This window comes from Podarcis erhardii (genome assembly GCF_964252035.2).
Source record: "Podarcis erhardii genome assembly, chromosome: 7".
Lineage (NCBI taxonomy): Eukaryota > Metazoa > Chordata > Lepidosauria > Squamata > Lacertidae > Podarcis > Podarcis erhardii.
The window spans coordinates 74,903,381-74,974,083 of record NC_138511.1 but is presented as its reverse complement, the minus strand read 5'-3'; the positions used below and the strand labels follow the sequence as shown (position 1 = coordinate 74,974,083).

The 70,703-nt window shown below is 45.2% G+C and overlaps 3 protein-coding genes and 1 pseudogene across 7 annotated transcripts; 3 read left to right on the top strand and 1 right to left on the bottom strand.

The window, feature by feature from the left end:
- Positions 1 to 14,432: 14,432 nt before the first annotated feature.
- Positions 14,433 to 15,525, bottom strand: LOC309347161 (cytochrome c oxidase subunit 6B1 pseudogene; annotated as a pseudogene). Its single transcript, XR_014161697.1, has 3 exons — positions 15,508 to 15,525; positions 15,397 to 15,460; positions 14,433 to 14,799 (listed from the first exon to the last, which is right to left on the bottom strand). The product of XR_014161697.1 is annotated as a cytochrome c oxidase subunit 6B1 pseudogene (transcript).
- On the top strand, positions 15,498 to 22,684 carry LOC309345973 (sulfotransferase 2B1-like). Of its 2 annotated transcripts, XM_081869510.1 has the most exons (7): positions 15,498 to 15,602; positions 16,493 to 16,641; positions 19,085 to 19,293; positions 20,015 to 20,141; positions 20,576 to 20,670; positions 21,489 to 21,669; positions 22,482 to 22,684. In XM_081869510.1, exons 2-7 carry the CDS (start codon positions 16,509 to 16,511, stop codon positions 22,589 to 22,591), a joined length of 855 nt encoding a protein of 284 aa, XP_081725636.1. In that variant the 5' UTR covers positions 15,498 to 15,602; positions 16,493 to 16,508; the 3' UTR covers positions 22,592 to 22,684. The 2 variants fall into 2 exon arrangements, with proteins under 2 accessions (XP_081725636.1, XP_081725637.1); XM_081869511.1 differs by lacking the exons at positions 15,498 to 15,602; positions 16,493 to 16,641 and adding an exon at positions 17,307 to 17,617.
- Positions 22,685 to 25,147: 2,463 nt separating this feature from the next.
- Positions 25,148 to 33,744, top strand: LOC309345912 (sulfotransferase 2A1-like). Its single transcript, XM_081869387.1, has 7 exons — positions 25,148 to 25,360; positions 26,902 to 27,046; positions 27,439 to 27,635; positions 29,802 to 29,919; positions 31,337 to 31,431; positions 32,807 to 32,987; positions 33,177 to 33,744. Exons 1-7 carry the CDS (start codon positions 25,181 to 25,183, stop codon positions 33,284 to 33,286), a joined length of 1,026 nt encoding a protein of 341 aa, XP_081725513.1. The 5' UTR covers positions 25,148 to 25,180; the 3' UTR covers positions 33,287 to 33,744.
- LOC309345931 (sushi, nidogen and EGF-like domain-containing protein 1) lies at positions 33,310 to 55,038 on the top strand. 3 transcript variants are annotated; one of them, XM_081869430.1, is made up of 8 exons: positions 33,310 to 33,440; positions 47,383 to 47,430; positions 47,696 to 47,770; positions 48,497 to 48,627; positions 50,691 to 50,972; positions 52,065 to 52,202; positions 53,847 to 54,157; positions 54,892 to 55,038. In XM_081869430.1, coding segments are annotated over exons 2-8 (975 nt in total). In that variant the 5' UTR covers positions 33,310 to 33,440; positions 47,383 to 47,393; the 3' UTR covers positions 54,893 to 55,038. The 3 variants fall into 3 exon arrangements, with proteins under 3 accessions (XP_081725556.1, XP_081725555.1, XP_081725557.1); XM_081869429.1 differs by lacking the exon at positions 33,310 to 33,440 and adding an exon at positions 44,142 to 44,792; XM_081869431.1 differs by lacking the exon at positions 33,310 to 33,440 and adding an exon at positions 44,844 to 44,866.
- Positions 55,039 to 70,703: the final 15,665 nt, after the last annotated feature.

Sequence of the window (70,703 nt, the reverse complement as noted above, 5' to 3'; positions counted from 1 at the left end):
CAAAACAATGAAAATAGTAGTAGTTCCAGTTATGTTCTTTTATTACCCATCACTTATCAATACATATCCTCCTTGTTCTTTTGCTACAGGGAGGAGTAGTGTTATAAATCCAGGAGGATTAATTTATTAAAAAACCAGAGGCATTTCTATTGGGCATTGTGGGAACTGATATAAAAAGAAGTGATTGTAAGTTCTTTTTGTATACAATGATGGCTGCATGAATTTTAATGGCACAAAAATGGAAGCAAGAAGAACTACCGACGAAAGAGGAGTGGAGGATGAAAATGATGGACTATGCAGAATTGGACAAATTAACGGGAAGAATCCGAAGCCAGCGGTACCAGAGATTAACAGAAGACTGGCGTAAATTTACGGACTATATGAAAAGTAATTGTGATGATTCCATTACATTTGTAGGTTTGCAGGAAGTTTTGTAAGGAGAATAATTTTATTATCTTATTGAATGAAAGCGATGATATTGATTATGAGGTTTAAGGCAATATAAATGTAAGAAATGCAGGAGAAATATTAAAAATGGAAGATCACCAGAGGAGCTGATGGAAGTCCAAAAGATTGCATAAGAATTTGAAATTTGTAAAATGTATGACAATGTGTTTAAAACGAATAAAAATTATTTTAAAAAAGAAAAGAAAATAGTAGTAGTTCCAGTTATGTTCTTTTATTACCCATCACTTATCAATACATATCCTCCTTGTTCTTTTGCTACAGGGAGGAGTAGCGTTATTAATCTGGGAGGATTGCTCTTTCAGAGCTCTGCCATCACCGGCGATCTCCGGCATTGAATGTGTTGATTTCGTGTGGGGCACCAAGGAGAGCTTGGCTGTCTGGCTGGTGTACCGACCACCCTGCACACTCCAGACCTGCTGGAGGTGGCAGCGGGCTGGGTTTTGGAGTTCCCAAGCCTACTGGTTTTGGGAGACTTCAACATCCATGCCGATGCTGCTCCCTCCTCACTGGCTCTGGACCTAGTGACTTCCATGGCAACACTAGGGCTCTCCCAGTTTGTTTTGGGCCCCACTCATCAAGCAGGCCACACGCTGGATCTGATCTTTGGGGCTGGCATAGATATGATCATGCTCCCCCCTGTGGAAGTGCCATGGTCTGACCACTACGCTCTGAAAGCCAAGACTGACTTCCCACTCCTCCCCTGCTTGGGTGGCGAGCCTATTTGGGCTCGTCTGCGAAAACTGATGGATCCTGATAGATTCCGTCAAACCTAGCGGGACCCCGCTCCTCCTGGCGACTCATTAGGTGACCTTGTTGAGGACTGGAATAACCGGCTCTTGGCAGCCATTGATGAGATTGCGCCTAAGCGCCCTCTGCGACCCCGTTGAAACCGGGCCCCTTGGTTTACTGAGGAGCTCCGGAAAATGAAGCGGGATCTCAGACGGCTAGAGCGAGCATGGCGATGGACTCATGACGGAGCCTCAAGAACATCTTATAGGACACTTATGAAAGCATATGAGATGGCTATGAAAGCTGCTAAGAAATCTTACTTTGCAGCTTCCATTTCATCCGCTAGCTCTCGCCCGGCACAACTTTTTAGAATAATTAGGTCAATAACGTCCTTAGGAGGAAAACCAAATTTAAGCAGAAATTCGACCCACAGCTGTGAGGCATTCGCGAGCTTTTTTGCGGAGAAAGTCCCCTCGACTGATTTCAGGTCCAGTGTTGGTCAATTTCGATCAGATACTCCCTGCTGATGTGGATAGATTCCTCCATGTTGGTAGGCCCACCACCTGCCTCCTTGATCCGTGCCCGTCTTGGCTGATTAGGGATTGTCCAGATGTCGTGCGGACCCCCTGGTTGAAATTATCAACTTGTCCCTTGGCACAGGGACATTCCCAGGGGAACTGAAGGAAGCAGTGGTATGTCCACTCTTAAAGAAAACTTCACTAGATCCCTTAGACCTATCCAATTACTGCCCAGTTTCAAATCTCCCATATCTGGGTAAGGTAATTGAGAGAGCGTTTGCTGAACAGCTTGGTAGGTTTCTGGAGGAAACATCAGCTTTAGATCCATTTCAGTCCGGTTTCCGTCCTGGTTTTGGGACCGAGACGGCTCTGGTTGCCCTAACAGATGATCTCCATAGACAACTAGATCGAGGCGGGTCAGGACTGCTGATCCTTTTAGATTTGTCAGCAGCCTTTGACATGGTCGATCATGATCTTCTGGACCACTGCCTTGCAGACGTGGGGATACAGGGCATAGTCCTTGTGAAGTTGTGGGTTGACATAGCAGACGACACAGCGATTTCTCCAAAGCAGCTCTTTATTTTGTAAGCTGGAATAGAACTGACTAGCAAACAGCTCAGCTTTTATAGGCAGCCGGCTGTCAACATTGTAGCAACAACAGCCCAGAGTTTCCCGCCTAAAATAACTGACATGGACCTGAGTGAAAACTATCTACAGACCTGAGAGAAAACTATCTACAGTATCCCCCTGCTGGCCCAGGGTGAAACTTCACTACATAACACCCCTCCCCACCGAGATAAGGTGTTAGTTACAATCGTAATGGTTTCCTTCTATACAGCACTACGCGTAATGGTTCAATTAGGCACAAAAGCATATCGGTTACATTTCCCATACTTAGACCAACAGTGATACCTGTCCAACAACATACAGTGGTGCCTCGCAAGACGAAATTAATTCGTTCCGCAAGTTTTTTCGTCTTGCGAGTTTTTCGTCTTGCGAAGCACGGTTTCCCATAGGAATGCATTGAAAATCAATCAATGCTTTCCTATGGAAACCGCCTTCAGACCAGGTCCGGGGACAGTCTGTCCCCCGACCCCTTCTGAAGGCTGGGGGTGGGGGGTGGGGACAAGGGCTTTTCTTCCCACCCCCAGCATTTTAAAAAACCCTGGGACAGCGGAGGACTTCTCCACTGTCCGGGGCGATCTTAAAATGCTGGTGGGCGGCAGAGAAGCCTTCGCTGCCGCCTGCCAGCATTTTAAAAAAACCTGCCTGCCTTCCCGGGAGAGCGGAGAAACGCGCGTTTCTCCGCTTTCCCGGACGGCTTTTGAAATCCGCTGTCCGTGGCCATCTTAAAATGCTGGTGGGCGGCAGCACTGCCGCCCACCAGCATTTTAAGATGGCCCCGGACAGTGGAGAAGTCCTCCGCTGTCCCGGGGTTTTTTAAAATGCTGGCAGGCGACAGCGCTGCCGCCCACCAGCATTTTAAGATCGCCCCAGACAGCGGACTTCAAAAGCCGTCCGGGAAAGCGGAGAAACGCGCGTTTCTCCGCTCTCCCGGGAAGGCAGGCAGGCAGGGGGGAGCAAAGACTTTTGCCCCCCGCCGGCCTTCAGAAGAGGTCCAGGACCGAAAGTCTTTGCTCCCCCCCTGCCTTCAAAAGCCGTCCGGGATAGCGGGAAGCGCTTCCCTGCTATCCCGGACCGCTTTTAAAATGCTGGCGGTGGGGAGCAAAGCCTTTCGGCCCCCGCCGGCCTTCCTGGACCTCTTCTGAAGGCCGGAGGGGGGGGAAAGGCTTTGCTCCCCACCGCCAGCATTTAAAAGAGGTCCCCGGAGATTTCCCTATGGGCTTTCTTCTTGCGAAGCAAGCCCATAGGGAAATTCGTCTTGCGAAGCGCCTCAAAAAATGGAAAACCCTTTCGTCTAGCGGGTTTTTTGTCTTGCGAGGCATTCGTCTTGCGGGGCACCACTGTAGTCCTTTAAATAAGTTGGGCACTTGGAAACTCTGCCAGACCGCCGGGGACTCGTAGCCAAGTCCGGAGGGCCACACAGTTCTTGCTGAGGCTGTGGTGCGACCCTAGGTGGCATTGAAACCAAATCCCCTGGATCCGCTGGTGTGGGTGGAGCCTCCGCAAGTGGAGGGGTCTGAGTCTGTGGTAAGTCTGGCAGACGCTCTGAAGTGGCTTGGTTCAGCTCCACGCTGGCAGTTTGCGAGGGAGGTGTAGGTGGAGCCTCGCCATCTGTAAGTGTCTCTTCTGGAGCCACAGGCGCAGTTGGGGGCACCACGGTAGTGTCCAAGTCCCCAACCCTGCGCCTAAGCTGGTGTATGTGCCGGCGCCACAAGCGTCCGTCTTCGAGTGCCACCTGGTACGAGCGAGGTCCAGTGACTCCCACTACTGTGGCTGGCACCCAAGGAATGTCCCCCACATAGTTCCGGGCAAAGACCTGGTTTCCTGGGACAAATGACCGTGGCGCGTTGGCACAGACTGGGGGTTCAGCCACGGCAAAGTCCGGGTGCAGCCGGTCGAGTGGTGACCTGAGGCGGCGGCCCATAAGCAGTTCAGCAGGACTCCGCCCTATGGCCGCATGAGGGGTGATGTGTTGCACGAGCAAGTATTCGGCGACCCGTTCGTGCCAGTCTCCCCGGTCCAGGCGCGCCAGTGCCTCTTTTGCCGAGTGCACCATTCTCTCCGCTTGCCCGTTGCTGGATGCATGAAAGGGTGCCGTTAGGGCATGGCGGATGCCCAGTCCCAAAAGATACCGCTCAAACGTGCCTGATGTGAACTGCGGTCCGTTGTCGGAGACAAGGACATCATGTGGGGGTGAATATAAATCCACCTTCGGGTAAATATAAATTGCCGTCCAGTCACGCTTCCTCTGGGCAGCTCTGCTTGGAAGCTCTGACCTGGCAGGATAGCAGAGTAGCAACAACGGCCCTGCGTCGGTGTGAGAATAGGGATAAATCAAGTCCAGAGGCAGATCGGTTCTTATCTCTAGAAGCGTTTACTTACAAGCCATAAATCAGTCTCTTTCCATCGGAAACCTCCGCCATTTCGACACTCTCCGTGCTTCCAAAAGCACACACAGACACAGCCTGCAGCCTCGGAGCTGTGTCTCTCAGTCAGAAGCGAAAGCAACTCTGCTTGCAGACTGTGACGCAGTTCTCTGCGTCAAGCTCCTCCCAGATACAGGACACTACGGAGTTTTAACCCTGTCTGTTCCAAACTCCACACCCCTCTTGTCCTGCATCTGGGGACAATAGCCAACAATGCCTTCCCCATACACAAACCCTCACAGAACTCCTCGTGCTTCTGGAAGGTTAATGGTTTTGTGAAACCATCAGCGAGGTTCTTGGTTGAGGGACAGTATTTCAGAGCAACTAGCCCCTCATGAACGCTCTGACACACATTTTGAAAACGTATGTCCAAATGTTTGGTCCTCGCCTTGAACTGCCCTGTCTCAGCCAATTTAAGGCACGGTTGATTGTCTTCGGGCACCACAACGGGCAGACAATTTTCTCCACAGATTTCCTTGACCAAACACACATAGAATTCCAGCTCTCTGCAAGCATCTGATAGTGCACTGAACTCAGCTTCAGTAGATGAAAGCACTATGAGACTTTGCTTCCGGGACCTCCACCCAACTACTGAGTCCCCAAATTTCACCACTAGGCCTGACACTGATTTGCGGTCCTCAAGGTTACCCCAATCTGCGTCCACAAAGCAAGTCAGTTTGACTTCTCCTTGAGCTGGCAACCTAAGACAAAAGTCTTTGGTATCTTGCAGGTAACGCAGCACCCGCTTTATACCATTCCAGGCCTGCACACTAGGACTTGAAGCCTCTCTACTGAGCAGATTGACAGCAAACGCTATATCTGGTCTGCTCCACTGTGACAGATACAGCAGACTACCCAGAGCTGACTGAAAGAGTTCAGTGTTTTCGAACACCACACGTTCTACTTGCTGACACACTTTCACAAATCCAGCCTCCATGGGTGATCTGGCACCTGCACAATCAGACATCCTGAACTTCTCAAGCAACTGTTCAATCTTACCTTTCTGGCAAAGCAAGAAGCTTCCATCACTTGCTTTTGTGATCTGCACGCCTAAATAGGACTTGACATCTCCAAGCTGCTTTAGCTTGAACCGCTTTCCAAGCTCTTTAGCAAACTTCTCCACCTGTTTACCTGTCTGTGCTGCTATCGCCAAGAGCGTTCTCAGAGTCTCCGCTCTCAAGGTTGGCAAATATACCTCTGTGAAGTGTACACCCTTCCTCTGTGTGAATCCTCGGGCCACTAACCTTGCTTTATACTGTGGCTCTCCTGCTTCTGTGGGTTTCAAGCGGTAAACCCATCTGCAGCTCACAGCTCTTTCGCCCATCGGCAACTTCGTGAGAGAGAACACACCTAGAGACTCCATTGAGTTCATCTCCTTCTGCATCGCCTCACGCCATTTGCTAGCTTCTTCCTGAGGCAACTTCTGAACATCCTCAAAGGATTCAGGCTCACATCTAGCCACACCAACCCAGACACTAGTGGCTTCATACCTCTCAGGTGGCTTTCCCTTGGTTGATCTTGCTGACCTCCTCAGCGTGAATTCTGGAACTGCGCCTGATTCACCTGGATCAACCCTACTATCCTCTGTGTCTGACACATCCCCCTCTGACCTGCTGCACCGTTTCGGGCGTACAGCTGGTTCTGCTGGTGAGGAGGGTGCACTCCTTAGCTCAGACTTGACAGTGACCTGTGGAGGGGTCCTGGGACTCCCTTTTGGAGAGACTGGCGCTGGACCCTGTGGCTGTGGACCGTGCACATCAGCAACAGGTTCAGCCTCAGCCTCCTCTTCCTCATCTGAGTCCAATAGAACATCTGGGTTTCCGTGAAGACGTTTCCACCCACTCTGCTCGCAAAACTCAGCACTGCCGCTAATAAGCAGCTTAGACTGGTTGCCAGTAGGGTATGCAAAACACCACGCCTTTGAACCCGGCTCATAGCCTACAAAGATCATCTTCCTAGACCTTGGTTCACCCTTTCTGCGCATGGCCTTTGGAATGAGAACCCAAGCCTCAGACCAAAAACATGGAGAAACCCCACCTTCGGTTTCTTGTGATGCAACAAGAAATACGGTGTGTTGCCTACACTGGAATTGTACACTCGATTCTGCACAAAACATGCTGTGTTATAACTCTCAGCCCAAAAGCGCTGTGGCAAACCTGAGTCTGCCAACATAGCATTCGCTGCTTCCTGTAGCGTGCGAAACTTTCTCTCTGCAACTCCATTCTGTTGTAGACTGTAGGGGGCAGACAATCGATGATTGATACCCTTCTGCCTGAAAAACGATTGCAGCGCAGAACCTGTGAACTCCCCCCCACGATCAGATTGAAAGGAAATCACCCTGGTAGAGAACTGCAGCTCTATCGCTGTGATCCAATCCCTGATCAGTGCAGCTGTTTCTGACTTGCATTTAAGCGCAAAAGCCCAAGCAAATTTCGGAAAATCGTCAATCAGAACTAGAACCCATTTAGACCCAGCTAAAGAAGGTGTTGGCATGGGACCTGATAAATCTGCATGCACAAGTTCAAAGGGTTTGCTGGTTCTCCTCTCTGATCTGGGATATGGGCATGTTGTGATCTTTGACTGCTTACAGGCTTGACAATCTAGGTATTTGTCACAAGCCTTGAACCTACAACCAATTGTGTTTTCTGCAGCTTTTTGCACAAGTGACCATCCAGCATGCCCAAATTTTTGGTGCCACAAATGAATACAATCATTGTGTGGTGGGACATTTGCACACTGCACCTGGGCATCTTCAATGGACTCTCCACTAGCCCCATTTTCCACCAGCTCCACTTTTCCACCAGTCCCATTTTTCACCAGTCCCATTTTTCCACCAGCCCCATTTTCAACAGGCATCTGCACCAGAAAGAGCCTGTCTTTTCTCTCAATGCTGTAGAGCTTCTTCCCATCCCTGTAAAAGGAACATTTGTTAGAGAAACGAACATTGAACCCATCATCATTTAGTGCTGTCACACTTAAAAGAGAGTGTGCAAGCTCTGGGACTACAAAAACTTGCACCCAATGATCCAAAAAAGAACAAAATAAAACCCAGATTCAGTCAATGGTTTCTGAGACCCATCAGCTAACGTGACATAACGTTTAGTCTTAACTGTCTTGCAGTCCCTCAGGAACTCTTGAGAATTTACAAGACTGTGGGAAGCTCCCGTATCGATTATTAGAGATAAAGTGTCTCTTTGGCTGTTTTCCAAAGCTGCCATGGCGACGCTCGCACCCCCACTGGGGCCTGTGCCAGTGTCCGTGTCAGTCCTGGTTGCCATGGTTGCTGCACGGCTGCTGCTGGTGTTCTCAAGCATTGCCGCTGTCTGAGAACCGCTGCTTATCTTGCTTCCTTGCAGGTGGCTGACCTTGCATTCCAGAGCCTCTGCAGAACAATGCCCTTCGCTGTTGGACTTCGCCTCAAAGCACAAACAACTCATGGAGACTTTGGCTTTCTCAGAGCTCTTGCAGCCTACACGGCCTGCACCCCCACTCCTGGGTGCCACGTTGCCTGAGGAACAGCTTGCAACTGCCTTCCTCTTTCCAGCTCCCAGCCTTTCTCCAGCACACAGTCCATCACACAGACGTGTTGAAGCATAGGAACAGCTTCCCAAAACAGCCCCAGCTTCTTCTGGGCTTGGTGCTCTCTTTGGGCATCTCTCAGCCCCCTCTGGTCTGGATCCCACTGCAGCCCAAGGCTTGCTCCCTTGGCCTTCGGCTTCCTCCCGGCCCTTGGCTCCCGCTGAGCTTATGCACAGACTCCTCAGCGCCTGCCAGGCGGCCTGATCCGATTTAACTCCCTCCAGATGGGGCAACAGCAAAGCGTCCACACATGCTTGCAACATGCAGAGATCTCTCTGCTCTCTCTCACTCAGCAGAGCAGTAGCTTGCGTGGGTGAGGCCGGCTCCTTTTGGACTGGATTCCAGAGCCCTGTGGCCACAAACCACCCCCTTACTCCTCTTGACCAGGCCTCCCAGTTGGCCCCATTCAGTCTCTCACCGGGGTAGCAGTCTTGGGCCTGCTGTGCCTATGCAGCAGCCATTCTCCTCCCACCGGGGCTTTAAGCGTACTCACACGTCTGCCAGCAAGCTGGACCTCCGAAGCAGCTGTCTCTCCTGGCTCTTTGCTCTGCTCTCCAGCATCTCCCACTGCCCTTCCTGGCAGGAGATCACAGCAACTCAAAGCTGGTGGTCTTCCTCCCTTCTCACACTTGTCAGGAAACATGTAACTCCCATAATCTGTGGGGGTGAATATAATTCCACCTTCGGGTAAATATAAATTGCCGTCCAGTCACGCTTCCTCTGGGCAGCTCTGCTTGGAAGCTCTGACCTGGCAGGATAGCAGAGTACCAACAACGGTCCTGCATCGGTGTGAGAATAGGGATAAATCAAGTCCAGAGGCAGATCGGTTCTTATCTCTAGAAGCGTTTATTTACAAGCCATAAATCAGTCTCTTTCCATCGGAAACCTCCACCATTTCGGCATCTCTCCGTGCTTCCAAAAGCACACACAGACACAGCCTGCAGCCTCGGAGCTGTGTCTCTCAGTCAGAAGCGAAAGCAACTCTGCTTGCAGACTGTGACACAGTTCTCTGCGTCAAGCTCCTCCCAGATACAGGACACCACAGAGTTTTAACCCTGTCTGTTCCAAACTCCACACATCAGGACACCCATGCATTGCAAACAGGCCTCGCAGCACCCGGATGACGGCCTCGGTAGTGGTGGAGGGCATCAGGGCCACCTCCAGCCATTTGGAATAGGCGTCCACCACTACCATAAAGGTCCAGCCGTGAAAGGGGCCAGCCAGATCGATGGTGTCTTTGGAGTCTCCCAGGGTGTCTTTGGAGTCTCCCAGGTGTGTCCCTTACTTGCTGGTGGTGCAGGCCTCGACTCTTGGCACGCTTGACAGGCGGACACCCAGGCAGTGATGGCATCGTCCATATTCAGCCACCAGACGTAACACCGAGCCAACGCCTTCATTTTGACAATTTCCGGGTGGCCAACATGCAGAGCCTCCAGGACGCGCTGACGGAGTCCCTGGGGAATCACGACGCGGTCTCCCCACAGCAGACAGCCGCGATGAGCCGAGAGTTCATGTTGTCTGGTTGCGAAGGGCTGGAACTCCGATGCAAAAGGCCCTTGTGGCCACCCCCTCCACACCCAGTTGAGCACCTGGCTGATGGTGCGATCCTGGGCAGACGCGGAGGCCACAGTGGCAGCTGATACAGGCGCTGCCGGAATATCCTCAATCAGGAGGAGCGATGAAGCTGGAGCCGGGTCTTCCACAAATGCTGGAAGAGGGCAACAGCTGAGGGCATCGGCATGGCCCATCGATTTCCCCAGGCGATGGACGAGCCGGTAGTGGTAGGCAGCCAGGAAAACAGTCCATCGCAGCATGCGTGGCGAGAGGACCGGTGGAGTTGGACGATCACCGGCGAGGAGGCCCAGGAGTGGCTTGTGGTCAGTGATGAGGTCGAAAGTCCTGCCATAGAGGTATTAATGGAACCTCTTCACTCCAGCCACAAGTGCCAGTGCCTCCTTGTCGAGCTGGCTGTAATTCCGTTCCGTCGGAGATAGCGTCCTGGAAAAGTAGGCGAGCGGTGCTTCTAAGGACAGCGCCGATGCCAAAAGGTGAGACGTCGCAGGCAAGGACCAGCAGCCTGGATTCACTGTATTGTACCAGCACACGGTCCGATGAAAGGAGAGCCTTGACCACGTTGAAGGCCGCCGTCTCCCGATGACCCCAGGCCCAAGGCGTCTTTGTGCTAAGGAGTCAGTGAAGAGGCTCAGCCACTGTGGCTTTGTGGGGCAGGAACATGTTATAAAAGTTCAGCAGCCCCAGGAACGCCTGCAACTCCGTCTTCTTCTTTGGGATGGGGGCCTGCTGGATAGCACGGATCTTGGATGTGGTCGGGTGGAGGCCGGAGGCGTCGATAAGATAGCCCAGGAACTCTACCTGTGGAACGGCGATCTGGCACTTCTCCCTCTTTACTTTGAGCCCGGCCTCTTGGAACCTGGTCAGCATGGCACGGAGGCGCTCGAACAGCTGCTGGTGTGAGTCTGTGGACACCAAGACGTCATCAAAATATGGAACCACACCTAGAAGCCCTTGCAGGAGACGCTCCATAAGGCTTTGGAAGATGCCAGGAGCCACACTCACCCCGAACTGCAACCGGCGGCAACGGAATGCCCCTCGGTGGGTGACGATCGTCTGGGCTTCAGCAGTGGCATCATCGACGGGCAGTTGTTGATAGGCTTGGGCAAGGTCCAGCTTAGGGAAGACCTTACCCTCACCCAGGGAATGCAGCAGGTGTTGGACAAGAGGAACCGGATAAGCGTGCTGCTGAAGTGCCTTGTTGATCGTGCACTTGTAGTCAGCGCAGATTCTCACCGACCCGTCTGGCTTGACAGGCGTGACGATGGGGGTTTCCCACTTGGCATGGTCAACCGGCTCCAAAACTCCTTGGGCGATCAGTTTGTCCAGTTGTTCGTCCACCTTAGCCTTGAGAGCAAAGGGAACCCGGCGTGGCTTTAGCTTGATGGGGGCGACTTGTGGATCAAGGCTAAAGGAGATGGGAGTACTTGTATATTGCCCCAAGGTGCCGTCAAAAACCTTGGCAAAGTCTTTGACCAGACCCTCAGTCTCTGCGTTAGAGACGCAGTTGATGCCGGTGACTTCCAGGCCGAGGGCATCAAACCAGTCTAGCCCTAGGAGGCTTGGCCGCTGACCTTCGACCACCACCAACCGGAGCAGGCCCCAAAACTCCTTGAAGGCAATCCGGAACTGGCCAACGCCTACCACGGGAATGTCGTTTCCTTGGTAGTCTCTCAGGTGTACGTGGTGAGAGTCGAGTTGCCTTTTGGACACTCTGGGTACCAGTCTTTGGATGGTTCTCTAAGACATGATGGACAGGGCAGACCCGGTGTCGATCTCCATGTCACATGGAGCTCCTTCAATGAGCACCGTGACGTTCAGCTTGCGTCGCGTAGGCGAGTCGGTTTGGCCAATCGTGGTTCCAGACGGGCAGCGGCAGTTGGTGAGAGCAAAACAACTTTCCTTGGCAGACTGGAGTGAAGACTTGGACTTGCGAGTCGGTGGGGGGGGGTGTCAGACGGAGCCGATCGGCAGACCTTAGCGATGTGGCCCCTTCTGGAACACTTCCTACAGATGGCGTCTCTGAATCGACACTTGGCACGGGAATGGTTGCCTCCGCAGCCGGCACATTCTGGTTGGCCCTTGGACTTCTGTTGGAACTTCCTGCGCTCCCGCTTTGTCTGGTGCACGTCATCGTCTTCACTGGAGGATGCCTCATCACTGCTGGCCTCTTCATGATGCACCGGAACTGGCTTCCTAGCAAGACGCGGGCTGCTGGACTTGCAGATCTCCTGGGCGGAGCGTTCAGCAGCTTCTGAGGCCACAGCCTCATCAATGGCTTTCTGTAGCGTGAGGTCTGGCTTTGCGAGGAGACGCCGTTGCAGATGGATGTCCCGGACCCCGCAGATGATTCGATCCATCAGGGCATCGTCTAAGTCTCGGAACTCGCAGTGCATTGCAGCCTGTCGCAGGGCGGTGGTGTAGTTGTTGATTGACTCCCCCTCTGCCTGGTTCCGGTGGTAGAACGCATGGCGGGCAGCAATCTTGGACGGCTTTGGTGCGTAGTGGTTGCGGAGCTTCTCTTGGATTGTGTCCCACGATGTTGCCTGGACTGCTTCAGGCGCAACCAATGCTTGGGCCGTCTCAAACACCTCAGGCCCACAGAGGCTGAGGAATAGGCCCGCTTCTGCTCCTTTGATACTTCTGTCAGTTCGTTGGCTTGGAGGTAGCAGTCGAACCGAGCGAGGTAGGAGTCCCATGATTCAGAGGCTGGCGCAAACAGCGGTAGAGGCACAAGTGAAGCCATGATTCCGATGCCGGAGTGAAGGGCGATGGATGGAACACAGTGCTTTAGCCAGAACAGTCAGCTCTGAATTGGTTCTGTCCAGAGATTTCGCTCAGTGATTTCACTCTGTGATTCAGCTCAGTGATTCAGCTCAGTTCAGAGGCTAGCCGCATCTGGCTGTGCTCTGATGTCCATCCATCCCATCCTCGTCGCCAGTGTTAAGTTGTGGGTTGACATAGCAGACGGCACAGCGATTTCTCCAAAGCAGCTCTTTATTTTGTAAGCTGGAATAGAACTGACTAGCAAACAGCTCAGCTGGCCTGCTTTTATAGGCAGCCGGCTGTCAACATTGTAGCAACAACAGCCCAGAGTTTCCCGCCTAAAATAACTGACATGCACCTGAGTGAAAACTATCTACAGACCTGAGAGAAAACTATCTACAGTATCCCCCTGCTGGCCCAGGGTGAAACTTCACTACATAACAGTCCATAACTAGCTGTGCTCTTTTATCTCTGGGTGGGGACAGAGGGTGGCACTAGGGAGGGAAATGTCGTAGTGCCACTCCTTGGTGTGTGGAGTGCCGCAGGGCACAATCCTCTCCCCAATGCTTTTTAACATCTTTATGCGCCCCCTTGCCAGATTATCCGGAGCGTTGAGCTGGGCTGTCACCAATATGCTGATGACACTCAGCACTATCTGCTGATGGATGGCCACACCGACTCGGCCCCGAACACACTGACCAGATGCTTGGAAGCTGTGGCTGGATGGTTTCGTGGGAGCCGATTGAAACTAAATCCTTCGAAGACAGAGGTCCTATGGCTGGGTCGGGATGGCATGGGGATGAGGGACCAACTCCCTTCTCTTGCGGGGGCCCAATTAGTGCCATTGCCTTCCGTTAAGAGTTTGGGTGTAATCCTTGACGCCTCCCTTTCCATGGAGGCGCAGGTTACAGCAACAGTGAAGGCGACATTTTTCCACCTTCGCCGCATCAAGCACTTGGTCCCTTACCTTTCCCGCCCCGACCTGGCCACAGTGATCCATGCGACAGTCACTTCCAGGCTTGACTACTGTAATTCGCTCTACGCGGGGCTGCCCTTGAAGCTGTCCCAGAAACTCCAGCAGGTGCAGAATGCTGCAGCGAGGCTCCTCACGGGGTCTCTGCCATGGGAGCATATTCACCCAGTGCTTTTCAAGCTGCACTGGCTCCCGGTAGAGTACAGGGTCAGATTTAAGGTGCTGCTTTTGACCTTTAAAGCCCTTCACAGCCTAGGACCCTCGTACCTACTGGACCGCCTCTCCTGGTATGCCCCATGGAGAGCCTCAAGGTCCATAAATAGCAACACCCTAGTGGTCCTGGGCCCTAAGGAAGTTAGATTAGCTTCAACCAAAGCCAGGGCCTTTTCAACTCTGGCTCCGGACTGGTGGAACGCTCTGCCTCATGAGACCAGGGCCCTGCAGGATCTGATTTCTTTCCGCGGGGCCTGTAAGACAGAGTTGTTCTGCCTGGCCTTTGGCTTGGAGCCAATTTGATTCCCTCCCTCTCTTTCTTTTTTCTTTTCCTTCTCCTCCTGCGATGAGGCTACATTTTAATATTTTAATATTTTAATGTTTCAATATTTCAATATTGTATTTTAATTTTGTTTTTAAGTTGTAATCATTCAACTTGTTTTTATTATTGCTTGTTAGCCGCCCTGAGCCCGGCCTTGGCTGGGGAGGGCGGGGTATAAATAAAAATTATATTATTATTATTACTACTACTACATGCAGCTAAAAATATGGGAACACATCAGGCTCCCATTATTAATTTTATGCAAAATAATAGCTTTTAGTGGTTATCATTTTAGCAGATTGAAGTTTTCTGACATACATTAAGCACCTGTCTATTGCATCTCTGAGGCTTCACCCAACACAGCTCATGGTCCACAGAACCTCCCCTCCAGTCAAATAACAGAGCACTGAAATCTGCCAAACACCACCATCAAGCCCATCCTTTACCCTGACACCTATTTCTCTTTCACATATACATTCCTTAGCCCTGCTCAGTTCCATTCACATACCCAAGAAACAGGGCAAAGGGACGTGTACACTCTTTTGTACCACTGGCAGACATAAGGGTCTCCTCCCTTGGCATTCATGGCTTTCTCACAGCGGTGGAAATCTGTGGAGAGAGAAATGTTTCAGACTTATGAAGACGACCACTGCAGCTCCTCTAGTACAAAGCCCAGGGGACAGCTTTTTAAACCCCAAACTGTTCGCAAGACTCTGTTGATGTAGTCTGCACAAGGTGGCGTCAGACATTAGTTTTGCCTATCTCTGCTTATTTTATTGTTATTTAATCCTTCTTTCCTCCTCTACTATAGAAAGTATCCAGATCAACTTACAAAAAAAAAAAAAAAATACATACATAAAACTTGCACATTCTCATAATAAGGATATTATAGTGATAATATTATGGTCTGACCTGTTGCATTTTCCTATTGTTTCCACTTACTGCCTCATTTTATGCACAGATCTAGAAGTGCTGCAGCCTGAAACTTTTAGGAAGACTTGCACAGTACACTACCGACCTTGCCTGCAATAGTGGACCTTGCCTGCAATAGTGAAGGTCAACAGTTTGGAAGTTCAGACATGGTACAAGAGGACAACTACATTTTTTATACTTCTGTGGCAACTCAAATGTCGGATGATGAATAGTCCTAGTTTCTCATTACTCACCCAAGGATGCAAAAAAATCACATAAATAAATTATACTCACCAAGATAATTCTGCCAACAGTTCCGGGTTTGGTTTTGATTGGGGAACCGGCTGTCAAAAGGTTCCTAGTTTCTCATTACTCACCTAAGGATGCAACTGTATTGAACAGTACCCTGAGCATCAAGTTCATCTCGCATGGCATACTGCTGGCAGAGCAAGGGAAAGGAGGACACCAGAAGAAGGAAAGATCAGAAGCAGCCAGTGGTTGTAAGTATGGTACAGGCTGAATTCTAAGGTGGGTTGGGGGCTATAAAAGGAGGGGGTTTGTTTCTAAGGTTTATCGTTATTCAGAACCTCCAAGTCCCATAGAGCCAAATGTATACCTCTTTAGTTCATAAAAGCCCTCATTTTTTACACTTATTCTCTGGGGGTCCTGATGCAAATTCTCAGGCTCTTGGAATGTAACAGGACCATAAGTTAATGCAGATTTTCGCTGCGTTTGGGGCTTTGGGGAAATAGGCATTTAAATTCTTGATCCCATGAGCATGGTGCGGGAGTTAATTCCACATGCATTTACTTGTGCGTGTGGAGGGAAGAGTGTTCTGCTTTGGGCAGTTGTGGCTGTTTTACTACACCCCGCTCCTTATTGTCTGAATCAAGTTTTGCTCTGTTTATGCACAGAAGTCCCAAACCTAGTGATGTGATTGTGGCTTATTTTTGAATGGAAGTAAATGATTTGAGCAAATTATGCAAGCAAATAGTGTGAGGAATTTCCTCTGTTGATTTCATGGGATTTGAAAACCCACTATTAGGTCTACAAATGACTGAATTTGTTAGGGTTTGTTTCCATGTGTCCCAGAGATCTGAATCATTGTGGTTGATGACATAGCTATGTCCACTGTTCGGCCCCAAAACAGTGACTACTTGAAGATCCCTAAGGATATGGCATCAAAACTCACTCTCTCATAGATAGATATATCTTAATGAATAATAATGATGTGTTTGTGGGAGAGGGTTATTGCTTTGTTTTTGTTTTTGCTTTATTGCGCATTTTGTATTCTCAGATTTTATTTTTGTGTTGTGAACTGCACTGTGATCTTTGGATGAAGGGGGGTTTACAAATTCAATAAATAATAAAAATAGTATTATCTTTACAGTTTTTTAGTGTCAACCATGCCTTGTTTCACATACAAGGGAATGTGTTTGCCTGTAGTGGACTACTTCTCAGAGGAAACACTCCGCTATGTTGAAAATGAATTCCAAATGTTGGATGATGATATAGTGAATGTTACTTACCCCAAGTCAGGTTAGTGGTGCACTTAAGTAATTTTAAATGCTGGAGTAAATGGTGTTTCAAAGATGATGATGTCGTATTTTAGAAATGTTAAACAATAAAATAGCTAATCTCTCCCTGCATCCCTTTTTTTGCTTTACATCTCCTACAGGCTTTGTATGTTAAGGCACACTTTTTTTATAATTTATAAATAAAATAGTTTCATTTAAAACCAATGATCATGGCCCTGTTATGACTACAGGCTGTTTGTATCATTCCATTCCAGCAGCAACACCATGCACAAATGCATCTTAAACTTGTGATTTAAAACACCAGACTCCTAAGCAGATAGCCTGCACGATATACCGTATTTTTTTGCTCTATAAGACTCACTTTTCCCCTCATAAAAAGTAAGGGGAAATGTGTGTGCTTCTTATGGAACGAATGCAGGCTGCGCTGCTATCCCAGAAGCCAGAACAGCAAGAGGGATTGCTGCTTTCACTGCACAGCGATACCCTCTTGCTGTTCGGGCTTCTGAGATTCAGAATTTTTTTTTTCTTGTTTTCCTCCTCCAAAAACTAGGTGCATCTTGTTGTCTAGTGCGTCTTATAGAGCGAAAAATACAGTATGTTGTATTTCTACTGTAGCTGATCTATAAAATAATCAGGAATATACACTCTTGCTTAAGAGAATGATGCTGGGGGGGGGGGAGTCCCAACTCATCCCAATTTTTTGCGATAATTTCAGAAACCATCAGATAACCCAACCAAAACTGACCCGTAATCTGGTAATGGACTACAGTTTAGTTTGCACTGTCCCCTATTCACCATAATGCCCTGGACTTCTTTTTTCACAGCCAACTTTAATCAATCCTTTTATCTCCCATTTAGTCTCCCCACATCCCTCTGCCCCCTGCCCCACCCACTGCACTACAAAGCTATCTGGATTCCTGACTAAGCAGACCAAGTTCTTATCACAAAATGCAGAATCATTTGCCCTCAAACGGAAGGTCAGTTAAGGAATCTTAGGCTCAGTACAACCCTCTTGTGGAATATCTGTTGCCTGTCAGGGTCCTCAGTACTGGAATAGCTGGATCACTGGAATAAAGTTTATCAGCTGTAGTTTAACAGGGAGATTCCAGGGGTCTTCCTCCTACAGGAGTGAGTTGATCATTTGCTTGGCTTCCAACCTAGCACAGTTAATGTGACAGGAAGTGGCTTGGTCAGAGGGCAAGCCAATGCTGCTGTCAAACCAGCAAGAGGAGGACTTCAAGAGGAGCTGTGGTGTGGCACGAGGGGCTCAGCTGCATGGTGGGCTTGGTGGGAAGGGAACTGCAGGGCTGTAGCTGCAACAAGCATTTTTATTACTTCTGTTTTCTCGAATGATTTGCTCATGTCAAAAGCAATTGTATTTCAGGATATTCATCTCTGAATGTTGTTTCTTTATATAGAAAGTTAAGTGATATGTCTGTTATAGATTAGTCACACTGCTGACATCCTTACCTGCTACACCGTCATCAAAATGGTTCAATTTGATTCACCATGTCATGAATTTTTGGATTCCTGCTTGTGTAGGAGGGTGCTGAGTAACTTGCTGGTCTCAGAAATTCATTCCAATTTTTATGACCCTCTTAATTGATTTTGCAAGAGGCAGACAAGTGCTATTGAATAATAATAATAATAATAATAATAATAATAATAATAATAATAATAATCTATTATTTATGCCCCTGGCTGGGCTTCCCCAGCCACTCTGGGTGGCTTCCAACAAAATACAAATATACAGTAATCCATCAAAGATTAAAAACTTCCCTAAACAGGGCTGCCTTCAGAAGTCTTCTAAAAGTCTGGTAGTTGTTCTCGTTGACATCTGGTGGGAGGACGTTCCACAGGGTGGATGCCACTACCAAGAAGGCCCTCTGCCTGGTTCCCTGGTTCGCAGTGAGAGAACCACCAGAAGGCCCTCAGCACTGGACCTCATTGTCCGGGTAGAACAATGGGTTGGAGACTCTCCTTCAGCAATACTGGATCGAGATCATTTAGGGCTTTAAAGGTCAGCACCAACACTTTGAATTGTGCTCAGGAACTTACTGGGAGCGAATGTAGGTCTTTTAAGACTGGTGTTATATGGTCTCGGCGGCCGCTCCCAGTCAGCAGTCTAGCTGCAGCATTCTGGATTAGTTGTAGTTTCCGGGTCACCTTCAAAGGTAGCCCCACACAGAGCGTATTGCAGCAGTCCAAGCGAGAGATAACCAGAGCATGCACCACTCTGGTGAGACAGTCCACAGGCAGGTAGGGTCTCAGCCTGCGTACCAGATGGAGCTGGTAAACAGCTGCCCTGGACACTGAATTGACCTGTACCTCCATGGACAGCTGTGAGTCCAAAATGACATGACAGGGGAGAGGGTACAAGATAAAATAAATGTGTTTATTGCGGAATCAAGAGGGGTTGAGAAGACTACCTGACTTTCTTCTAGGGACCCATTGGATGCAGGAGATCCTGGGCTTAATCTGGCATGATGGGGACCCCTCCTGGGTTCAGAGTTTACCAATGTGGGAACGGTCACCTTGGATTGAGAGTGTTCCAGGCCTACAGGTTGCCTTGAAATCTCCTACACCCAGGTTCCTGGCATCTCACCTGCCTTTCCACATTTTCCCCAAGTCCTTCCTGCAGTCCAAGGCCAAGGTAAGAGAGTAGAAATTGACACGTCAACCCTGCTTTTGGCTCCTGGACAATCTGTTAAGCAACACGACATGTTCAGTCTTTCAAACACTTCACCTACGACCATATCACCGTGGGCAACTTCTGTCATGATCACAGCTAGTTAGAGAAGGCTTATATATCCCCACCCCAGATGTTGTGGTTGTGGTGAAAATTCCACTTTGCCTCTCCCTTTACATTTAACCTGCACCTAAGTAACTCCCACCGTTCCTGGAAAAATCTTGTTTGAGAAGTCATCCACATTTTTCAAAATTTTGGGGAAAGGTGGTTAGTCTCCAACTGAGTTGTGTCTGGTGAAAAGGTGGGGGGGGGGTTATTGTGAAATTATTAATCCTGTAGGATTCACATAAATTTTGGACAGGTTGCTTAGAGGTAAGGAAGGGCAAGTATCTAACCCAAAAAGGTGGTGAGAAAACTCCTGCCCAAATCCATGCTGGAGTAAGATGATATGCTGCAAGAGGTTTATCAGAAAACCACAAGCATCAAGCACCAAATCTTACAAGCACCTGTCCTGTGAGTATAGGGTGGCATACAAATTTAATTAATATAAACAAACAATAACACTAAATTAAAATACAAAGACTTTGCTTCGTTTTCATGAGACCCACCTAAGCTGCCTCAGTCTGTCTCTAGTTAGGGCTGCTTCTCTTGCCTTCCCTAAATATGTCCCCTCCCTCTCTTCCAGGTTATCTATACCATGCGTAATCCCAAAGATGTGATGATCTCATCCTATCATTTCAACAAGGGCTTAAAAGCAGTGGAGGACCCTGGAACTTTGGAAGAGTACATGGAGGAGTTCCTGAGTGGGAGTGGTAGGGAAAGGGGGAAATCAGCCCCTCTCATTTGTTCTACCTCACTGTTCACTATGTTATCAAGGCTCTTTCCTGCTCTTTCCTCTCGCAGTATTCACCTCGCAGTACTCACCTCATTTTCCAAAAAAAGTAATGAATGTAATTAAAAGGAGAATTGGAATGGATGCAAAATGTAGGGAGAGGATATTGTGAATCCCCAACTCCAGTGTTGTAGACGATATTACATATCTTTCCAGTGTAAATAGAATCATGAAACAGCTCAGCCACTAACTGATATTTGGACTTGTTGTATCTGGGTGGCGTTGGAAGTTCCCTGCTACTGTTCTTGTTGATCAGGTGAAGAATAAAGGTCTTTTCTAGGTTCCTGACTGGTGCATCCTCTATGTCTTTCCTTTCCCCTTCAAAACTCTTTACATTCCACCTTGCTCTTCAAGTGTCTTATGGTTCCTGGTTTGAGCATGTGAAAAACTGGATGGAGATGAAGGACAGATCCAACTTCTTCTTCATCACCTACGAAGAACTACAGCAGGTATATTTATGCCCCCAGGTTATGTCTCCAACTTTGTGTCATGTGACATATCATTTTGACATTTTTTTTGTTCTTAAAAAAGTATTGTACAATTGGTAAGGTGACTCTGATTTAGAGAAGTACAAGTGTGGGGTTAAGATGGCAGTCATTCTTGTTACCTTGATTTCACAGTTGAGTATAAAGTTGCCACCCTATTTCGTTTCACGTCAGGGAGGGACAGGTTAGTTATAAGTGCAGAAGTAAAGGAATTTTAAATTTCATTTCATTAATAAGCCAAAGATTTAAAGTGGTAAGAATGGGCAGTCAGGTCCAGAAGGCTCTCCCCTCTTTGACGAAAAGACCAGGATTTTAACTGTGGAGCAGTGATAAAACTGACAAGTATCTGGAGAGATCACTTCTTCCCCTCCAATATGCTATTCTGTATTTACGGTAATTCAATGTCTTCTAATTCAGTGCTGACTCCTGTGCTGACTTTGAGGTACCGGTTGACAAACATTTGCATGATTTTTGCCAAGTGCTCCCCGCAAACGGACACAATTGCTTTTGTTTTCTTCCTAATAATAATAATAATAAATTTTATTTATACCTCACCCTCCCCGGCCGGAGCCTGGCTAACAACAGTAAAATCAGAGTAAAAACATAATAGGGGGGGGGGAGCAATTTAAAATACAGGTTAAAATGCAATTTAAAATGCAGCCTCATCAAAACCATAAGGGGAGGGAAACATAACGGTCAGACTGAGACCAAACCAAAGGCCAGGTGGAATAGATCTCCCTATGGCAGTGTCAATGTAAGGATTCTTTTTTTTCCTTCAGCAGGACCTACGAGGAAGTGTGAAGAGGATTTGTCATTTTATTGGTAAAGAGCTGAACAGTCAGCAAATCGACTCTGTGGTGGAAAATGCCTCCTTCCAAAAGATGAAGGACAACAAGATGTCCAATAATACTCAATGTTCAGAAACCTATTTTGATCACACAAAAGGAAAGCTCATGAGGAAAGGTAACAATTTACATGACAGACCAAGGCCATGGCTTATTCAAGCTATGAAGAACCTTTGTGTGTGCATGTGAGTGTGAGAGAGGGAGGGAGGGAGGTGGGGAGGAGAGAAAAAAAGAGGTGTCAGGGTGGGGTGGGGAATTTGACTCAGTTCACCTTAAGTGAACCTACTTAACTGACACTTTCTTGTACTGAAACACAACCATTCTTTGAAATTCACACTACTCCAGATTTTTCAATGCTGTATTCCAGACAAGTAATCGGTACAAAATGTCACTGCTAGCATAATGTAGGCATATAAATGCATATACTGACAATAACTTTCATATTTGCAAAAAAACAACAACCTGTTTCTTGCATTAAAAATGTGTAATTATGATAAATTTGCATTAAAATGCTAGTGGATTTTTGAAGGATTTTTTTTTTTAATTACAAACGGATTTTATAATGTGGACAACTGAATTTAAGCTTTGGGGGGAAAAGGAGAAAAGGAGAGAAACCAAAATTGACAGATTTGCCCATTCTTACTTGTGAAGCTTTCGGAAAATGCAGTTAAGTAAGTCTAGGCCATTAACATGGAATCATGACTACTCCTGGGGTACCAGTTGAGGGAGGGCCTGGGAAGAACAGCCAGGGAGGAGGTCCTGCTATTCCTAAAAAAAAAAAAAGCCACCTGAGGCAGCTGCCTTGCTTCATCCAGTGGAAGGGCAAGTCCTGAGCAAGATGAAATGGGGTCCTGAGTTTAGTTGAAGCAATTTTAGTGGATCTTTTTTTGTGGTTACCAAGTGGTTTCACACCCTCTTGTGTTGTTCCAGGTATCTGTGGGGACTGGAAGAACCACCTGACCGTGGCACAGAATGAACACTTTGACCGTGTTTATCGTGAGAACATGCAGGGTCTGCGCATGACATTTCCATGGGACTGAAGAATGTCAGATTATTCTTCCTGCTATTTTTGATCCTCATGCCTCTCATGGTTGAAGTGTGTCCTGCTAAATAAACAGATTTCTGAATAGAAATTATATGGTTTTGTTGTGTGACTCCTTTTAAGGGTGTGGGTTTTTTTAAGCTTCTGGGCTCTCAGCACCTACTGGAATTTATAAAAATGTCCCTTTTGCCTCCCTGTAGTTCATCCGCTCAGCTGCGTTTTCTGGAGTTACCATGGGAACAAGATGTTTTTCATGGGTGTTCCAGTAAGATCGGGCAAACTACAGAAAGTCACAGGAGTAATTTTAATTTGTTTAAGTTGTTTACTTCACTACTGTCACACCTTTTCACTCTACCAGACAGGTTTATGAGCCCTCCATCCCACACAAATGGGATGGAGGGCACATTTGCCCTCACCCCCATTCTTCAGGCTGCAGCAGCTGTACTTCTCATTCTTCCATCATTGCCTGCCTTTTCTTGTTGCACCAAGGAAGAGGCGTCACCATTTCTTGCCTACCTCCTCTCCTTGAAGTCAACATGTCTTCTTGCTAGTGGTTTCTAGTTAGAACCCTTTGCTCACTTCTAACTGGTCACTGCTGGTAGAAGCTGTTCTGATTTCTGGCCTTAAAGAGGGCCTTAAGATACAATCTGGCCCAGAGGAGATGCATGCCTCATGGGTTTCTCTGGGTGCCTTGGGACTTGTGAGCAGGCTCCAACTCTGCAAAGAAGCCCTGTGACACAACTAAATTTATTTTGATCTGACAAAGAGAAGCTCACAACTCAGCCTGAAACAGCTTACTACCATCAACAACAGACAGCATGACAGAGAGGCAAACACAGGAATTAGAACCTGCAACACACCCGGATGCCAGCTCAGGCCACATTCATGCCATACATTTAAAACACGATGCTAGCACTTTAAACAGCCATGGCTTCCCCCAAAGAATCCTGGGAGCTGTAGTTTATTAAGGGTGCTGAGAGTTCTTAGAAGACCCCCATTCCCTTGCCAGATCTACCATTCTCAGAGTTTCTAGTGAAGAACAATAGATTATTAAACCACACTGAAAATTGTTTACTGATCACCATTGCATGGTTAATTGATAAACTGCAACTGGTTCACTGAGGCATGGCATTGGGGGAAAGAAGTTATCTGGAAAGCGCAAACCCACCTTGTCCATTTGAGGCATCTAATCATAGCCTGCATTTTAAATCAAGGCTTATATTTTTTGATCAAGGTTGTATCTTAAAAATGAGCTCAAATTCACAAATGTTTTATGCCAGGCAGAAGACCAGCTGCCTAAGTACTTTGGCAAGATGTTTATCCTCCTGGACAAGGGGGCCCCCTGATTTATAGCAGAAAACAATTCTCAAAGTCGTAAAAAGGGAATTACAGGCTGAGAGCAAAGGTTACACTGACCCTACATATTACAGAATATAAAAAAGCTGAGAAAAAACATAATTAAGAGTTGGTAAATAGTAAAATAAAACCATGTGCCTCCCATTAAACTTGAGCCATATTTTCCTAAGGTTAAAGGGCAAGAGCAAATGGAAAAAGCAGCTGGCTGGAGAAGGGGGGTGTAAACAGAAGAAGAGGCTTCTTCCTATTTTATTTTGAGGCTGTAAACTGTTCCTTCCTTTTTACTTTGAGAAGGTTTATTCTTCTAAAAAGCTATCTATGATAATGTATTAAATATATTGGCTTAAATGTAATTATGCAAAGGATTTAAGAAATGTTGGATTCTTGTTTCATATAGTTGTAAGAGTTGTAACTATCCTGAAATTAAGTCAGCCATCAGCCCAGCCCCCTGTCAGGCAGGAAAACACCATCAGAGCACTCTAGACATGTGGTTGTCAGGCTTTTGTTTAAAGGAACCTCCAAAGAAGGAGATCTTTCATTGATGATGCATGAGAATGTGAACCCAAGATCTCTGACATCTAAGATAAAAATTTAAAACTATTAACCATCTGTTTTGGAGGGCAATTGGGGAAGGAGGGCAAGAGGTGAGCTGGTAATTAAGGTTCCTTGTTGAGACAAATGTAAGATATATGACTACTTATTTGTCATTTATAGATAGAAGAATATATAGCTTTTTGTTTCCCATAAAAGGCAAAAGGAAATGGGTGTATCTTTTGTGATTGGTTCTAGCAAACAGCCAATAGGAATTTCAACCAGGCTGATTGGACAGAGGCAGCCACAGGAGGAGCAAGGGGGCTGGATTAAGGAAATATAAGTGCTGGCCATAATGGCAGGAGGCCAGGCCAGAGCTTGGTAACCATATACCACTGTGCCTCTCATTTATATGTCTGACAAATAAATTATTATTTTAATTTCTCAATTGCTGTGTTGAATATTTCATTCCAGCTAAGCGTTAACCACAAGCAGGGTGCTACACATTATCCACATGTCTTTAATAGATAATATACAAGGTTTGATTGTTTTTTAAAAAATAAAAAATATATTCTGTCCCTCTTTGTTTTTAATTGTTTGTATTTTACATGTAAGCCACCCTGAGTCCCTATCAGGGAAAAAGGTGGGGTAGAATTTTATTGTTGTTGATGATGATGATGGTGTTGAGGTGCAGCAAAACATGGTGGGCAGCACAGGCAGTTTCCTGGCCACCTCACTTGGAATGTCTCACTTTGAGGAAGGACCCAATTGGCTCCTCCTCCTCCTCAGAATGAGACAGGTAGAAGAAGGAGCAGCAGAGAAGCCTCCAACTAGTCACCTGCCTCATCACTGGACAGCTCACTTGCCTGGTCTTCTGTTGGTAGGTGCCATAGGCTGCCCATTAAAATCTATCTATCTACTCTATCTATCTATCTATCTATCTATCTATCTATCTATCTATCTGCAAAGCACCATTCTAAGGGATTTCAGAAGTAATCTACCCAGCTTCTACTCATATTGATCCGGCGCCAAACTCCAACTTATAGTTAGCAGAGTAAAAAATTTAAAACACGTTGCAGGATTCCCAATAAATAGACCATACACCATTAATATTTCATCCAGCAGAGCTTTACTGCTACTGAAGGCAAATGAGCATAATGGTCACAAATCCAATACATGCAGGATTGGTACTGTCCATAAGAAATCAAGTTGCAGCAGACTTAAACTTACAATAACTTTTAATAAGACAAAACCTTAACAGTATATACAGAACACCACACCAGAAGAGAGATAGAAAGAGAAAGAGAAAGTGAAACCCAGGCTCCTTCTGGCCTTACTTTTATAGCATGACCTTGACAGAAGAGATAACGCAACCAGTTTAAGCCAGCTGTACTCAACTTCTCTGAAGGAATAAGCCAAACATCATGAACCTTCTGCTTGTTTCTTTCACACAGAGAAGCTCCCAGAACCCACTTGAATTAATTAGAATAGGAAAGATCTCTGCATATCATATCAATGCTCTCTGCACTAAGAAATGCAAACTGACACTTAAGGGAATGATAACATATCTATCTCTAAATCACTATAAGTGTATCAATATATATTTAAGTGTGTGTATAAGAGAGAGAGTTTGAGTGGGGGGGGGGGAGAGAGACATACAGTATGTAAGACTATGTAGCTAAATGTTTAGACTTCTACTTTTCTCAGGGATACAGTTGGGATTTCAAATGAACACCATTAGCCTGGATGACAGTTTTAAGAACACTCGGGATGGAATAATTCTAAGGAGTGTGTCATACACAATATATTGTTGTTGTTTTTAATTTAAGAAAAGGAAAAGGCTACATGCAAAACAAGCATTGTATTCTAGATGGAAACCAATGTTGATTATTCGTGTCTTAAGATGATTGATTCAGAAATCCTCTTTCTTATAATGGTGGATTTGATGGTTGCCCCATAGAAAAAAATATGTATTTTATATCTATTTATTACATTTCTTCAGGGAGCTCAAGGTGGCATACATAGATCTCTTTTATCCTCACAACAACCTTGTGAGGTAGGTTAGGCTGAGAGTGAGTGACTGGCCCAAAGTCACCCAGTGGCTGGGTGGAGATTTGAACCCTGGCATCCTAAGTTCCAGTATGACACTAACCACTACACCATGCTAGCCCTTTAGCAAGATTCCCATTCATGGCTCGGAATAAAGGGCTGAATGTTTAATTAAACATTGCAACTTGCCTTATACCATATCAGACCTTTGATCCATCTACCAACTTTCCCGTTGCTCATCTTTATGCAGAAATGTTTCTACGATAACTCCAGTCCAGAAAGGTTGAGGGCCATCAGAATTAAAATGCTTTGTAATAGGTTGCACAACTTTCTTGGTCCAGGTTACTGATCTATTTATTTTGATGTCTTTAGCGTTTTTCAATGTCATCACCATTTTTCGTCTACAATGGGATCTTATTCCCCACAGCGCTGTCCTCAGCAGAATCGCTCACCTATCTGGAAAAAGAGTTTCGCTTCTTGGATGACGATCTATTGAGTGTCTCTTACCCCAAGTCAGGTAGGAAAGACAGTGTGTGGAATGAGAGCTGCAGAACATTTTCAGAATAAACAGGGAAAGGTCATTGGAATTGGCATTGACAAATCATTTATCTTGTTTATTTATTAAATGCCCATCCTGCTCTTCCTCCCATAGGAGCCCAGGGCAGCATACACTAAAATGTTAAAGCAATAATATTAAAATAATAAGATTTTTTTTTTAAAAAAAATAATGCACATGAAAACACCAGACAATTCAAAAACATTTAAAACAGTCACATCCCCTCACCACTAATAATTTCATATTGCCAGGAGGTTTGCTTTGGTTGTTAAAGTAGTTGTAAGGTGTGCATTGCAGAACCAAAAGGGCTGTGGGAGAAGAGGTAGCCCTGTGATTGCTATACTCCCTCCTAGGTAGCCATTGGATGGCAGAGATCTTGTCAGCGATCCAGCAAGAATGGGACCCCTCATGGGTTTGCAGTGAGAAAATAACCTGGATCGAGACTTTTGATGGCATGAAGACTGCCTTGAAATATCCTCCACCCAGAATCTTGGCTTCTCACCTTCCAATAAACCTTTTCCCTAAGAGCTTTCTCGAGTCCAAGGCCAAGGTAAGAGAGGAACAATTCACACACAAAAGCCTGATCATGTTTGTCTGCAGTAAAGATATTGGGAATTCCGTACTGTCAATACAGTATTTGGCACAGCCCATTTCCAGGAAGGTGCCACGAGGGTTGTTTGTAGTAGTAGCAATAATAGTACAAGCTTAGAGATCACTATACGAAAGACTCTTTAACCATCATCTTAATTCCAGAATGGCGCTGTGGGTTAAACCACAGAGCCTAGGACTTGCCGATCAGGTCGGTGGTTCGAACCCCCACGACGGAGTGAGCTCCCGTTGCTCGGTCCCTGCTCCTGCCAACCTAGCAGTTCGAAAGCACGTCAAAGTGCAAGTAGATAAATAGGTACCACTCCGGCGGGAAAGTAAACAGTGTTTCCGTGCGCTGCTCTGGTTCGCCAGAAGCGGCTTAGTCATGCTGGCTACATGACCCGGAAGCTGTACACCGGCTCCCTCGGCCAATAAAGCGAGATGAGCACTGCAACCCCAGAGTCAGTCACGACTGGACCTAATGGTCAGGGGTCCCTTTACCTTTACCTATGAATAGGTAATGTTCAGTCCATGACCTCAGCAGAGGACTGCTGTGGCCCCAGTTTGCTAGGCCCCAAAGCTCTCTCTGAAGCTGGAAGTTGCAATGAAACGTCTCACTTTCAAAATTAGGCAAAATGTCAGAGTTCAAATTGTGTTTTCAGCTTTCGCTTCTGAGGGCCAGACTAGCTGATGTGATGATTTGGCAAGTAGGTAGCCATGCAGGTGGATTCTGAAGCCATATCTGTATGGTGAGGCAGGGACTGACTTTTTCAATCCATTCCACTGGCAATGTTCATGTATCTTTCCTTAATGGTGGGGATCTTCATGGAGAAATGAATTAAAGAAAATGATTTTTTTAAAAACCTCACACCAGTCCCACTTCCTCTGTCCCATAAGGGGCCACCAGACACCTGCTCTTGAATAAATCTCAGAGCAACAAGATATCACAGGTTTCTACTATTTACACCTACTTAAGGTTCAGGAAAACTTTTTAAGGACCTCTAAAAGTTAGCCCTTTTTGAAATTCAATTCTTTTTTAATTTTTCCCACTTGCACCCCCCAAAACGTTCCTAAAATTGAAGTGGCAATGTGAAAGGCAAAGTGTGAATTATGAGACTATAAATTCAGGGAAGGTTGCAAAGAAAATTTAAGCAGGAAAATTCCCCTTCATTTTGCTTCCAGCTTTTCTCAGGGTCAAACTTCCTATTATAGTAATTGCATAGCTAATAGCTTGTTGTTGCTGTTTGGGGGAGGGGGTGTTTTTCATTGGAACCATAGTATACAGAAAGGCAATGTTTAACCTTTCCCTTCCTGGCTGTGATCCTGATGAAAACTGCCCCTCCTCTAAGGACTCAAGGCAAATCACCCAACACCTGCTGTTGTTTTTTAAACCCCAAACATAGTTGCTAAGTGCAGGATTAGAGCAATTTTCAGAGCTACCTACATCTCAAAAAATCCTAAATCCTCAGAGATACAAAACTCTAAAATATAGGTGCTCTGGGGGAAAATCAGATATGATCTGGGATTAGGGGTGGGAGAGAAATTTGATTCAGTGTGCATTGAAAGGCAAATCTACTGACAGTGATCCTTCTAAATTTGTACCTCCCAGTTATTCTCAATGCAGTTCTCCCACCAGGTAATTTGTACAAAGATGAACATAAAAATGCAAATTATTATGGGCCACCCCAGTCTCTGCCAAGTGGTGCACAGGATTTCAGGGGTCTTGGCACTTCACCAGGGTTGTGTTTTCTTTGGAAATGAGGCACAATGGATGCTGTGCTCCATTTCCATATTTCTTAAAGACACTCGTTTCTGCTGTGCCTCGATTTCCCAATTGAAGCAACCCTACTAGAGAACCTGGAACCCTCTGGGATCTTGTTACTGCTCAGCAGACTGGGGTGGCATGCAACCTTTGTAACAATACGACTATTGGATTTGATTTATTTCCATGTCGCTTTTCATTCAAATGAATCTCAAAGCGGCTTACAAACAATAAATAACTATCACATAATAAAACTATAATAAATAGTTAATTTCCTGACTCCCAACTTGGCCGCCACATTCTGCCCAACGTTAGAGCTTGTCCTGCTGCTCCTCCCTTAAAATGTGCCCGCTGCCTCTCTTCCAGGTTATTTACACCCTACGTAACCCCAAGGATGTGCTGGTATTGTTCCACTACTGCTATAAAAAATGGAAGGATCCTGGAAGTCTGGATGAGTTCTTGGAGGAGTTCTTAGATGGGAACGGTATGGAAAGAGCCAAATCGGCTCACCCAGGGCCGTCTTTAGCATATGCGTGGCTGGGGTGCAAAGATCCGCCCAGCACCCCCAAATTTAGTTAATTTCACATGCATGGCGCCATTGAGAATGGCAAGCGCCCTCGTTGAGTAAATGAGCGCACAAAGTCAAAAGTCCTTTAGTGAAACAGCAGGTATATATGTATTTTGTTTTTCTAGCTTTTATCAAAATTATTTATTATTTCATAACAGGTAGATAGTTAAGAACTTAGGCTGCTTCAGCAGTGGGCGCCTGGCAATCCCCAGAATTTGGCGCCTGGGTGCCTCGCACCTCTTGCACCCCTGGGTAAAGACGGCCCTGGGCTCATCCCCCTCTGTTGCTGCCCAAATGTCTGCTCCATGGCACCACGAAGGCTCTCCTTTTAACCATTGCTAGAGCCCTATCATAGAACTGTAATTCCAGCAGGGATAAATTAGAAGGAAGGTGGGAGGTGTCGTGATAGTTAAACTCATTTCCTTTTAGCATTAATAATGTCCTTAAGTAGTGAATGACCTGAATGTGTAGGGTGGGGATATAGTGGGGTCTCAAATTCAGTGTTTTGGGGCAATATTATAAGGAATGTGTGACACTGGAGTTGTTACTGGACCACAAATGCCATCATCCCTGACCACAGGCTATACTGCTGGGTGTCAGGGACTGGGCAGAGGAGGAATGGTGGAGACCGCCTCTGCATCCTGACCCTTCCAGGGAGGAGGAAGAGGAAGACAGTCTAGATTTACAACAGGGGTTTGAGGGAGGTAGCTGCTCAGAGGAAGATGAGGGGTAAAACTTGAAAATCATGGGATACCCGGGACAACACCCGGCTGACACGTTGCCATTAGAAAGCACCCCAGACCCACCATCTCCCAGAACCCAGCGAGCCTTGAAAGTAGGAGAGCAAAGAGCTCAGACAGAGGGCGCTTAGCAGCACCCATAGAAGTGATGAATGAGGAAGTGGGAGGGATGGAGGGGGTGGAGATTCACTTGGGACAATGCCATTATCCAAGAGGCTGGGTTCTATAGCCTCTCTCTGTAAAGATTGAAATGAAAAAGGTCAGTAAGAAACTTTTACTTGTCTGTATACTTTCCTGGGCAACCAGCTGGAAGCCACTGACAGCATCCTGACACTGGGGCTGATGAGGGGTGTGGTCCAAGAGAAGTGGTAAAATTGCTGTCTCACCCCAAACTCTGTGTCATTATGTAGTCCAGTAACTAACTGGCAGTATCTGGATAGGATTCAGGAGTTTCTCGTTGCTATCCTGCTTTTGTTTGAGAAAAGCATTAGATGTTCCTTGCTACCTTCTTGGTTAGTCTGTTCTCCCTGAGTCTTCCTTGACACACCTCCCTACTGTTGATGCTTACTGGTGCCTCCGTTTTCCTCTTCCAGTGTCCCATGGCTCCTGGTTTGACCATGTGAAAGGCTGGCTGCAGATGAAGAAAAGGGAAAACTTCCTTTTCATCACGGTTGAAGAGTTGAAACAGGTGTGGTCCAACCTTAGCGCTCGTCCTGGAGTTGTCCACATTTCAGCATCTCCTGTAGCTAGGAAGCATGAGTCCAGCCGGTTTTCTGCTTGTAACTCAAACTTTCTAGGCATGAGTCCAAGCCGTTTTGTATTTGCCCCATTGCTTTCCCCTGGAAAACCTGCTCTTTAGCGCCAAGTCTGAGCAAACGTCCATATGGAGAAAAACCTGACTGTTGTTTGCTCCAATTCAGCTATAAACAGCGGGTTTTCCTGGGGGAAAGTGGCAGAAAAGCAGAAGTGTAGATAAGCCCATTGTTATATTCACACATCCATAGTTACCTCACCTTGTTTATTGCTTATCTATTTCATAAAATCTATATAGCACTTGATTTTTTTAAAAAACCCTCAAAGAAGTTTAGAAAAGGTTATCACCATTTTCATTTTTGTAAATTCTGGTACTGTTTGCTAGATACATTTAAACATGTGCAGTATTCCTTTCTGCCTCTCTACATGATTAATAATAATAATAATAATAATAATAATAATAATAATTTATTTATACCGCACCCTCCCCAGCCAAGACCGGGCTCAGGGTGGTAAATAAACCTAATAGGAAAGTCACTTAATGGAAAAGAGCTTTATATCATGTGCAGAGTGCCCTTCCTTTGTCCCACATCAGACCAGGAATGCCATCAGATTAGCTATTTTGTATTTATTTCAATATCTCCTTTTACTTGTATTTTCTTCAACTTCTTATTTCAAAAAAAGACTTTTTCTTTTAGGTGTCTGTGCACAGGGAAACAAATACTTGCATGAATGCCCACAGCATTTCGAACCTCACACAAATTTATTATTTTGTGCAAATCTGATAGTTAAAAAAACTTGTATCCCCCCCCCCCCCGATTTTTTTTTTAAAGTGTGCACACAGATAAACAAATAGCCTATAATGGACCTCAGTTTTCCAGAACTTGTGAAGGACAAGGATATACTAATTGAGAAGGAGTGTGGAGACACACAGCATGAAAACATTCCATCAAGCATCACCCACTAGTATAGACAGGAAGCAACAGAACGGATTTTGGAGGCATAAAATCAAAACTGGATGAAGGCAAACAAATTTGCACATGGACTCAGTGACCTAATGTGGACACAACCAAGGTCTGCTGCTGTCTCAGATGCTCCTTCGGTGCTGAGCAGGCCAAGAGGCAGTCTGAGACAAAAACAATGGCAATTTTTTTGAGAACAGGATTCTACTCTGGCTTCCTCACCATGGTGGCTGAGAGGTCAATACACCCATGGCATCAGTATTGTTAAATGCACCCTACAAACTAGCAGTAATGCCCTCTGTGTGCCTCTTCATCAGTTTCACAGTCATTTGCTTTCCCCTTCTGCAGGACCTTCGAGGGAGTGTGGAGAAGATCTGCCAGTTCCTTGGCAAGGAGCTGAATAGCCAGCAAATTGACTCTGTGGCGGAAAACCCCTCCTTCCAGAAAGTGAAGAAAGAGACTATGCCCATCTCATCTCGGAAGCGAGGAAGTGTTTCGATGCACATTAAACAGCCGCTTGTGCTGACAGGTAACAATATAGCTTATGGTGGAGTCCATAGATAAAGGCCATTAGGCAAAGGGGGCGGGGCAGGTGGAGAGTCTTTCCCTGTGAAGTGCCATTGACCAATGGATAAAGTTAATCAGGAACTGAAGCCAGTGCTGAAATAATTCTGGCTGAACATCTTTGTGGTTACGAGTCCCTCTTGTGGTCTTTCAGGGCTACCCGGGGATTGGAAGAACCACATCACAGTGGCACAGAACGAATGCTTTGACCGTTTTTATCCATCTCACATTAAAGGTGTGGGTGTGAGTTTCCCCTGGGACTGAAGAAGAACAAATGGTTGCTCTTGCTTGCTTTTTTGCATCCCCACACCCTTTTATCTCTCATATGATGCATGTCCCTCCTACCAAACCACCAGGCTGTATCGCTGCCAAATTATTATTTCTTCAGGTGTGATCAGAAGAGGCTGGTCAGTAAATGGTATTGTTGTATTGTATTTTGTATTTTCAAATATGGTATGCAAGAGGTAGGGAACCTGTGGCCATCCAGAAGTTGTTGAACTGCAAGCCCATCACACCCAACCATTGGCAATGATGGCTGGAGCTGATGGGAGCTGGAATCTATTACCATCTGGAGGGCTACAGGTTCCCCATCCCTGCTGTATGCTGTTTGTTTTTATTCTGTAATAAAATTGTATTATATCTTATTGTATCCATAACTGTATTGATGCACAGCTAAATGCATTCAATTACCCATACCAACACAACAGATGGTAATGCTGTCAGCTTGATGCTATGGATTTCAAAGTTATTTCCCAAACTGGCAGTCTCTCTCTCTCTCCCTCCCTCCCTACCCCCCTTTACAGAGCCTGTTCTGGCTGCTTTTTCCTTGTGATTGAAGCAATATCCTCTCATGCCAAAGAAACTCCTCCAGGGGGTGGGAGTTTCCTGGTAGTGAGTGATTCAATCATTAGGGTTTGGAATGGGTGTGTGGACTTCATGGTGAGTTGCCTGCAAAAGTTGAGAATGTGACACATCATCTAGATAGCTTGCTTGTTAATGATGGGGAAGTGTCAGTGGTTCAATAACCTGTGGAAGTGTAGACACGCAGTTCTGGAAGCAACATTTCATGTGTTAGGTAGAGGCTTGAAAACCAGAATCTTCAAAGTCACTTTCTCAGAACTGCTACCAGGTCCACATTCAAGGCCAATAAGACACAAAACGTTGAGAATTCTCAATGCATTGATGAAATGATAGGTGTCCGTAGGAGGAGTCTGATTTGTTAGGCATGGGGGAATGCGGGGGGGGGGGGGACAACAACGACAAACTGGGCCTCTACAAAAGTGTCAGGCTCCACTTCAACCAAATGTTGGTGTTTAAAATCAGAACACACTGAGAGGGATGCAGAGGAGATCAGGGAAACTGCTGGCCAGTTAGCTTAACATCTGTTCTGGAAAAAGTGGTGGAGAACATTATTAAATATGAAATTGTAAAGCATCTAGGAAAGGAGACAACCTGAAGGAGAACCAGCATGGCTTCTGTGAAAGTAATTCCTGTCTAATCAACATTTAGAGTTCATAGAGGAGGTCCATAACTAATTTCATAGAGAGGGTCCATAACTATATAGGGGTGATCTAGTACAGAGTGTGTATTTAGACTTTCAAAAAGCCTTTGGTACAGTCCCACACCAAAAAAAACCAGAGTAAGCTTAGCAGTTATTAGATAAGAGACATATTATTTCATGGATCTGTAACTGGTTAAGAACAGGAAACAGTTCTCACAATGGATGGATGTAAGAAGGGGTGTCTCCAAGGATCTGTATTGGTGCCAGTGTTTTTAACTTGTTCATAATAGAGTTGGGAGTGACAGTGAAGTGGTCAAGCGTTGAAACTAAAATATTCAGTATTTCAAAAGAAAGAAGGGATTGTGAAGAGGTCCGAAAGAATTGTTCCAAACTGGGTAAATGGGTCTTAAAATGGAAAATATTGTTCTATGTAAGTGTATGTACATTGAAGCAAGAAATCCTAACTTTATATAGTGGATCACTCAATGAAGACATTGACCCATTGTATAGTAGCTGTGAAAAAAGGTGAAATTCATGCTAGGAAAGAGATTGAAAATAAAACTGCCAATAGTCTGATGCTAGTCTACGGTGTGATCACATACTTTGAATACTGTGTTTTGGTATTGTTGCTGCACCTTGAAAAGGATATTGTGTAGATCTGGAAAAGGTGCAGAAAAATGCAGACAAAATGATCAAGGGGCTGGAGCAGCTCCTCTGTGAAGAAAGGTTGCTGCAGTGGGGACTTCAGGTTAGGAAAAAAGCAAGTAAGGGGAGACATGATAGGAAACAATAAAATTATGCACAGGGTAGAGAAAGTGGAGAAAGAAAAAAGTTTCTCCCTCATGCATAAACCTAAGAACCTGCAGTCTTCCAAGGAAGCTAAGGGCTCATCCAGATTTCTGCTTCTTATATTATTTTGCAGTGGCTGATGGAGAGTAAGTAAGTAAACATTCCTACTAGGGTTCCTTGCAATGTGTAGGTGACTGCATATGAGACAAATTTCCTACACAGTAGAAACATATGGATAAGTTGGCCACTTAACTCATTGCCAAAAAAGTTGAAATGCACCAGCTACTCATTCCATGTGCTCACAGTTGATAGGCAACATCAAGACCCCTACTCTTGATTTTTCAGTTATTGACCTTTAAACCAGACTTGGATAGTCCTTCAAAGAGAGGATTCCTTGAATAGAACTGACTTCTGTAAAGAAACAACCCCTGCTTCTATGTAGGATTTGCTGCATGTGTCTTGGGTTTCATCACACCTGCACAGTGTTGCAACTCAAAGAGTATGTAGATAACAACCATACTATCACAGGAACATTAGTGGTTGCTTTCTTCTGATATTTTTTGGACCTATACCGAGCCAGACCAGGAGATAAAATAGAAATCGAAAGAAACATAAGAGAAAATAAGTTGCCAGAAATTCCATATGAAAAGTTGAATATTTTAAATGCACCACTTAATATAGCAGAAATGCCATTAAACAAAAAACAAACAAAAAAAAAAAAAAGAAGAAAGGAAAGAAAAGAAAAGGAAAAGCACCAGGCCCAGATGGACTAACAGCAAAATACTACCAAAAATTTTAGAAAATTACTACAAAATGTAATGAACGAAATATTAAAGATAGGGGAAATACCAAAGACTTGGAAAGAGGCTTTTATTACTCTAATTCCACAAGACAAAAGATAATAAGTGTAAAGAAGTAGAAGGTACGTTTTACCATATGTGGTGGCAATGTAAGGTTATAAAAATTTTTTGGGAAATGATTTATAATGAATTGGAAAAAAAAGTTTAAAATAACATTTGTTAAAAAGCCAGAAGCTTTCTTAATAGGTATAACTGGAATGGATATACCAAAAGAATACAAAATTTGTTTATGTATGCAACAACAGCCCCCCAGATATTGATAGCTCAACATTGGAAAGAAGTCCCAACTAAAGAAGACTGGCAACTTAAATTAATGGAATTTGCTGAAATGGCTAAATTAACTGGAAGACTAAGAAATCAAGAAGACAACAAATATAAGAAAGAATGAAAAATGTTTATTGCTTATTTACAAAAGCACTGTAAGGAAGTTAATACAATAGCAGGTCTTTAAAAACATTTGTAATATTAAGGAGAATGTTTAAAATGGGAAATCGTTAAGGATAAAGAAATTATAGACATGTATAATATATTATAAAAGAACAAGGGGAGGAAATGGAGGGAAGTCAAGGGATCTGAATAATCTGAAAATATGGATTTAATATGGTATGAAAATGTTTTAGTTTCTATTTTCATTTTAATTGTTTTTGTATGTTATGGTTTATATGATGATAATGTTCAAATGTGAAAATTAATTAAAAAAATTATAAAACAACAACAACAACAACAACAACAACAACATGGGTCCATCAACCTCTCCAGGGTTTCAGACAGGAATCTTCACTGCCCTCCCTGCAGATTGAAACGGCGACCTTCTGCATATAAGGTCTGTAAGGCACTGAGCTATAGTCCTTCCCAACAGATCAACCCATGAATTCACAAGTATTGCTTCTACAACATTTTACTTCCATGAAAATGCAAAACAGCCTAACAGGCTGTGCTGAAAGCATAAACAACAGACACATTGAGAAAAAACTACTACGTGTCAATTGACATGAACACTCTTTTCTTCTGGAGGTTTTAGATACCAAGCTGGGTTTGGGGTGAGACATTTGGATAAAATTAAATACTTAGTAATGCTGTCCAATCTATGTTGTATTGCCCTTGTAGCACTGAAACATCTGGTGAGGACTGGATGAGCTGTTTTGATGGCTGCCAGTATTCAGTAGGCATCTATTGCAACAATCTTCAAATTAATACATTTGTGTGGACAGGCGGAGTCCCCAGGTCCCGCGCGGCCCCCCCGTCATGTGGAATAACGACTCAAGACAACGTGCTATGGGATTAAATTGGCCACAACTTTATTAAATTTCAAATGTGGGTAGACCTTGGCTCAGGCATTGGGCGTTCTCCCTCCCCAGTCCCCAGCCGGGGACCTAGGGAGCATCAGGGTCATCCTGTGGGGGGGGGGATGGGCCGGCTCTGGAGAACATATGTTCAAGCAGACATAGCCGCCCCCGTTACGCCGCCGCCGCAGGGGAGAGCAATGACGACCTTTCGGCGTACGGTCAAAGCCTCCCTTCAGAAAACCCCTTTAACGGGGAACCCTGGTATCGCCGCCGCAAATAGGAAGATGGACTAAAGGATTCTGCCCAAGGCCTGATACCGCCAAAGTTGTGAAGTTTTGCTACGGGAAAGGCGAAACCTGCCAATGCAGGGAAATTCCTTTCCGGCCCTTTAACAGCGACCTTAACGTAGCAGCGCCCGCATACCTGTGAAGAAAAATTAACCTGCAAAACCTGTGAAGAAAAGTTAACCTGCAAAATAAGACATTAACTGAGGGTGGGTAGGGTGGGAGAAGCTCTGGAGCCAAGTGAGGATTCCCAGGTAAGATCCTCCCTCTATTGTGTGGGCAGGTAATCCCTCCCCTACCTGGCCTGGTCTCCTTGGCAACGCTTCCCCCAGGTGGGATTGGACAACTGACTGAGGTAGGAGGAGACCTTCAGGTATCCCACGTGGGGGAAGGCAAAGCCAAGCCTATGCTGTTGGAGCCGCTCCAGATCTAGGGGCTGCGTGCGTCCACGCAAAGGGCGCCCCCCGTTTTAAGCGGGGAGCGGTCATTGACAGCGCCCTAAGGAACATCACGTACCCAACAGAAGCATCATCTTGCTCTCTTAGCAAAAATTCCATGTTGCTTAAGGATCGTAGAGCCAGCTATCTTCCCAAAGTGTCAGCAAGATCTTCCAGCACAGAATCACTACATAACCCCCCAAACCCCTCCTTTCACGTGAATTTGGTGACAACAAAGCGCCTTTCTGTTGCGTTGGTGCAAACCTGCAGGCATAAAAATCCAATCCTGCTTTTTGGTCACAGCTCCTTTCTAGATACAGCAGTATTCTACTCCTCACACCCTTGAACCCAGAAGATGTAATTTCTGACCCCTGTTATTTCTTACAGTAGTCAAGGCGCTATTATTATTATTATTATTATTATTATTATTATTATTATTATTATTATCATTATCATTATCATTATCATCATCATCATCATCATCATCATCATCATAATCATCTCTTTGGCGTTATGAATGGGTTATTAATAATGCTGCCACATATCCCAATTTTGTGCCTTCATTTTTATTTTTATTTTTTTTAACCCTAACCCAAAAGAAAGCTTTTATTTGGGTCGGCATTCTTTAAATATACCACAGGTTGAAATTATAACCCCAAGGATGTGAGCTAAAGGACTTGGTATCTATATGAGCTGTTCAAGCTCAGGAAGTGGTGGGTGATTTTTCACCTGAGATTCTAAAGTAGCTACTGAATGGCCACCTCTATTCTAGGCTATAGTAGTGCTATAAAAGGGGGTTACCTTTGTGGTCCCCTTCAGCTCTGCGGTTCTGTTATTTTAACCCGCTGCTCTACTCAAGATCTGTGGTACAGGTGCAACTCCAATATCCCTGGAATGATGGCCACCCAGCTTCTGCATAAATATCTGCAACACAGGACAACCCGCCATCTTCTGAGACAGCCTGTTCCACGGTTGGACAGCTCATGCCATTAGCAAGTTTCTCTTAATGGTTAAAGGGAATCTCCCTTCCTGCAATTTCCACCAATTGGATATACCTGTTAGGAGTCCAGGTTCCCGGCTTGATAACACAGTAAATGTATGTAATTAAAAAGGAGAACTTATTGCAAAAACAAGCAATTAGCTCCGGATTGCTCTAGCCAAGCACCCGGATGTTAGGATATCCCGTTCCACCTTAAGTACAGGCATGACTATTGTGTGTCACATGCCTGTTTACACTCCAGCACAGCTTGCTGAGAATTTCCGTTTGTGTATAGTTTTCACTTTTAGCGTCTTGCTTGGGACACAAAGGAGATTGGACATGTTTTTCTTTTGTCCTGCTGTACGCTGAATAAACTGCTTGTAAATATGCTCACACAGCCGTCTCCTGCCACTTCTGTTGCGTAGCGTTTACTCTGCTGAGTAGCGTGCTCTAGCTTCTGAAGCTTGAGTCACTGATGCTGCACCAAGAAGAAGAAGAAGAAGAGTTTGGATTTGATATCCCGCCTTTCACTCCCCTTCAGGAGTCTCAAAGCGGCTAACATTCTCCTTTCCCTTCCTCCCCCACAACAAACACTCTGTGAGGTGAGTGGGACTGAGAGACTTCAAAGAAGTGTGATGGCCCAAGGTCTCCCAGCAGCTGCATGTGGAGGAGCGGAGACACGAACCCGGTTCCCCAGATTACGAGACTACCGCTCTTAACCACTACACCACACTGGCTCTCAAAGACTGGAGATTGCCTGGCACACCGGCCGGTGGGCTGGAGTCAGCTGGGGGCCTGCCAATTGCCCCCGATTCCTTGGCTGCATCCCAACACCGGCATCATCCATAAGTTGACCCTTCTGATGAGTTCTTCCTGCGTTGACAGAAGATACTGAACCTGTTACCTTTACGTCTCTTGTTTTGTTTCCTGTCTGGCAGCCGTCCTATTCATCTACGTCTCAGGCTCCTTGGGTCATCTGCAGCCCCTTCCTGTGATAAAAGACTGTCTCTCTCACTTTTCGTTCCTGTCTGTGCTTCCTGAGAGCTTTGGCTGTGTTTCAGCCTGCTCTTAGCTACTGCCTTATCAGTCTGCTGCTCAAGTCCAGGAGCATGCGACGCCTGCAGCTGCTGACTCTCCTCTGCCTCTCCGTTCTTGGCTGTTTTTGCAGCCGGCTGCAAACCTTCGCTTGGAGCTGGCATATTTATGACATTACCCCTGCAACAGTGGTCCAGCCTGCTTCTAATCTTCTGAAAGGCAGATCTTTAGCATTTCAAAAAATGCAATTTAAACCAATCAATGTCTAATATAAGGGCTTCCATTCTTCTTCCAATCAATGTCTAAAATAAGGGCTACATTCTTCTGTGTCTCATGTAGTCATTGTTACTGCTGTTGAAGAACCACATCCTATTACCAGGCAATTTATTGTATTTTTTTTTTTAAAAAATGTATTATGTTTCCTTTTACTTTTGAGCTCCCTAGAAAATGTTGCTGATGTGTGGCTTTTAATTGCAATAACATAGCTCAGGAGAGGTAAGGTTGTCAGAGTGGTGCTGTGGATTATAAACATTTTTTTTCAAGACTGTCTTCATTACTCTTGTAAAGTCCCTACTCTCACTGTTCCTTGCTATTTAGTGCCTACAGAGAGTAAGTAAGCATTCCTACTAGAGTGCCCTGCAAGCTATTCCACACATTTCCTTCATGAAAGCCAGCTTGAATGGGGTGCACTGCAGACCCTCCAAGTGTCCCTATTTTCCTGGGACAGCCCCGGATTTACAGAAGCTGCCCCAGTTTCTTATTTGATCCCAAAATGTCCCACTTTTCCTTAGGATGTCCTTATTTCCATCGGAGAAATGTTGGAGGGTATGGAGTTATCTGACCTCCGAGTTATCTGAAGGTAGCCGTGTATGGGGAAGGTTTTTTTTTTTAATGCTTAATGTTAATGCCATCCAGAGTGGCTGGGGCAACCCAGTCAGATGGATGGGGTATAATAATAATAATAATAATAATAATAATAATAATACATCTCTATTTTCATCAGAGAAATGTTAGCGGATATGGGTTCTGCCCAGTACTGACCCAAGAGAGGTTGGGACCAAATAAACCTTTTAAAGGGTGAACCAGGGCAAGTGTCCATGCTGGGCCTTGCCAGGGCACCTGCCCTCCCCCCCCCCCCGAAAGTTATTTGATGATGTGCCGACTCGGGTCCTAATCCAAAAACAACAACTACTCCTACTTTTCCCACTTGAGGCCTGGCTGCCTTCCAAGGTGGTATCTGGAATGATAAATGCCACTGAGCAGACCTGGGGAATGGATCTCAAAAAAACAGAAATTGTCATTTTCAGACAATTGCAGCCACTTGGAGCTTGCAGTACTGTGCAACAATATGGGGCTCTACCCTCTTCTTACAACTGAATCCAGGCAGGTGCCAACAGATGGCTCTCCAAGGGCTTAGGGCTGTCCTGCCCCACCCAAGTCCTATTCTCTGCTAATAGTTACACAGGGATCAGTGCACCAGCAAATGAATCAGCTCCTAGCAGATTCACTGAGCCATAGATATGCACATGGGATGGGCAAACAACTTTAAAATGTAAGTGCATTGCAAGACCTGAACAGCAGGACCTTTGGAAGTCAGGAAGGAGATCGTTTTGACCAGACTCTGCCTCTCATCTTCTGAGAAACACTGGTGAAAAAGGAGAACATGAATGGATGGACACAGATGAGTCCTTACTGTGTCAGTGACCTCTAGGTCAAAATCTGATTTGAGGGGTTCTTATTTCATCCGAAAGTGGGATTCACAGAAGCAAGGCAACCCCTTGATAACCAGCTTTCAGTTTCCCAAACACTCTCTCACACCCTCTAGCATTTCTCTGGTGAAAATAGGGATGTCCTATTCCACCCCCTCTGTAATATTTCTCAGGTGAGGGAGCCTATTGTTGGGGGGCATGGTTGTGCCTCCTCAAAAAAATGCATCCAGGGCCACGCCCCCCCCCAGCCCCCTTGCAACGCCACTGCACCAGAGAGAGGTTGACAAGAGAAGTGGACAGCAGCAAGAGGGAGACTCTTTAACATGTCTATGTTAAATGAGGAATACGGTGTCAAAAATCTGTCAGTTTGATTTCTCCCAGTTTTGCATTTTGTTAATCTTAAAATTCAGTTCACTTCATAAATGTATATATTTAGGGCATTTTTTATAAAGGTATCATGATCCATACATTTTCATGAGACAGATGGATGCCAAACAACTTCCCAGTGTGCACATTTTCCCATGCAATTTCACCTAGTGCATATAGTCTTGCCAGCAAATTCCCCATAATAGAATGCATTTTTCGCACATGCACTTTTCACTAAGGTCTTATCCACACATCCTCTTGCCTTGCCGCTTTCCCTCAGGGAAAACCGTTCTTTAGTGCTCCATCTGAGCAAATGGCAATCAAGTTTTCCGTGGACTGCCATTCGTTCTGATTTAAAGCTAAAGAGAAAAGGAGTGGGTCAATTGGAAAACTGCTTGGATCTGTGCTTTCTAGGCATGGGGCAAGCCGAAGTATGGATGAGCCCTAATACAAACCTCTTCGTATGCATTATTTGGTTATGCTGCAAAAGAGAAGTGCAAATTTTGCACTGAAATGTGAACTAAATTAATTTCTTCTTAATTCCCCAAAAAGGGACCTCATTTTCCATCTCATATTGAGTTACCAGTTATTCTATCCATGGTTTCCTGTTCCTCTATGTTTCTTAGCCAGATATTTGGTGTGTGGTCGTGAAATGGAGCATGCCTAAAAAGTGTGTCACCAACATGAAAAGTTTGGAAAGTTCTGCTTTAAGAGATACAGCTGCTTCCTGGTGAAGTGATATAGATAGGATTTACAGGACTGGGCAACTGAGAGTTAGTGCATTTGCCCTGTTACTTGTTCTGTGTTGTTGTGGATGCTCACTGCTGAGACAGAGGACAATATACCAATTCCCAGGGGTGTGGCAAGATCCTGTTCCCCAATCCATATCTCCTTTTGCAAACATTTGGGAGTTCAAGCCCACTGGGATGATCATGGTGCAGAGTCCACACTTTGTATGTTCACCTAATCCTTGTTGATCTTCTCTCAGTAAAGGAGCAAACAAGAGGATCAAGGCCTAATCCACATCCGCCTTGCCCTCTCAGCAATGAGTTGTTTTCTGCTTTCTTAATTGGGACTGCTAGATTGGGGCCCTTAGAACTCCTTGTCAGAAGAACACAGGGTGGAGGGCAGCTAATACTGATTTTCATAGAGTTGGGATAAAGCACCTTGAAGTCAGGTCTTGAGGAAGGAGCTTCTTTCAAACCACACAGTCAGGCTGGATGTTTTAGGACAGAGCTGTCAATTGGTAGCTTCTCAGATTTTGGTGGACTCCAACTCCCATCAATCTCAGCTAGCATGGCCAGTGGCTGGAGATGATGGGAGTTGCAGCTCAGCAACATCTGGAGGGCCACAGGTTCCCCTACATCTGCATTAGAAGACACAGCAGCCTGTGAAACATGGTCACCTTAGTCTATAGTACAGCTTCGCTTGTGCCCTGACATCATGGCAACTGTGTTTCTTGGCCCCCACCAGTACCAAATTTAGGGGTGTGGGGGCAGATTCCCCCCCCCACAGGGTGCTGAGCCGAGGAGGTGCAAACTTGAGAATATCTACAATTGAGAAGATACATTTGGGGACTGTATGTTTTACTATACATCACAATGTTTCAATAGCTTTAAAAGATGAGGCTATTCAAAACTTTGCTTGCAGATAACTGAAGAGGTGGTTTATGGTTAAAGCACAGCTCTGGATATATTTTTACAAACTTGATTTAAGGTATTTTGTTGTTGTTGTTGTTGTTGTTGTTGTTGTTGTTGTTGTTGTTGTTGTTGTTGTTGTTTTAAATCCCATACTGCCATTTTTTAAGAAAAGCAAATATACCTCACATTACTTCACAGGCCGTGTTCTAGACAGAAAGCATGTGCAGAATGGCCAGTGTGAAGGTTCAAAAATTAAAAAAAATATGAAGACAAAAATGCACACCACTTGGCAAGAAAGAGCAAAAAAACCCCATGGTGCCCCTTGTTTGGACTTATGGAGTAAAGTGGATCTCTTTTATTTACAAAAACATTCCAAACCCATTCCACTGCAATTTGGCAAGCTTGATCCACTCTGACGGGACTCATAAATGTCACTCACTTTGTCAAAAGGGGAGAAGAGTTACAGCTGTTTTTAGATTACCCATTATAGCAAAAGGGGAACCACGGAGCTTCATTTGATACAACTCAGAACCCAAATTAAAGACTGAAGAGGGAAAAGTAGAGTGTCTGAAAACAGATCAGTAATTTTAAAATGCACAAACTCAGCTACAAGACAAATCTCGGGGCCTGCACACACCCCTAAAACATACACAATGGATTAAGAGTGGATTTAAAGCTTCCATCTTGCCATTGAGTTAGGAATCCCTCTAGGGCATCAGGCCAGGTCAGAGGGAAGGGAAGAGCAGTTGGGAGGCAGGTCAATTTTTACGGGGGAACTTGGGTGTGGAAATATTGCAGGGCTGTATATATAAAACCAGAAGGGACTCCTTAGGGATGTCTGAGCCTGGGCGACAACAGACGTGGAGGAAGAAAGGAGCAGAAAGGTAAGTGAGGTAAGGGCTAAAGGCAAGTGGAAATTTCTGCATCCTCAAGCTATCAGGAGCATGAAGACAGACAGGTGTTTTTACAAATGCACACACATAATGCGGCCAAGCTAGACATGATATTGAATGCAATTAACTTGCATGCTTTTGTTACATGAAGAGCAGCATGGGAGAGCCTTAGCAACATCTGGGACTGCAATGGATGGATATGGAGGGATGGGGGGGAGAGAGGGGGTGCGCAAAAGGCTGTACTCCTTTCCTCCCCCTGCCATGATACCAACAAAAAGCGCCCTTCCCTCATTGCTGTTTGCATTGAGACAGAAGCCTTCCTGGGCCATTTCCAGGTTATCAGCGCATCTGAAATAGCTTAGTGAATGGCATGTCCCAAAACCAGGATGCGTGTCACACAAAAGTCACATGACCCGCTTGAGATCACAGTGCTCAGAATGGCCGCCATGCTCTTGCGCAAAAAAAAAGGATGTTCCGTCCCCCCACCCCCCGGACACTTGCAGGGTATAACATGTTGATATTGGATTGCGGAGATTTGGGTTCAAATGGTGGCTCAGCGATGAGGTTTAAGGGGAAGGGGCAAGTTGTAATTATGAAGACAGACAATAGTGAGTACAGTGCATTAGCTGGATTACCCCCCCCAACCTGCCACTGCTAACATACATGCTGGCCCCATAACCCAACATTTACATGTGAGGTAGCCGTGTATAGCATCTATACATGTGAAACTGTGGACATGCCTAGGGATTCTCAGCATGAGGGAGAGACCCAACTTTTCCCGTTCACATGCAAGTGAGACACCCACACTTTGGAACTCTCCATCTGTTGACATTAGGCAGGTGCCTTCACTGTACTCTTTTTGGTGTCTGCTAAAGCATTTTTGTCCTGGGTTTTAATTATTTTTGGGTGGTTTAAATATGTGTTTTCACTGTCTTTTCAGTGGTTTTTTTTTGTTTGTTTTTTTAGTAAATCACTTTGAGGTTTTATTACAATCAAGACGTATATAAATATTGTGAAATAAATTGTCCAGCGTGCATCAATCAGAACATGCACAAAAACTGCCCGGTTATGCCATCGAAGCAGGACTTGGGGGGCAGAGGTCTATTCCCCACACAGCAATCAGAATGAGCAGGTAGATCTCCAAGCACAGCAGAGCTGGCTTACTACATTTTGAAGGCAGTGAAATGATAAACGCTGTCATCTTAAGAGGGTGATGCCTGTAAGACCATAAAGTCCAGAGTCTAAAATGACCAAATCACCACAGAGGCTCCTAAATGTGGCTGATGGGGAGAGGGGTAGGGTGGATGGGCAGTGAGCACATCTTTGGTGGGGTGGCACAACACTGTGATCCCCTCACCTGTGCTTCCAATGGAACACCCACCCACCTTCCAATATAGTGGTACCTCGGTTTACGAACTCAATCCATTCCTGAAGTCTGTTTCTTAAACTGAAACTGTTCTTAAACTGAGACACGCTTTCCCCAATGAGGTGTTCCACCACTGGTGCCCTTCCACTGTTTGGTTTCCGTTTGTAGACCGAGGTAAAGTTCACAAACCGGAACACTACTTCTGGTTTTGCGGAGTTCGTAAACCGAATCATTTGTAAACAGGACTGTTCTTAAACTGAGGTACCACTGTATATTGAGCTACCTCATTTCACAGAATGAGTCCATACCTTGTGCACTTTTGATAGTTGTTGGGAATTTTGCAATGCAAGAGGACCTCCTGATGATACCTTCCATTTTCCTAAGGTGGAAATGCTTGAAAACGCACCAAACTTTCCAATTCTATCGCTTTGATTTCTGAAAATGCTTCTCCCGCCACATCCTTTGCTTCAGAATTCAAACTCTATGGTAAATTGTTGAGATATGCAAAGTGCTTAGATAGTTAAATAAATAAATAGAATTGTGTATCAGCTATCAGACACAGGCAAATATCAGATTCTGAAATCAAACCTCTTTAGTCGAACATCAAATGCTGAAACAAAATATCACAGGGTATCAAATCCCGATATCCACATCAAGTAACTTTGGCATATATGTAAAACACTTAGGCTGTAATCCTGTCCACATACCTAGTGCTTACAGCCAAGTAAACATGCCTAGATTTGCATGGTCAGAGATTGTCTGGAGAATATTCCACATCAAGTGACGAAAATTCGAAGGAGCACTAGATTTTTCCTCTTCCAACCATTGGCCAGTTTCACATAGGCAATGGGGAAGAGTGGAACTGACAGGCAGGCCTCAGACCCAAAAAGTGTGATCCATTGTTAGGCGTTCTTAATGCAGGAAGGGGGAACCTGTGACGGTCCAGCTGTTTGCAGACTACAACTCCCCTTATCCCTGACCATTGGCCATCTTGGTTGGAGCTGATGGGAAATGGAGTCCAAAAACACTTGGAGGATCACAGGTCCCCCTACCTCTGCTTTAATGGGATGTGGGTGAGTGGGAGTGGGGGGACATACACACAACTGGGAAAAGCATCTTTCCCTCCTGCATTCATGTCTTAATTCAATTTTATATGCCCTCTCCTTTCTCCTCAATTCCTGGGATGTTGCTTGTCATATGCTGCTGCTTGGGAAGGAGACGCCAATATGAAGACTTCATTTGCCTTCCTGATACTTCTGCTAGGTAAGTTGAACCGAGGCAGCAATCTGAGTCTCACCAGAAGCTGGTATATGGAGAAAGAGGCACAAACAAGACCAAGAACAAGTGAAAAATGCAGAGAAGTGGAGAAGGCCCATCACAAATTGGAGAGCTGCTGCAAAGCCTTGCTAAATTGACAGATAGATGTGGTGAGATCCCCCAGGGGAATCCACAGACCCAGAAAGCTTCCCAGAAGAGATAGCACTCTTCTCCTGAAGACTCACCATTGTCTTTCCTTTCTCTGTTATAGGTTCAGCTTCGACTTTTTGGCTGCATGAAACAAAAGTAACAATAAAAGAAACAAAAGAAACAAAAGAAACCAACGGTAAAGTCTGACCCTCATGGGGTGTCGGTGGAGCTTTCTCCAAAGAAATAGTATTTCTAGAAACCTGAGTTATTTAGCACTGATTTAGATAATGATGGGCTGACTGAAGTCTTCTACATATCCTCCAATATTTCTCCCATGAAAATAGGGACATTCTATTCCATAACAACCATCATCTACCCTGCTCATCCAACTGGGTTTCCCCAGCCACTCTGAGCAGCTTCCAACATATGTAAAATCATAACAAAACATTAAAAAAAAACCCATTCCCTATATAGGGCTGCCTTCAGATGTCTTCTAAAGGTGGTATAGTCACATTTCTCCTTGCCTAAGGGCATACCTCCATACCCTTTAACATTTCTCTGATGAAAATAGGGACGTCCTAAGGAAAAGTGGGGCATTCTGGGATCAAATCAGAAACTGGGATGGCTTCTGTAAATCTGGGACTGTCTGTGGAAAATAGGGACAATTGGAAGGTCTGCATAAAACAACTACTGAGACCAAGATGGAGGTTCACCTAGCAAAAACTTTTAAGCAGAATATTTAGGGGGTCACTATTGTGCAAATCTTCCTTCCTTCCAGAAACTGGTAGCTGTGAGAACATAGAGAACAGTTTCCTTCCTTTTGAGGATGCTCTGTTATGCCACACAACAGCACCCCTCCCCGATTTTCATAGGTTTGTGTCAGGTTTGAGGCATCAAAGTGTTTTCTCTCCTTTCTGTCCAGAGCACCTCCTGTATCCCTATGGGGAAGCTGCAGGAGATATGAAGAACCCCACGGCAGATGATGGGACGTCCTCTAAGATTCCCATTTTGGTACCTTTCACCTTCTACGACAAGACTTACCACAGCGTTTATGTAAGTATAATCCCTTTTGGCACAAAGCAAAAATGAATCACAGGAAAGAGGAACGTGACCACTCTTCCACTTCAACCTCAAGTGTTCTGCTCTCAGGATGCCCATTATCCTACAAACTTCAATCTTCTTGTAGCCGGAAGAACAGATAGCCAATATTGTGACTAGAGGCTTATTATCTTTTGCCCTGCTCTTTCCAGGCAGAAACCAATGCTTTGAAGTTCTGTGTCAGAGCACTTAAAGGGTGGGTTTTCACAGGGAAAGCTTTGGAGCAAAAATAAAGAGTGCTTAGAGCTTTAAAGCAAGGAGGAAAGGTTAGTGTAGATAAGCCCTAGATGTCAGGGAATGCTAACATGATACACAGGGGTGTCGTCTTCTTTGGCGATCACTCGTAGCTGAGCAAGATTGTCTTCCATAAACACAGTTTTAACAGTGAGTCCATAAGTGACTGTGGAGGCCAATCCTGGATCCACACGTCCTTCCACAGTGGGGACATAGGTTTCTAGGCGGCAGTTGCTCATGGTGAGGGTTTGCCAAGTGTGTCTTCCTCTTAGCACTTTTCTTCCTTTCATCCTGAGTTTGAGCGTCTTCAAAGCCTATGACACCTTTGGTAAAGGCTGTTCTCCAACTGGAGTGCTTGCAGGCCAGTGTTTCCCAGTTGTCTGTGTTTATACTACCTTTTTTTTAGATTTGCCTTGAGACAGTCTTTGAACCTCTTTTGTTGACCATCAGCATTACGCTTTCCATTTTTAAGTTCGGAATAGAGTACAGTGGTACCTTGGGTTACATACGCTTCAGGTTACATACGCTTCAGGTTACAGACTCCGCTAACCCAGAAATAGTACCTCGGGTTAAGAACTTTGCTTCAGGATGAGAACAGAAATCGTGCTCCGGCGGCATGGCAGCAGCAGGAGGCCCCATTAGCTAAAGTGGTGCTTCAAGTTAAGAACAGTTTCAGATTAAGAACGGACCTCCGGAATGAATTAAGTACTTAACCCGAGGTACCACTGTAGTTGCTTTGGAAGACGATAATCAGGCATCTGCACAACATGAGCTCTCCAACAAAGTTGATGTTGAAGAATCATTGCTTTGACAGGAGTGTACCTAGGGGTTGGCAAGGCTGGCCCCTGCCAAGGGCTGCAGGCCCAGGGGGTGTGTGTGCAAAAACGAGCCTCTTCACTCTGACTAGGAGCCCACTTGCCTGGCCATCACTCAGGCCACTCCTTCACTGCTCTGGGTGACCAACATCTCCTTACCAAGGGTGCAAGGGAACCTAGGTATGCCCCTGCTGGTAGACAGAGTTCCCATGGACAAGGGATCTTACCTGAGGTCTTTTGACAAAGGGCAGGCTATAAATAGTGTGCATGTACAAATAGATAAATGACGCAGGACGATGCCAATCACTGACGGAGTTTCTCAGAAAGATGGGGGGGGGATGGGGGCTGAAAACCACCTGCTAGGCAATGAACATCAATTCATGCATAGGGACTCTCTGTGATCCAAATGCCTAGGCAAGGGGCAACAATGCAGGGAGGCTCACCTGGCACCTTCATTACATATCTTTTGGTGCCAGGCAAAAACGTTCCTCTTCTCCCAGGTCTTTGGCTAATTGATCGATGGCCTTTTAAACTATGTACGTGGGGGTTATTGCTTTGGTTTGTTACTATGGCATGTATTTTTGTGTTTTTATATTGTAAACTGCTCTGTGATCCTTAGATGAAGGAGGATCATGGTGGTGATGATGATGATGATGATGATAATGTATGAACCAGCTGCTGAATAGAGACTCTGGTTCAGATATGTGCATTCAGAATGTCATCAGCAGTGCAGCTAGCCTAAGCACGTGACCCCAGCAGCACAGTTTCACTTCCCAGTCATGGTATCGACCCCCTTTGCCTGTTACACTGTGCTGCTCCCAGAGTCTAGGAGCCGATACCCAGAGGATTCAGATCAGAAACTGAAAATTCTTAGCAGTGAGAAAGAAATAGCCCTTGGGATGGTTTGCTTGGGGGCACTTTAGCCTTTTGCTGTTTCTGCTTACGTTGCTGTTCTCTGCCCCTTCACAGGTCAACAACAATGGGGTGGTTTCCTTTTCTGTGCCCGTCCCAGAGTACACCCCTGAAGCCATCCCCATGGTAAACGGAAAGGCCTTTGTTGCCCCTTACTGGGCGGATGCCAACATTATTCTAGGTGGCCATGTCTATTACCGGCAGACGCAGAAACCAGAACTGCTGAGAAATGTCACCCGGGACATTAATAACTACTTCCCTCAAATCAGTTTCACGGCTACCTGGCTCTTCATTGCCACCTGGGACCGTGTAGCCTATTTTGGATCTTTGTCCAGTAAGGTAAGTCATTCCGCATTTAAATAAGAGCCTAATTGGCTCGGGCATCTTCCTTCCAGTTGGGCCTTGTCTGGGACAACACGGGCCTCTGCTCTGATACAGGCATTGGAGATCTCCGTACTAGATTACCACATAGCAGTGTTTCCCAAATTTGGGTCTCTAGCGGAGTCAGACCATTGGTCCATCTACAGTAGTTGAGTGTTATTATAGATTGGGGAAGGGGACCTCCTAAACCCTAGGAATTAAAAAATGGAAGGATTTTGATTAACTGGGAAGTGGATGAAAGAACAAAGTGCAGAGCTGTGTCAGATCAGGAATCCCTGGGCTTGCTTATGTTAACCAGTTTGGCTGGCCTAGTGAAGAGCAAATCTGTTAAGATGACAAAAGGTGTTGATGGTCCATCCAAGAGGAATCCTTTGGCCTGGGGAGACAGATGGTGCCAGGGTAAGTGGGTGTGAGGTGACAGGTAAAGGGAGTCTTTTAGCAAAGTGTTCTAGGAAGAAGAAGAGGGGAGAAGAAAGACTGGGATCCATCAGCTGAAGGCTGGCTGGGAGAGATGCCTTTGGACTCCAGGGCTGCACTACTGTGCAAGCCTCATCTGGAGTGCTTGCTTCAAGCATAACCACCAATTTTTTACTTGCATACTCACTTTTCAGAGTCACTGGAAATCAGAGTCACTAAATGTATAGCACACAAAATATCTACAGCTATCCATCGGCCTTCCCCAACATGATGCCCATTCCCATCCACCCATTATGGTTGGGGATGAAAGAAGCTGGAGTTCAAAATTAAGAGTAGGCCTTTTAGGGTTAACACATACCAGAAATAGGAACCGTTTCCCCAGGAAGCTACTCTTGAAATTAAGGTGCAAAGCAACCCTAATTTCTATAGATATTTTGCCCATCATAAGCAACTTTGTCAAAACATGCATCCCTTTCTTAAATGCATCTGTAGCACCAAGAAGCCAAATGCACATGGAAGAGCATAGCCAGCCAGCAGCTACAGAAAAGAGGGTAAGACATAGGCCAAGGAAATTGCCATGAAATTCATTGTGTGTCTTCTCAACCTCACTCTTTCTGCCTGTCTTTGCTCCAGGTAAACACCTTCCAGGCTATCTTATGTACTGATGGCCATGTTTCCTTTATGATGCTCAACTATGCAGTCATCCAATGGACTACAGGGGCAGCAAGTCAGGGAAATCCCAGAACGGGTTTAGGAGGAATCCCAGCACAGGTAGGCCCACGCTGTGACCCGAGAATTTGGTTCCAGGCGGTTCTCTCAGAAGAGCTGCTCAGAGTCCCTTATGGTGCCAGAGTGAATGACATGCTTTTTCATTCAAATCCGGGAACAGCTAGCTGACTTATTTCATTGGTCTGGTCTACAATGGTCTAACAGGCAGTGGCTGACACTGAGTCAGGCTATTAGCCCATTGAACCCACTGTCGTCTGCTCAGACTAGCAGTGGTCCTCCAGGGTTTCAGCCTTACTTGAAGATCCTGGGGATTGAGCCTGGGACTATCTGTTGCAAAGCTCTACCACTGAGCTGCAGCCCTGCCCAGGCTTTCAGGGACAGATCTTCCACACTGGCAGCTACTAGCAGGGGTGGATCTTGGGGTCTAAAATGTCAGCAGTGCCCTGTGTGATGCTAAAATTGTGCTCCATTCTAAATCATCGCTGCAGTGTCCCCTGTGGCACCCCAAGTCTCTGCTCCCACTGTTGCCACACCTCTGCTGCTATCTGTCCTTTCCAACTTGGGATGCCAAGGACCTTCTGCAAGTTGAGCCAGTATTTTACAGTTCTCATCACAGAAACCAAGCCAAAGCCATCTGGGTGCAAACCAGCAATCCTAACATGAGTTTTGCTAAGGGATATTTCTTTTTCTAAAAAAATAAAATTTTATTTGATTTTCAAGAATATAAACATACAACAAAATCTATTCCGAATCCAAATATTGAGATTACTCTGAATCTCCTGACTACACCCCATCCTTTCCAAGGGTCCTGTTGATCCTATTTTCCACTTCATATCAATACTTCTTCACTTTTTTATCTTTCTAAATTATCCGTACATTCTGTTACACCACAAGTGTGTTTAAAATCCTGCCAATGTTTTAACCTGCTTACAATGATCTTGTATATAAATTATAAACTTTCCCCGTTCTTTTTAAAAGTTCTTGTCTTCTTGGTTCCTGAACTTCCCAGTTAATTTTGCCATCAACTTGGTTTGCCATTTTTTTCTGGTCGGGGGTTGTCTCTTCCTTCCATCTTGCTAAGGGATATTTCTGACCAGGTATGGCAAAGCAGCAAATGACTGCCCTGGATATCTCACTATGTGGATGGAAAGAATGCTGGGCCAAATATCTGACAAGCAAGAAACTTGAATATTGCAGGATTGGTGAATCTTTGGCCATTCAGATGTTGCTGAACTACAATTCCCACCATCCACAGCCAGCTTGGTCCAAGTTCCCCACACCTGAGTATTGGAACCAAAGGAGAGTTTAAGTCAGGGATAGGCAACCTGTGGCTGCCCAGATATTGTTGGACTACAAAGCCCATCATGCTGCCTGGGGTGAGAGTTGGAGCCCAACAACAGCTGGAGGGCCAAGATTCCTCATCCCTGATTTAAGTACTTCTGCAGCAAAAAGCCACTTTCCTTGAGGGAGCCCACCTTAGTGGAAGTCTCTAGCAGAGCAACCAGTTTGTTGATAGCTCCTGCAGTAGTTCAGGAACCCTGTCCATCCTGCAAGTGCTTGGACTCCATCCCTGAGAGGGAGAGACCCTGGGAAGATTCCCTGGAAGTCCAAAGTGTTGTTGCTTCTTGCCACAAAGCAGCATTTGACTGCTATGCATGTATCAAGCTGGTATTGTGGTTATTTCAGGCCGGCTTCAACAGCGGCGATAACAAGAACTACTACAACATCCCTAGCTCCCGCACTCCTCAAGTCATCAACATTACAAAAACTAGCAACGTGGGTGTGCCAGGACGCTGGGTGTTCCAGGTGGACAATTTCAAACCGGCTGGAGACCCTAAAGAGCTTACGCCTAAGAAAGAAGAACCAGAAGTCCCCCAGAAAGAAGAGGACCTCCCTGAGCAAGAAACAGGACATCACAACCATGAGGACAACCAGGAGGTTCCTGAAGAACAGTCACATGTGGACAGTGATGAGGAGGAGAGTGATCACTGTGAATGGTAAGTATGTCAAGCCAAGACCTGAAGGGTGGGAACTAGCTGGCTTTTCCTGGAAGTTGACAGGAAAAAGCTTCACAGGGCATTGTATGGAAGCAGAGACCATGCCCTCAGCCACATGCCCTTCCTGCATCTCCCCCCCCCCCCAGAAGATACTGCAGAATCCTTTCACATTATTTTCAAGCTTTTGCAAAATCTCACCTTGAATGTGGTCCTTCTTACCATTTCAATATTATAGGGAAGTCACTTCCATATGTTATTTTGCAGAAACACTGGGTGAGATCCAGCTAAGTCATACACAAAGCAGATGTTCGCAGAGTAGACTGTATGGTTTTCAGCGACTGCTAAAAGCATTTTTGTTCCAGCAAGCCTACCCATTGTAGCATGCAATTTTAACACATGCTCTTAGTATGTATAATTGTTTTAAAATGACTGGTTTCATTCCAGGTTTTGCAATTTTGTTTTTAATTGATATTTTTGATTAATCTTCTAGATACTCCACAAATACAAACACTTTCAGTAGATAACCTTGAAAGAAAGACTTTGTTGCAAGTCCAAAACGATATCCCCCTGTACAGTGCACACTGTGTGTTCTGAGCTTGCAATTTCTTGCAGTATGAATGGACAATGTAGATAAGTAGGGGACAAACTCAAGCTGGGATTCTGGGGCAGGCCTTAAAATGACTTAATTTTCTTTTCAGTAAAAACAAACATCTTGCCTCTTTCCCCCACTCCAGATAAGCCACTTTCCTCAGAAGACCTTTGCTGTTGCCGTCAGAAGAGAGAGACAGCCAGGATGTAGAACCATCCCTCTGTTGCCCTCTAGAGGCCATCTGCAACTGCAGATTAATTGTAGTGTAGCAATAAAATATTAAGCTCTTCTAGCATTGTAGTTGTGCTATGTATCTCAAGAGCAGGGGGAAATCTGAAAGGGAAAATCTGTGTGTAATCACACACACACACACACACACAAAGAGAGAGAGAGAGAGAGAGAGAGAGAGAGAGAGAGAGAGAGAGATTGCATATATAAAGGTGTGGGGGGATTAATTTCTAAATTAGTAACATAGGAAGCTGGATTATACATCAAACCTTAGGTCCACCTAGTTCAGCATCACTTGCACTGCCTGGCAGGAGTTTCTGACAAGGGTCTCTCCCAGTCCTCTGAGGAACTGCTGCGAACTGAACCTGCTCTGCCACTGAGCAATATGAACCATTCCCAATTAACAGGTGCCACCTCTTAAAACATTTTCCAGAAGTCACACTGTCTTCAAAAAACAGTGGGCGGACAACATAAACTATGAGATTAACCCCACCCAATGGACCAGAATGCGGTCTAAACCTCCCTTTAAATCCATATCAGCAAAAAGAAAAGTACTCACTCTGAAACTCACTTAAGGTGGTACCTAACACCACAGACACTAACGCTAATATGCCCAGGAACTTCACCAAAATTCTGGAGAGGATGCACCTCCACAGGCACATACCTCCCCATGTGATAGGAATGTCCCAAAATCCAACTCTTCTGGACATCAATCACACAAGAAATACGCAAAATAACTAAGCAAGTATTAGAAGTCACCCCAGAACTGGTCCTACTAAACAAATTCCAAGACAGTAAGAAGTCACACTGTCTCATTTAGATACTTCCAAGCCATTAGACAGACATCCCCCCACCTGAAATGGCAGGAAGGAACTGGAAAGTCATTGTGGCTCGTGAGGAGACCCTCCCCAGAGCTTGAAGAGGATTCCAGTGAGCTGAAAGTCCAGTAAAAGGACAAAAAAATGGCTCACAGGAGCATCTGCTGCCACCATGAGTAGGGTGTCCCATTCACCCTACTGAATCATCCTCCACTGCCTTTCAAACCCATTATCATCTAGAGAGGGTTCCCTGTAAGACCATTAAGTCCAGACTCTCAAGTTCCCTAAATCCACCACATAAACCAATCAATCTCTTGGACCAATACTCCTCCTAAGTACCTTGTTTGGGTTCCTGCCTGTAGCAGGCCCCCAAGCGTACCTAATGGCCTTCCCCAAATCCACTTAATTTTCTCCACAAGAGCTTCCCATCGCTAAGGCCGCTCACCTGGCCCAGGATGGATGTGGAGGTCACTCCATCTCCCAGCTCTGGATGATTAATGGGTCTCTTTTCTTTCTTTCATGGAAGCAGCAGTATAATGCAGTGGCAGAATAATGGGACCTGACATACGCTGAGGCCCCACAGCTGGGGGAGAACAATGGCACTGTAGGAAGAGTGAGGTGACACATCCGCCTGGGGAAAAGGATCAGAGGCCCACTGCCTGTTAATGGTTAACTCTACTCTTTCTCTCCCTTCTTGCCCTTTCCAAGAGCCAATAGATTTGTGCCCAGTCTGCCTGGAGAACCCAGGCTGGATGCTGCCATTGTGGAGGTCTGTGGGTGATGGGATTGGCTTGCCAGAGTCCTGATCAACAAAGCTCTCGTATCGTTCAGAGTTGTGCAGGCATGCCCTTAAAGGACAGCCCGTTTGGTTGGAGTGTTGGAATAGCGTCCTGAAGACCAGGGTTCAAATCCCTACTCAGCCATGAATCTTTGGCCAGTCACCAACAAGCAACCTAACCTACCTCACAGGATTGATATGAGAATAAACAACAACAACTGCTTGAATTTCTATACTGCCTTTCATCCGGTGATCACAGTGCAGCTTGCAATATAAAAACACCCAAATGCATAACACAGTAACAAAAACAATAACCCCTACATGCAGTTTAAAAACCCATAGATTGTTTAACAATAGAGAGAGGGAGAGAATCATTCATTGTCTTATTTGTGAATAACTTCCCATAAAACACCATTAAGCAATTTAACGATACATAAAAACGTACATGAATACAATTCCTAGTCCAACACAGAGGAAAACTGATATTAACCAGATTTGGACCGGACAGACCTTCAGACAGAGGATTCCATCAAATGGAGTCCTGTACTCTGTAAGCCAGGAGAATGATGACCCTAATGCAAACTCCACATTAGAATAAGGAACCTACCTTGGCATGCCCAAGCCTTTGATCAGCTATGCAAGTTTTTTATTATATTTTTCTCTAAGAAGCTAGTCAACTCCACCCCCACCCCCCGCCCAACATTCCACTTGTGATTGAACTTCATTCCAACCTCAGAAATTAAGCAGGTGAAGCTTGGTCTCCATGCCAGGAAAAACACTACAACTGTTGATCTCTACTTGATGTTCAGCTGTAAAATCCCCAGGTCAAACCCAGCATCAGATTTAGAAATCCAAAGGCCATTGCTGCATGGATGCTGTGCAAGTTGAAGCTAGGAATGGAAGGATCGATCCATTTCGGATCTCTCGGCTTCTTATTTTTCCAGTCTTGAATTCAGTTCTGCACCTTTCAGCAGCAATATGAAATATTAAGCAGGAGGGAAATCTCCAGAATTCTTTCTCTTCCCTTTTAACAGCAACACTCATTGAGCAAGAGTTCTATACCCTGCATTCACATATGTTTGGAATTTGCTGGTTTCCCCAGTCAAAATTTGAACATTAAATTTAAATAGTTTAAAACTGTTGTTTCTTACCCACCTTTCTTCACCACAAGCTCCCAGGGTGGGCTACGGCAATTTAAAATTACAACAACATTTAAAACAGTGCTAGGGATATGGGTTCCCTCAGCCCCGTTTGTATAAACAGATGTTTAGGTGTTTGTACAGCTTTTAATTTTCTGCTGCTGTCAATTCACTCAGAATCCTTTTTGTTTGTTTGAACCCACCTCCTGACAGCTGATATAGAAGGCTAAGTGAGATGAACAGCAACTCTAGAGACAGGATGAACTTCATGCAAAGATTGTAGGTATATTCAAGGGATGTTATGCACATAAGGGAATACTGATACCTATATTGTGGTTGCTTAAATGTGTTTGGCAGCAGTTTCTGAAGAGATGGTGTTGCTGACACCAGCCTCTAAGTGGCTTTTACCTCACACCAAATACCCCAAATTTCTACCCCAGCCAAGCACTCATACAACCCAGTCCAGCTACGGGAGACAATCTGCCTGTCACCAACACCAACTTGAGCAAAATATTTGGGAGGGGCACCACATTCCTCACCCCCCCTTCTGCATCCTCTTCTGCTGCACACATGTGAGTGCAGACCTCCCCTTCCCTGCCTCTTGCCTGTGTGCAATAATAATACTTCTGACTTGCCAGGAAGCTAAGTAGAAATTAGTCTAAAGCAACAAAGGTACAAAGCGAAAATTCAGATTAGTTGCTCCACCCACTTTTGCCTCTGACCCTGTTGGCCCCCAAAAGATTGTCCACAACAGAATGCGGCAGCTAGACTGGTGACTGGGAGTGGCTGCTGAGACCACATAACACCATTCCTGAAAGACCTACATTGGCTCCCAGTACGTTTCTGAGCACAAGTCAAAGTGTTGGTGTTGACCTTTAAAGCCCTAAACTGCCTCAGCCCAGTATACTTGAAGGAGCGTCTCCACCTCCATCATCCAGCCCAGACACTGAGGTCCAGCTCCGAGGGCCTTCTGGCGGTTCCCTCACTGCGAGAAGTGAGGTTACAAGGGACCAGGCAGAGGACCTTCTAGGTAGTAGCGCCTGCCCTATGGAACACCCTCCCATCAGACATCAAGGAGATAAACAACTATCGGACGTTTAGAAGACATCTGAAGGCAGCCCTGTTTAGGGAAGTTTTTAATGTTTGATGATTTATAGTGTTTTTAATATATTTTTGGGAGACGCCCAGAGTGGCTGGGGAAACCCAGTCAGATGGGCAGGGTAATAATAATAATAATAATAATAATAATAATAATAATAATAATAATAATAATAATTTGGCCCTCAGGCTGAAAACATTTTCTCGCTACAAAAATAATTGTGCGCTTGTTTCTTGGTACTGTTGCCTACCTCCAGTTCCCTACCCATTTCAGTATTATTGCCCTTTCTCCTTGCCAAGGGCATTGAGATTGTTTTATTTTTTTAAAAAAAAAGCTGCCCAGTTTGATATTTATACCCTGAGACTGCCAGCGATTGGGCTTGGTAACATTAAGGGAAGCTGACCATAGGACAATATATCCCTGTCTAAATACCCCAAGACAGGTTGGGTTGACAAATGAATCTATTCATTCCTATTAAAGTGTCCAGGATTTGTTCCGAGTTGCACCTACTGGGAGTTCATGTATAAAACCCCCGCTGAGCTATAGACCATATGGGCAACAGGGATCAGTGTGACTCCAGCATTCTGAAGGATTGCTCTGCAAACACGAATGGGAGGCTGGTAAGAGTTTCACTTTTGGGGTAGAAGTTGGTGGAATTCTCCAACTTTGCTTGCAAAAAACAAACAAACATGGTCATACAAAGTCTTCTGCTTTATCTGTTTTTAACCAGGAGCAATGTTGTGTAGTGGTTAGAGTGTTGGATCTGGAGGCTGCCTCCAGAGGTGTGTTTATAGTTCAATCAGGGCTCCTCATGGATGCAGGTTTTTCAGAGCATCCACACAACATCATTGGCATCAGAACACCAGCCAACATCTCCATTTCCGGCAGAAAATCTGCTAAGTTTTAAAATGGTTGTGAATGACTCATTGGCAATATTTGAATGACCTAGATTGCCTCTAGACTATTAGTATCGTGTGGGAGGAATACAAGTGCCTACTGAAAGTTTAGGTTTGTACTTATAAAGTGGATTAAAGCACTCTGTTGCCCTAGCTCATGGGTAGGCAAACTAAGGCCTGGGGGCCGGATCTGGCTCAATCGCCTTCTAAATCCAGCCTGTGGACGGTCTGGGAATCAGCGTGTTTTTACATGAATAGAATGTGTCCTTTTATTTAAAATGCATCTCTGGGTTATTTGTGGGGCATAGGAATTCATTCATTTCCCCCCAAAAAATATAGTCCGGTCCTCCACAAGGTCTGAGGGACAGTGGACTGGCCCCCTGCTGAAAACATTTGCTGACCCCTGCCCTAGCTCAACAAACTGACTTTAAAAACAAAAAAACCCAGACTTTTTGCTGTTTGGAAAGTGATGAGGAAATGGATAAAAATGTGTAGGGTGGACAGCCGATTAACAGGAAAACATGCAAACACCCCACAAACAAATGGGGGTGAATGCTCATTGTCATATAACCAACCCACAAACAACTCAAGCTCAATAATGCTCAATGAACTGGACACAGTCTGACCACTGCAGACAAGCAAATCAGGATGAATGCTGAATAACTTGCAATACTAAGCCCCCACCTGCAAGCACCATTTGAGGCAGCTCCCCATTCACTCATGAGAGTCACCTGGTGGCCCCTATATTTACCTTCCTTGCAGGGCTGCTGGGAGGATAAAGCAAGGGCAACTACACACACCGCCTTGAGCTCTTTGCAGAAAGGTGAGATTAGAAAAATACAATAACAGAGGCCCAGTTCACAGAATTGTAGAGATTGAGATTGCTGGGGACATAGGTTTCTGGAGGGCTTTGCCTCAGGCCTGATGTTTGCTAGAGTTTATTCTAAAGGGTTTCGTGCAAAGAATATGATAGGCATTTTGGAGGCTTCTAGTCAGGTGGAAAGAGGGGCATATCAATATTTTAAATGTAACAAATCACACTCAGCTCTGGTTTGTGCCAACCATAGTTTACATCCCTATTGCTTTGATTGTTACTGTAATCACTGATATCTGATTTGAAGCCCTATTGAGTGCAATGGGACTTACCTCTGAGTAGGCACACTGTAAAACTTCTATGAGTAATCAAGTAAGATTCGGATTGCAGCCTGAGCATATAAAATAAAGCACAGTCCAACTCAGAGTTAAGCCCCACAGTGTTCAGTTCCGCTTACTCTTAGGAAAATGGCCAGGGGATTGCAGCCTAAATTAATATATTCAAAGTAACTTTTACAATATAATGCCAGAATGGGGCATCCTTACTGAAGTGACTTGAGAGAGTTTGGCAACTGGCCCTAACAGTGAAACTGACCAACAAAATGTGATTAGCTAAAGGACAGAAACACAAAGACTCATTTATAACTGGCTAGTACTATTTTATTGATATGAATAAGAAAAAAACAATCCTTACCTTCTGCACCCATCCATATCTTTTGGATGATCTCTGTTAAACCACATCCTATGCTTTAGACTGCTGCTGTGTATTCTTATGCTATATTTTCACAGTGTACCCCAGTGTTTTGGTTAAAAGGAGGGGGGGTATTTGCTATTTAAGAAACATGTACACCATTGAACTACGTATTTTAAAGAACAAACAAAAGCAAAGCAAAAATCCAAATTAACTTATTAATTATTAGGTCACCAACCCAGTTCATGTTATAAAAAGTGAAGGAGGGGCTAAGAATAATGAGACCATACCTCCTACAGTTCACAGAACTAGCCTTGGGTAAGTATGTTTTCTTCAAAAAATTGCCCCCCCCCCAGCCTACCCAAAGGGTCAGAGAACCAATGCAAAAAGCCTGTGACTATAGCTCAGTATTAGCCATTGTGGGGTACTTTATCTGCTTTTAGAGGTGCTACCAGCCATGAATAAGGCTTCTCTGTTCAGAAGCAATGAATACCAAGCGATGGAGATTTCCTTGGCTTGTTGGCCATAGGCAGATGGGGGAAATGTTATCTGACCAGCAAGTAACCCACCAGGTGACTTGTTCTTGGAAAGCCCTGGGAATCAGCTGATTGTTGGGGCTTGCAAAGCACAGGGTTTGTACAGGGCTTTGCAGATGTTGCCAATCAGCTGTTTGGTAGTGCCTACAAACCCCCTTCCTGTTCATCCACATATTTACCTGTCCTGAAGCTGATGTCGTATATGTCAGGTGTAGGGTGGGTGGGCAGGCATGGCTTGCCTAAAACAACCTCCTGTCCTGAATGAAGAGGCTTGGCGGGCATAATTAGGGCCACAGACTGCAGGTTCCCCACCACTGGCCTAAGGGGATGATTCTAGCATAGGGCATGATAGGTCCTAAGCTCAAATCCTAGAGAAGCCCTGTATGTAGGAAAGGAAGCTATCAGATCTTTCACAGCCCAAAGCCTGAGGCTCAAATAGTGGGTTTAATGATGTCTCTAGGTATTGATGTCATTGAGACAGGGCCTGGTAATGTCACAACTCTTGAAACAAAGATAGGACATGCAGGTCAGGCATGGTGCATGACCTCTAGATGAATGGGTGCAGCCTAGAGTTAAAGGGATAGCGTTAGAGATGTTCAGCAGATGCCTGAGCTCTTGCTAATTCCATTGACTAACTTGCTTCTAATTCTAGCACTGCAGGTGCTATTGTTGGGAGAAGTAGCTGAGGCAGGTAAGTTGAATTCAAGTACTTCAAACACCCATCAAACAGTCTCCCCCAACATGATGCCCTCTAATTGCTTTATATTCTAGTTGTTTTAGCACAGTTGTTTTAGCTTCAGCACATGGCAGGCTGTCTTTTCTATGCAACTATTAACGGGCCTCAATTAACATTGAAGTGTTTTATTTTCTTTGCACTGGGCTCAACTAATATGCACTGAGTTGAAGATGTGGTCACACTTTTGTGGGATCTCCCCCCCTCCCCAAGATTTTATTAAAGCTTTTTCATAATACAATAAGATGAAAGAAACTAATCTAATAAAAACAGAAATGGGAGAGGGGGGAGAAGAAAATGCAGAGTCCTCTCTCAAATGCAGCTCTTAAGCAACCCTTCTCTCACACAGAAAGTGGTGGACTCTCCCATCTTTCCTTTCTTTGCCCAGTCTCTGAAACTGGGAGTTCTTCCCTACCCTCTTTTCCACATGGCCACTGTATTGAAATAATAAAATAAACTGCAATTTTCTTTCTGGAAGCTGTGACATTGCATGGTAGTATTCATAACTCTCCTCCCTACTATTACTCATGATTTCTTTCCCGATCCACTTCAGACGAACTGCTCTACCCATATGGACCCAAACACCAAGACAGAACCACCCCAAAGGCAGATGACGGGGCATCTCCTCAGATCCCCATCTCTGAGAGCTTCTACTTTTACACCAGGAGGTATCAGTCTCTTTATGTAAGTATCACTCTGACGGCTCTCACGACCCTCTGTAGCCCTTTCCATTTACAGCAGAAAGCTCTCTGGAGATCCCCCAACTGTCTGGAAGGCAAAACCAGCCTGTGATATCCCAGACCAGGGGTAGGCAATGTGGTGCTTTTCAGAACTTGGTGACCTGCAACTCCCATCATCCCTGACTGTTGGCCATGTTGGCTGGGGGTGATGGGAGCTGTAGTCCAGCAACATTTGCATAGCATCACATTGGCTATCTTGTCCACAGACTTCCAAGAAGACTGGCAGGTTAATTTTTTCACATTTTCCTTCAAAAAGCAAGGACCATCCGTGATGTTCCAAAGATGACAAATTTTCACCTGGGATAATCTACTTAAAAAAAAAGCTCTGTGGAATCAGAGAGGTTGACAGAAGGAGGGGGATTCTCCAATCAGAGATGGCCATGTTGCTTAATCACACCTCTAAAGGCAGCATCTTGACATTGACTAGTCCAACTGGTACACCAGGAGAGGGGAATCCATGTCTCCAGCTGCTGCTGCAACTGCCATCATCCCTGATCAGGTTGGCTTGGGCTGATGGGGTCTGGAGCCCAACAGCACCTGGAGGAGCACAGCTTCCTCATCTCTGATCTACATAATGGCAGATGGGCCACTGACACCTTGCAACAACCCAGGAGTCTTTTAAGAGTCTTACAGAAGAGCAGCTATACAACTATCAAAAGTGTGGGGGCCCTGTCTTCTTTTTCACCTGACCACTCTTAGTGAAAAGTGAGAGTATGACTGGAGGACTATATTATATTGCATTATTTCTGTATACTACATTTTATTTTATTTTGCTTAATTATTTGATTCATATACTGCCCTTCCTCATAAGATCTCTGGGTGGTTCAGAGAATAAAATATAGGATAAAAATAAGTAAATAAGTAAAACAAAACAGCAAAAAAAACACCCCACCCCACCCCCTTCTCATGGACACATGTAAAAGGCTGGAGAATATTAATCAGCCAAAGGCCTGGTTGAATATAGGGCTGCTATACGTCTGGATTTTCCTGGGGGAGAATTTCTGAAAGGCGGTGTTTTGTTCTGGATCTTAGGAAAAGCTTTTGGCATTTTTGTAAAATGGTTTTTTACTTTTTGAAATATGGCAACCCTATTGAAGAGGAACTATATTAGAAGTATCGAGTAATTTTCTGCTCTGTGTGTTTGAAGGATGCTTGGAATGGGACAGATAGCTTGCTATTTAACAGAGAAGCTAGGGCATTATGCTGGGTACATTGGTTTTTTAAAGAGACTGTCATTTTATTCTCAGGACTTTCTCTGAGGCTGACCTGAAATTTCCCAAAAAACAATTTTCTGACAGGTTTTAGAATGCTCATTTTTCAAGCTGCTCCTGAACTATTGGAGAATTCCACTTCTCCCCTAAACAATATTCAGCAAAATAGCCTCCCCCAGTCTTTCTGTCTGTGAATCTTGGGTGCAAATGTGGATCCAGTTAGAATGTTTTGGGATTTTATGTTAAGATTGTGGACTGGACCTTGACCTTTTGCCCCCCCCCCCAGGTGAACAATAATGGAGTGGTGTCATTTGGTAAGCCAGTCAGCCAGTTCACTCCTGATCCTTTCCCCTTGACGGATGGGCGGGCCTTTGTTGCTCCCTTTTGGGCTGATGTCGATAACCGCATCACCGGCGAGGTCTACTACAGGCAGAGCCAAGAAAAGCAGCTCCTGCAGAGAGTCACCGGTGACATCAACACTTACTTCCCAAGTGAAAATTTCACGGCTACCTGGGTCTTCATAGCCACTTGGGACCAAGTGGCTTTCTATGGATCCCTGTCCTCCAAGGTACGATTCTTTGATCATTTCTTCATGACGGCATTTCACTCACACACCAGAAACAGCTGTATACATGACAACACTGGCTGCCTGAGTACAGTTCACTGGCATGCAAATAGCAGCTGTGGGGCAGACTTCTGGACCAAGGGGACTGGAGAAGGAGAAATTTAACTCTTTCTCTCGCTGCCAAATTCTATTTGTAACTGCTATTTGCATTTCAAGGGAATGTAATAGTGGTGCCAGTTGAGACTTTGCTGGAAATGCAAATAACATGTCCAGTGTTGTGATATTTGCCAGGACCACAGGGAGAGGGAATTACTCATGCCCCTGCTTGGTCTTCCCTAGGGTTACCAGATGCAGACAAGGACAGGGCTCCTACACCTTTAATAGTTGAGTCCAAGAGAATTTCAGCAATTGCACCTGCTGAAATCCAGTTTTTGACCTAACTATCAAAGGTGCAGGAGCCCTGTCCCATTTTTGCACCTGGTCATCCAAGTCTCCCCTGCAGCTGCTACTTACAGAACCAAAAAAAGTGTGTTGATTGCATTTCCACAATTAACATCCCTTCTAGATTGGCCCTAAACCAGTCACTTCCATGGATCCAGTATGGAGCAAATATAATGGCTGTACAGGCTTTCCTACAGCTGCTATTAATGCAACAAAATGGATGAACATTAATTGCATTTACACAGTTAGTGTCACCATCTGCTGTGAACTTCAGATGGCCAATGAATAAATCTCAAACTTTGGTTCAAGCAGCTGCAAACCCAGGGGTTACCAAAGGGGCTGCTGCCAGATGTTGCTAGACTACAACACCCATAATCCTTGACCATTGGCCATACAACATCTGGAAGACTCCACACTGGCTATTCTTGCTCAAACCTTACCTGATTTGAACTCTGCAGTAATACTCTCTCCAGAGCACCCAGCTACAGCCTATAATAAGGTTTTATTTAAAAAAGAAAAAAGCAGAAAAAATATTACAAGAAGAGAGGTGGGAAGGGATGGTTTCATTGAGAACACCGTCTTCATCTGGTGAAAATAAAAAGCTGTTTTCTCCCATTGCAACCTAGGCCCTGCTTAACGTCCTCCATTTACTTGTGTTTAACTGTAACCTGGCATATATTTAATGTGCCACAAAAGTCACAATAAATCCTGATTAAATGCCTGGTTAAGAATTTTAAACCCTTGGGACACCGTGACCAGATTACAGAGCAGAGTAATAGTTCCACCAGCTGACAAAATCAAGAGAACTGTAAGCAGACGGCTCATTGCTTTCTGCTCCAGTTAACCGCAGTCTAAAAGCAAACAATATTCACTGGAATAAAGAAGGAAGATGCCACTCCCACTTGTGTGCACATTAAAAAAATGTCCATGTGAATTCAATGGTACACCCTTAAGGGCGAAACAAATGCAATGAATGCTTTTGATTTTTAAATTCATGTTTGTTTTTCAAACCATTCCTAATCAATCATAGGGTGCTTCCGGAATGCACTGTTTATGGTTTGGGATTCAACCACATACCAGCAAAACTCTGGTTGTGCAATTGTAGTTGATGGGGAGGTCTTGTGCAAGAAATCCTCTTCCCCAGAATATTGGACCTTTTGTGATAAGGAAAGTGACTGGACAATGCAGTGGGTAGTGTGGGTGTGAGATAACTGTTGCTTTGATGCAACATCCTCCTATATCCCCGGAAACAAATGAGACTGGATGCTCATTGATTAGCCAACTTTGTCTAACCTCCCTGCAAACAAACCAGGATAACTGCTCAATAAACGGGTTGTCTGGAAGTGGCCAGAGAAGCTATAAACAATACATACCTCACAATCCAGGAAGGTGGATTTACACCAGGCATAGGCAAACTCCAGCCCTCCAGAAGTTTGGGACTACAATTCCCATCATCCCAAGCTAACAGGACCAGTGGTCAGGGATGATGGGAATTGTAGTCCCAAACTTCTGGAGGGCCCAGAGTTTGCCTATGCCTGATTTATGCTATGGAGGCTCCCCTGTCTCTTATACATGGGTAAATTAGGGAACTTCAGAAGAGGGATCTGACCACTGAAAGGCAAGCTGTACCCATCTACATTCCAGTTGCATTATTCTACCTTTATATAACAGGGATTGAACCTGGGACCTTCTGCATGCAAAACGAAAGCTCTAACACTGAGCTGTGGCCTCACAGAAACTGTGCTCTGGGAACCGAGTTTTGTTGCTGACGCTATTCCACATTATACAGGAAAAAGTGCAAAGCATATGGATATGGGAGACAACCAGTCATTGTACACTTGCTGTAGGGAAGAGGATGCTGATATTACCCATTGATCATGCATTTGATGTTGGTTTTTAATAATTTGGTTAGAGAATAAAAGGCGAATTCCCTGGATGCCTAGATCCAGGTTTGGGGCAAATGTTCTTTGGTGAGAGAGTCCCAGCAGATTTAAAATCACAAAACATGAACCAAACTAAAGTGTGGAAATATAGGCCATTTGATATTTAAAATATCCCCTTCTAAGTTTCTTTTAAAGTTTCCCACTTAGCATAAAAAGAAACTACACATTTGAAAAGTTAAAAATAGTTTATTTACAAACTCTTTGACGGTCAGATTCATGTGCTTTTCTATACAGCAGCTGGAAAAGACAGGCAGCACAACTTAGTTTCAAAAAGTGGTTAATACTTCTAAATTGTTTGTATAGAAACACAAAGATGGCTTGCTAAAGCCATGCGGTCTAAGCTTGGAGCATTCAGCTTAGACATCCTTACTTAAAGGATTCACATGGTGAAAGAAAAAGAATAATGAGTTTTGTAACTTTTCCTTCCAAGGTGAGGATGTGGGACCCAGCTAAGCCTGGCAGGACTGATTACTCTATGATCTTAACCTCTTAATAGCAGGGATGTGGGTGGTGCTGTGGTCTAAACCACTGAGCCTCTTGGGTGTGCCGATCGGAAGGTTGGCAGTTCAAATCTGCGCAATGGGGTGAGTGCCTGTTACTGTGTCCCAGTTTCAACCTGCCTAGCAGTTCGAAAGCATACCACTGTAAGCAGATAAATAGGTACCACTGTGGTGGGAAGGTAAATGACATTTCTGTGCTCTATGGCTTCCGTCATGGTGTTCCATTGTGCCAGAAGCGGATTAGTCATGCTGGCCACATGACCCAGAAAGCTGTCTGTGGACAAATGCCAGCTCCTTTAGTCTGAAGCAAGATGAGTGTCGCACCTCGCAGTTGCCTTTGACTGTCCAGGGGTCATTTTACCTTTTACCTTTACCTTAACCCCATAATGCATGAATTAGAGTTAATCATGTTGGTTATATGAGACTGATATGTCCCACATTTGGCACCTGTTTTGTATAGGTGAACACATTCCAGGCTGTTTTAACCTCCAATGGTAAACTGTCTTTCGTTATACTGAACTATCAGGACATCCAGTGGATATCAGGGCAGGCAAGTGGTGGAGATGCTCACACCGGCTTGGAGGGCACACCTGCTCAGGTAAGTCCCACCTCTGGTTACATGCTGAAAGGAAGTAGTAGTCCAAAACATCTAGAGGGCACCAGGTTGATGAAGGTAGATGATCTGGTTGATCCAGTTCAGCAGGAGGAAGTGAAATGTTACCTAGCAAGCCATGTATTCTGGAGACACATGAGCAGAACTCTCATCCTTTGCTCATGTTCCATTTCTCTCTTCCAGGCTGGATTTAACAATGGAGATGCTAACAACTACTTCAACATCCCTGGATCTTGGACTCCAAGCATCATTAACGTCAGCTCCACGAGTAACATCATGGACCCTGGACGCTGGGTCTTTGAGGTGGATGTCTTTGCAGTGCCAAATGGCTGTGTTTACAAAGGTACGTTGATGACTACTCAATAAGAATATAAGAAGAGCTATGAAGGATCCAGATCAAATTCTTCTAAAATCTTGGGAAGATTTTCTTCTAAAATCTTGGGAAGGGTAATAATGGATAGAACATCTGCTTTGCTACCAGCTCCACACCCACCAACCCCTGTCCTCCCAGGCCTCCCCAAATTCACCCACTTCCCTTAGACCTCCTCCCACTGCTCCTGCTTCTACTGCCTGCTTCACTCCAAGGATGCTGTTTCAGATCAGCGGCGGAGGGCAAGGAAGGGGGAAATGGCAGGTAGTGGCAGAGCAGGATGGTAGCTGGGGAGTTGCCTAATCCTATTTCCTGACCTGCCCACCTACCTCTGTCTCGCTCCTCTGTGTCCCTTGTCCTTGCACTCCAACACTGCTGTGGTGGCCTCACAGCTCTCAGATGTGTGCCCACCATGCTGTGATATGCAACACCACCTGTTGGTAGCCAAGCAGACAGCAGCATGACAACTGAGTAAGACCTAGGGAAGGGGAAGTGGATCCAGATAATGGGCCAGATCCTTTCCTCCCTGCCATGGATGATGCTGCCCAGCTATCAATCACCCAATGTCAGAATGTTGGGTGACCCATTTATGCCTGCATAATCATCAGGCTTTGCATGTGCCACCAATCAGCTGTTGGGCAGTGTCTCCTAACAGTCATTGGTCCTTTCATGTTTTTACCTGTCACACACCTGAAATCATATATGGCATCAGGTGTAGGACAGATGGGTGTGCCTTGACTTGCCCCCAACTGCCTTGGGAGCCAAATGAGCAGGCCTAGTTTGACCTGTGGGTTGGAGGTTCCCCACCTCTGCCATGAGGGAAGGGCCATCACTCAGCTGTACAGCTGATGCTTCACATCTTCAGTGAAGTGGCCAGATGAAGGGGGAAATGTCTCGGAGAGCCTTGTCTAGGTGGACCTTGTATAAGGCAGATTTCTGTATATCCATCTTACTGCCATTAAATTTTTGCTTATGACTTGCATTCTGTCTTGATAGCTAATTTCCTGCCAGTCAGTGCCACCTTCTGGGCTGAATCAACTTGCGAGGAGAAGTGCCAGTGCACGTCTGAAGATCCCAGGGTGACATGCCAGGCCAGCAGGTGCTCTGCAGATGAGATTTGCCAGCCGAATTCCTGGTACCATGTGTGCCGGCCCACCCATAAGGCCACCTGCCACGTCTTGGGTGGGCGGCACTACACCACCGTTGATGGCCGACTGTACCAGTTCCAAGGCAACTGTGTTTATGTGCTGTCTCAGATGTGTGCACCCTCCAACAACCGCAGCCTGGAGTATTATCGGGTGGAAGCAGGGATTTCAGGGGAAACCCCAGAAGTGTCACAGATAGAGCACTTGCACATGATGGTCTACGGACAGGACATTGCTGTAATAGCCAACTCTGCTGGGCATGTCATGGTAAGTGCTTTGAATTCAACAGCCAAGATAAATCCTCCAGGGTTCCCTCTGCTCTTCTTCCCTTATTTACTATTTTTCTTTCTCCCTTTGCAGCCTCCCCTCTCCCCACACCACTTTCACTCAAGGGTGGGGAATCTGTAGTCTTGCAGCTCCCATCATCTCAACATTGACCATGGAGGGCCAGTTTTCTTCACCCCAAGTGACATACAAGAACCAGTAGTAAGACAGTCCTTGCCCTCAGTTTTAAAGACATAACACACAAGGAAATAGGGTTTGGGAGGAAATAGTTTTTTAAAAAACAACAACAACAAACAAACAAACAAACAAACAAACAAACAAACTTAGATTTTTATAACAAGCAGCTGGGGTGGAAACAGTTTCTGCAGTGGTGAGGAAATATTTCCCCTTCTCTCCTTTGGTCTGCAGCCTGA

Coding starts and splice junctions, on each gene's coding strand:
- LOC309345931 (XM_081869430.1), top strand. CDS start 47,394: ATGAAGACTTCATTTGCCTTCCTGATACTTCTGCTAG. Junction 47,431..47,695: donor CTTCCTGATACTTCTGCTAG/GTAAGTTGAACC, acceptor TCTCTGTTATAG/GTTCAGCTTCGACTTTTTGG. Junction 48,628..50,690: donor AGACTTACCACAGCGTTTAT/GTAAGTATAATC, acceptor GCCCCTTCACAG/GTCAACAACAATGGGGTGGT.
- LOC309345973 (XM_081869510.1), top strand. CDS start 16,509: ATGCCTTGTTTCACATACAAGGGAATGTGTTTGCCTGTAGTGGACTAC. Junction 16,642..19,084: donor TGTTACTTACCCCAAGTCAG/GTTAGTGGTGCA, acceptor ACTTTCTTCTAG/GGACCCATTGGATGCAGGAG. Junction 20,142..20,575: donor GGAGTTCCTGAGTGGGAGTG/GTAGGGAAAGGG, acceptor TTGCTCTTCAAG/TGTCTTATGGTTCCTGGTTT.
- LOC309345912 (XM_081869387.1), top strand. CDS start 25,181: ATGGTGGGCAGCACAGGCAGTTTCCTGGCCACCTCACTTGGAATGTCT. Junction 27,047..27,438: donor TGTCTCTTACCCCAAGTCAG/GTAGGAAAGACA, acceptor ACTCCCTCCTAG/GTAGCCATTGGATGGCAGAG. Junction 32,988..33,176: donor ACAGCCGCTTGTGCTGACAG/GTAACAATATAG, acceptor GTGGTCTTTCAG/GGCTACCCGGGGATTGGAAG.